The 69,646-nt window shown below is 55.8% G+C and overlaps 2 protein-coding genes and 1 non-coding gene across 4 annotated transcripts; 1 reads left to right on the forward strand and 2 right to left on the reverse strand.

Annotated features, from left to right (window-relative positions):
- Window positions 1-4,863: 4,863 nt before the first annotated feature.
- On the reverse strand, window positions 4,864-37,432 carry SULT4A1 (sulfotransferase family 4A member 1). 2 transcript variants are annotated; one of them, XR_014145954.1, is made up of 8 exons: window positions 37,225-37,432; window positions 20,133-20,263; window positions 19,789-19,869; window positions 19,109-19,235; window positions 14,930-15,024; window positions 9,077-9,215; window positions 7,788-7,920; window positions 4,864-6,463 (listed from the first exon to the last, which is right to left on the reverse strand). XR_014145954.1 is itself a non-coding variant. In XM_006746713.3 (7 exons), exons 1-7 carry the CDS (start codon window positions 37,391-37,393, stop codon window positions 6,351-6,353), a joined length of 855 nt encoding a protein of 284 aa, XP_006746776.1. In that variant the 5' UTR covers window positions 37,394-37,432; the 3' UTR covers window positions 4,864-6,350. The 2 variants fall into 2 exon arrangements, 1 of the variants encoding a protein (XP_006746776.1); XM_006746713.3 differs by lacking the exon at window positions 7,788-7,920.
- A 7,312-nt stretch (window positions 37,433-44,744) lies between these two features.
- On the reverse strand, window positions 44,745-56,888 carry PNPLA5 (patatin like domain 5, triacylglycerol lipase). Its single transcript, XM_081819171.1, has 9 exons — window positions 56,679-56,888; window positions 56,063-56,295; window positions 54,160-54,225; window positions 53,651-53,860; window positions 52,200-52,260; window positions 50,922-51,107; window positions 48,769-48,901; window positions 46,520-46,636; window positions 44,745-45,928 (listed from the first exon to the last, which is right to left on the reverse strand). Exons 1-9 carry the CDS (start codon window positions 56,869-56,871, stop codon window positions 45,844-45,846), a joined length of 1,284 nt encoding a protein of 427 aa, XP_081675297.1. The 5' UTR covers window positions 56,872-56,888; the 3' UTR covers window positions 44,745-45,843.
- Window positions 56,889-59,525: 2,637 nt separating this feature from the next.
- LOC115936751 (small nucleolar RNA SNORA56) lies at window positions 59,526-59,651 on the forward strand. The gene has a single exon (XR_004072153.1). It is a non-coding gene; the product is annotated as a small nucleolar RNA SNORA56 (small nucleolar RNA).
- Window positions 59,652-69,646: the final 9,995 nt, after the last annotated feature.

Genomic DNA, 69,646 nt, shown 5'->3' on the forward strand with positions numbered 1-69,646 from the left:
TAACCGGCAGCCCTCCTGCTGTCTCTGCTAAACGGGGAAGCCCCGATTCCTATAGGACGGCAAGTGTCGGTCGGTGAGCTAAGTTGGATTCACAACCACCCCCTACAGGCTGAGATTTAAGGCCAACTTGGGGCAGGCGGTGGACATGAATTGGCAGCACTTAGAAACAGCAGCGGAGGCTTCCCAAGAGGCCAAAGTAGTCCGTCAGGGGGTTGGGGAAAAGAGCATTAGGAGTGCAGGTCAGGGCCTTGGAGTAGTGAGCTGCACGGCCAGGCTGGAGAGGGCCCGTGTGGCGAGTAACGAATCATGCTTGCGGAGTGGGAGAGTGTTGAGACGACCAGGTGCAGCTGAATTCGGCAGACAATGGGCACAGTCCAGCCATCAGGGCCTCACCGGCCACCGCGGACTTCACCACCTCTTACGAGCTAACTCCTTCACGCCAAGGAAGAGCCCTGGCCTCGCCTCAAGGAGCAGACGGTCACTGGGTCTGGGGTACGTTATGAGAGGCACCGCAGCGGCTCCGACCCCCGGGCAGTGGTGGGCGTGGGAGGGGGCCATTGGGGTTCTTGAATTAGGACCACGCCTACAGTGACCTCAAAGCCTCTATCGGCGTCATCCACGTTAAGTTGAGGAATGACAATCCAGGCAGAGGGAACAGCCTAAGTGGACACAGAGGTCCACATGGTCAGTGGTTCTTGAGCAGAGTGAGATGAGTTCCTAGCTACCAACTGTATTTGAGATTTTTTTCTGGAAATCACATGTACCATGGAGTATAAAGGGGAGAACTGAGAGACAGGAGCACTAGGGGGAAAGCAAGATTTTAACCAATCCACTTAAAAGTTTTTTGGGAATGCATAAATCGGAGGAGAGAGTCTTGTTGGCTCTGTTGAGAGTCTTTCCTTCTGCAGAGATGGCCTTGCTTGGGTATTTTAGGACTTCTGTTCCCAGCTGGTGCTCAAAACCATGGAGATATGCAAAGATTACAACTTTAAGGAGAATAAAATGCATTTTCTGGTTGATTTTTGTATTTTAAACACATTTAGCATTCTCTGGTGTTTGAAGAATGCTTTTAATAGAGCACAGATTCCTTCCGTCAATGGTGAGGGACAGATTTAGGGACTGTGGCTCAGACATCCGGTGCCAGCTAGCTTACAGGGATCCAAGTGTGAGAATCAAGTTGTCATCTGCTGTGTAGATTTGGCAAAGGCACAGCACGCCTCGGAGATGGCGGTCGTAGGCCCAAGCTGTGTGGCAGGTGCGTCTGTGACTGATTCTCTTTGCCCTTGCTGGCAGAGTCCATCACTGGCTACAAGGTCATGGTGTCCCCCCCCCCCCCCATTCATCAGCTCCGTCTGGGTGGAGTCAATAGACAGTTGGACCACTTACGAGTCACAGAATGTTCATGCTGGATGGGATGTCAAGACCCCTGGGCTGAGACCTCCCCGTTATGAGATGAAAAGGGGCTTCCCTGATGGTCCACGATACTGGCAGAGCAGGAATCGGAACCAGGTGCCCGACTCATTTTGGTGCATCTTATTTCTTCCCACCTGGCATGCCTCCCACTGGACCCTGCCCTGTCTACTCCCACCTGTTTCCAGACACAGCCTGTGGTCTGCTTCTTACATTACGCAGTCTCCCTGCTCTCCTTGGCGTCAGCTCTGCTTACTTTGGAGAGCAAGGTGCCGGCCCTCCGCACCACTCCTTTGTTTTCTGTTTGCGGAGGAGACGTGCGTGTACGCTGGCTGGTGCTCAGCTGCGGATAGCAGGAAAGCTCCCGGAGCCGCAAACTGGAGACTTGAACGAGCGGAAGAAACCCTAGAGACGGCTTACTACAAAACATCCATTTGGGAGAGATGGCAACTCAGGCTGAGAGAAGGCAGCTGGCTTGCCTGGGTCACACAGCCAACCGAGGCAAAACCAGGACTCTAGAGCCCAGGTCCTCCGATCCCCACGCTGGGCTCGCTCTGTAGGTATTTGGGTAATAGATGAGAGCAGAGTCCCCAGGGAACAGAACAGTGGGGTGCTAAATTTGAAGGGGAGAGTTACTGTGATTGTCTGTGTCTCCAGGACCCACACGGGGGACATTATAGAGCAGATGCTCAATAAACACCAAGGAAGGAGATGAAGGAAGAGGGGGAGGCATGCCAAGCGAAGGGTCTAGGCTGTTCTTATGGATCCTGTGTTTCTGGGCTTTGAGATAGAGGGAGAAAGATGGGGAAGGATGGGCACCAGAAACTGTCCATGACACAGTTACACCTACATTTGAGAAGCCAGTGACTTGTCAGGAAGGATGTCCCAGGGGAGGGGTGTAGAGCAAGAAAAGCAAAGCAAGAAGCGTGTCGTGGTAGAGGCTGAGGCCTGGTGTGGTGGGTCAGGGTGCGGAGACGGGAGAGCAGCCTGGTTCTTGTTTGGGAAGACACAGCCTTCAAGGGCAGAGCCAAGGGCCATGCACAGAAGGGACGGGGCAGACGGTTTTCAGAAAAAAGCAAAATCCACTCTAACAGTGAAAGGTGCCACTCCCTTAGCAATTATTAAGTGCTGATTATTTGCCAAACTCCAACCGAAGGGGAGACACAGCACAGCCCTGCTTTTGGGGTGTCACTGTCCACAGGGGGAGACAGCTGCAAACAGTGAGGCTGGGGGGGGGGGCACCAGAGGAGCAGAGGGCTGTTCGCCAGGCCAAGGCAGGGCTGGGTGTCCCAGAGAGGGAGGCCAGGGAGGAGGGTGGCCGCAGGCTGGGGCAGGGGCTGGAGGATGTGGCTGGAGAGCACCACCAGCCACAGAACGGCTGTCCCAGAAGGTAGCGAGCTTGTCAGGGAGGTCAGAGGACAATCCTCGGTGGGTGAGGCTGGACCATCCAACCAACGTGCCACCCATCTGAAAACGCTCATTCTACACTGAAGAGTGGGCAATGATGTCGCATGGGTGGGGAGGAGCGGGCAAACTCTACAGGGGAACGAGACCCGCCGTGCACACCCGAGGACCTGAGGACTCCCTCCACCCATTTCAAACCGCAGTCACCGGCTCAGAAAGTGGGCACACTGTCCCACACTTGGGGCCTCCCGGGACGGGGACTGCACGTCTGGCCTGCATCCGCAGCGCTGAGGCCACACGGAGGAGGGAGGGCGCTCCCAGCTGTGCCCACCGGACGTCGGCTGGCAGAGGGGACTTGGCCCGTGGGGGTGGGAGCATTTGCCCACTGGAGCCGGCCACGGACGCTCCGTTGTGTGAACTGGATTTCTGCTTCCCTCTTGTCATTAAGACCCTCCCTAGAAGGGGATGTGGACAGAGATGGTCTCCACTGGGTAAACCATGACACTTCATCCTGCATTCTTGTCGGTCCGTGAAGTCTAAAGGGCAGGTACGCAGCAGCAAGACGCTCGGGGCCCTGCCGTTGGGGGCTCCGCTGGGCGTTGTTCGTAAGACCTCTCTCACCTCCTCCGTCTGACCAGCGCCTCCTCACCCTCCCGGCTCAAGTCCCACCTGAACCCGCACACAACTACTCCACCCCATTGTTCCGTCCTCCAAACTGGCTCTGCTGGAGTTTCACAGCACCCGAGGCCCACATTGACTCCCCTCGTCTGAGCTCCAGGTGAGCAAGGCGGGAACCGGAGGCAATGCTCAGGGCCAGGCACACACTGTCAGAAGGACCCCTGGAGCTGATCTAACACAGCCCCGCCCCCGCCCCCCCTCATTTTGGGGACTGAGTCACACGGCCAGGATAGAGGCCCTGCCATCCATTCACAGCCGGGGGGGCTTGCAAAAATGCAAACCGGGCAGCGTTCCTTTGTTCGAACCCTTCTGCAGCCTTAGTTCTCACTACAAAATCCAAACCCCCATGACCTAAAAGGCCCTCGGGGAGCTGGCTCCTGGCTACCCCTCCAAAACGGAGTCCCTGCACACTGCCCTCCCCACCCACTCCTGCCCACCCGTCTCCCCAGGGCTCCAAGCCCAGGCCCCCCACAGCCTCCTGGTCTCAGGCGTCACCGCGTCCCTTCTAGTCCTCCTGAGCTTGAACTCACACAGGTTTTGTGATGGGGACTTCGTCTCCCGCCAAGAGATGACCACCACGGGGGCCAGGCCCTTCTGCGGTCCCTGCTGGACCCCAGAGCCTCCAGCGGCGCCAGGGCCTCGTGGGCGCTCAAGCGTTTCCTGAATAAATGCACCCATGAAAGGAAGTGACACAGCTAGGGTGCAGGGCTGGGGACACTGGAGGAATGAGCGCTAGAACCACGGCTCTGCCCACCTCTGGATCCACGACCTTGGCCTTCAGTTTCTGCCTGATTTCAGGTGATTTTTAAATGGCCTGGGAGCAGCCCCTCTGGGGCAGCAGAACGGGCACTCCATGGATGAACTTGGGGTCCAGGGAAATTGGGGACCAACATCAGTTCTGGGGTTCCACCTGAGACCTAAAGGAATTGGCCTGTTTGAAAATAAACGTGCTTTCCAGAAAGCCCGAGCTTTGTCAGGAAAAATGATGTCCTGGATTTTCCTACCGCTGGGAATCAGGAAGGCGAGCTTTGGAATTCAAAGTGGCCAAGTGCAATCAGCCGGGCAGGTCTCCACATACACGGCCGAGAGCCGCGTTAAACACGGGACCCAGGGCTCTCGGCAGGCCCCATGCACCCCGATCTCCTTTTCCCCCAACCCTCCCTTCAGCTTCTAAGAAATAGCAACGACGAATGGACAAATAAAGGAGCGGGATTCACCGCTTGGAATGTTTAGATCCGAGTGAAACAGCCAAACCAACATGGGGCTGTGCCCCCGCCCCCCGCAGTCAGCCCCAGGGACCGGGTGTCAACGGGGCCCACGGTCGCGTTGCCCTGAAATGCTGCCCCTCTCCACCCATCAGCACACGCGCAACACGAGGCACGGGACGTGTCTTTATTAAAGATGCAAGCAAGCACAGACGTATCATGTGTGGTGCTCAGGAAGATCCATACAGTACTAAAAATAGAAAAATAGAAAAGAAATTTCACAGAAAGCGGCCTCCCTCAGATACACAGGAAAGGGGCTGCCAAACCTACCACGCGATGCCTCATACCACCTGCCCCGTTCAAGCTGCTCCTTTACAAACAAGACCCCGGCGCGTGCCTGCACCTTTTCCAAGCCCGCCACACGGCACAGAGACCCTTACCCAGCAGCGACCCTCCAGCCACTGCCTTGCCTTGGGCGTCTCCCGGCCACCTACGTATCCAGACGACCCCAGGCCCACCAGAGCGGCAACACGCACACAAACTGGCCGCTGGCCCGGCTGCTACCTGGCCGTGCCTCGACGCTTCTCCAGCCAAATGTGGGCAGACGGTGAAGCAAGGGGTGGGGCGATTAAGACACCACCTCTGCTCCCTCAGGTAAGCTGAGGCACGAAGGCAAGATGGCCAAGCAGTCTGAGTGAACGAGGGCGTTAAACCTGCAAAATGGTTCTCCCGTGGCCGAGAGCCTCAGGTACAGACGGCACAAACTGAATGATGATAGAAGTTTTAGGAATTTACAGTCAAGCACCTCCTGGCCCGCATAAATAGGTTTCTGCCTCAGGGAACAAGAGTTAGTGGAATGAGAACTCAGATTCCGCCCACACTCAGGCTCTGAAGTCACTGCATTAGAGCCCATCTGCCGGCCTCCCTGGGCAGGTTCCCTCAAGGAATGTTCCACTGGTTCCTCTGGATTGGGCCTTTGAGGCGGCCCACTAGGAGTCTCCAGCAGAGGGGCATCCTTTCTGCAAATGCCTAGTGGACAGTCTCTGCTTCGTCTAGGAAGGTTACAAAGAACTGAACTCACCAAAAGGAATAAGTCCCCCCCCCCACACACACACACCCAACTCATCCTGTATCTTCACCTTCATCCCGAGCCAGGTGAGAACAGAACGTCTGTGCCTTAACTGAACAAAACTACAAAAATAAAGAGTCAGCCCTGAGATCTTTCTACCATTCGGGTGTGGCTCGCTCCTGAGTCCCCTTGGAAATGAACTTGTATTTGGTTTACTGACATTTATTTAGATTTCCAGTGAAAAGCTCTATAAAATACAATAAATAATGTGGGGTTGTAAAAGGTAGACATTCTAGCTGCATATGTTACAGACTTTATAGTTATGATACAGGCCATCGAAACTGCGATCTTTATAACGTTTGTAATCAGACATGTAGAGACTTCAAATCCCAAAGGCAAGACAGCTGCTCTGGGTCGGAAGCAAGGCCCCCCTCTTCCTCCAGCGTCTCCGCTGCTTCCCTCCCTCCCCCGGGCCTCACACTGCTCCCGGAGTTCGTCCAGCAAGGAACAAATGAGTGCATACAGGACTTTTAGCTAGTAGAGTGTCTGGGTACTGTGAGCATGCAAGTTTGCTGTTGCTGTTATTATAAATAAAAGTCAAACGTGAGGTCACACTTTCCCATCTTCTGTTTATACACCAAATCAAACTTCTCGTTCATGGAGACGGTGAAGATGTCCTTCCACAGCCCAACTCTTCCTGAAACACAAACAAGAGCAGAATGTGCTGAATTCACTTGCTGTCAGGCCAGATACCGAACCAAAGGAAGCCTTGCAAAAGGTTCTGGAAGGTTCCAGATCTATTCCTGCACCCCTCCAAACTTGGCCTATGGGGGCAGGGCAGGCCATCTGAACTACAGACGAGCTGAACCCGTTTCCCTGAGTCTGGTCGTTTGGGTGTCCCTTCCCTGCTGCGTGAGCCTGGCATGCACGAGTATGCAGAGCTGAGGCTTGAGAGGAGGGCCTCGGCCCCTGTTCACTGGTGCATCCCCGGGAGCTAGGCACACACCCCGGAGGACAGATGGTGTCTGTGCAATGGATCTACCGCTTGGGGCATCATGTGCACTTGGGTACTCCGTGGTATCACTACTCACTCACGACTCAACAGCTCCACCAAGGTGGCATCTGCTTCTGGAGAATGTGAAAAAGAAAAAAAAAAACCATCCCAAAAGGCAGAACCTTTTATGGTGAGTAGGAAGCCTCCCGACGGAGTCAAGGGTGAAGATTTTGAGAAGCCTGGCCATGCAACCTTGGGGAGGACTTTAAAGGGAAGAGAAGAGTGGCAATGCCAACGAGCTTTTGCAACTAAATGCCAGACGTGCGCTGGGCTGACTCAACCCCCTCAGAAGTAAGTCGGGGCGATGCCCAGCTGCTCTGCGCAGCCCCAGCTCGGGGAGGCTCAGCCAAAACATGAGACCTTTCTGGGCAGATGTGCAGGAGCATGGAGCCTGCAGACTAACGAGCAGGCACGGCCTAGCCGCTCATTTATGAAGGCTTGGGGGGAAAGAGAGAGCTCAAAATGCCCAAGGCCACCAAACCCACTTTACTTACTGACTACAGAACCTTCAGACGGTCTGGTCAGATGGGAGCAGTGCCCGGACAGACGGCAGGAGTGGGGGTTCTGAGCCCCCAGCTCCAGGAGCTGCTAGGACTATCACCATGCTTTTAAGGAAGAGCCCCGGGGGACTGAAATGCTCCTTTCGAATTCCTTCCCGAGTCAGCATCTCTGAGGTCAGAGCTCCGACTGTCTAGCCAATATCCTTTGTTAGCTCCACTATTAACAGAAGTCCCTGTCTGGGCTACCACATCTAACGTGACAAGGATTTTCTCTCTGCTAATGAAAAATTGTATGTCAGTGTCAGAGAGGGGAAAGAAAAAACCCAGAGAAATTGTTCTTGCTGCCCTCTGATGATACCTCAGGGACAAAATTAGAAGCTTCTAGACCAACTACACTATAAATATATTTTTCCATGATTATTTTTCTCAGCTGAGGCAGCTGAGAGCTCATCAAAGGAGTCACCCACCTGGTTTAGGGTTTGGAATCAAGACAGTGCAATTTATGCTGTGATATGAATCAAATTTAAGCAATGCGGCTGGCTACTCAAGCCCTGCGTTCTCACCAACGCAAGGAGGTCTTCTGAGCAAAGAGGCAATGTGCTAAAAGAAAACAAAATCAAAGAACTGAAATAAAGCAAAACCAAGGTAAACAATGATAAACCAAACACATCAGAAGGAGCATATGGGTACGCAGTATGTTCTCGACACTTCTTTACCACGCAAATGAACCAAAAGGGGTATTTTGGAGAAGGTCACATTCAAGGATAACAAAACACAGCAAAAGCAAAACTAAAAAAGAGCAAATAAATTTTAAATAATAAATATTTGTGAAGACACAGCCAGGAAATCACTTGCAAGGTCCTGTGGTTTCAGCCGATTGCTCTGCCTTCACAGGAGGGTGTCCCCCCCTGACCTGCAGGACCGCCCCGGTAGCCAGAGAGGGAGAGCACGGAGCTGGAGAAGCTCAAAGGCCCGCCCTGAGGCCCTGCCCAGGACCCTGCCCCAGGGCCCGGCTCTGTCGCGCCTGCCCAGCTGGGGCTGCACATGTGGGAGGCGCAGCGAGCCGCTCAAATGTTCTGTCACCTGAGGACGCTCCGAGTTCACGCAGCTGGGAACCAACGGCAGGTGCACAACACCAAGTGTCACGGGCAATTCGTACTTGCCAAGACGGTGGCTCATGCGGCCATGGCCGCCACCAGGGCTCAGGGCGTTCTAACGCCCGAGTTCTCCAAAATCAAGCAGTTTCAAATATCGTGAGAGCCTTGAAGGACAGACAGCAATGCGGGCAAATCTGCAGAGGGCTCCTGCCTGCACTATGTCCTCCGCCTCACACCACTCCGTGCCCAGGACACAGCTTAGGCCCAGGGAGCGCCGGCCTGCACGGAACTGGCACCCAGTGCAGAGGGAGGGGGCGCCGCCCCGCGGGGGTGGGGGACTCTCCGCCGCCGGCTGAGGGCTGCGTGCCCCGGGCTCCGCCATCTCACGGCCCCGAGCCCATGCCAGGGTCTGTGCTGTGGGGCTGTCTGGGAAGGCGCCTGCTTGAAACGTCCTGCCCACAGAGCCCACGGCATCCTGACAGTCACCCGGTGACCTCCCAGGCCACTCGCACAGTCGCCCCCTTGCCCCCCGCTCGTCTCCACCGACAGCACCTGGCTTTCGGAGGACCTTCCTGCTCTCACGGAGCAGAGGACTCTGGAGCCAAGAGGCCCAGGGCAGGGACCACGGACCCCGGCGGTGGGGGGGGGGGGGCGCGTACCCCGGCCCACGGGCAGGGCCTCAGCGTTGCAGCACTGGTCCACCAGCTGGTGGCAGTGCTCGCTCAGGGCCTCCAGCTGCGCCTTGTCACAGGACACTCCCAGGAATCTGGCCAGCTGCTCCACCATGGCCACCAGGTCCTGGAACACAAGAGCAGACAGCAGGGAGCCCGTGAGAGGCGGCGCCTTGGCCGACCCAAGACCCTTGGCGGGGCACTTGCCAGGTGCTCTGCACACACTTCCTTACTCAGTCCTCGAGACAGGCCTGATATTGGCCTCGTCCGGACATAAATCCAGGTTAAGCAGTTGCCCAAGGGCACTCGGTTCTCGAGTGGCAGAGCTGGAAGTCAAGCCCCCGTCCTCCGGGGGATCTGGAGCAGGCCTGAGGGCTTGGGATCACTGTGGCCATTTTTAAAACAGCAGCAAGACAGCAAAACTCACTTCCGAACCGAGCCAGGAGCCAGACCAGCTCACTCTTCTCCCCCTTCCTTCCGTGCAATCAGCCGGAACCAGCTGGCCCTTGGGAGAACAAGGAGGCCCCTGGAGGCCCAGACAGGCCCCAGGGCCAGCCCACCTCACCCGGCAGGAGGAGCTCGTTAGGTGTGAGGGTTTGGTTACGCTCGACTCAATGGACAGAAAGCCACCTCTGGGCCCCGACACTCCACCCTCCGGATGGTGGGAGCATTAGTGACCCAGCCTGCGTCTCGGGAGGGGCACACACCTGCTCACCACACAGCCCCTCCCCCGCACCGCCCCGCTCCCGGGAAATCACCCAAGGCGCCTCATATTCTCAATCCGTGCACTGCCAACCATTGTGCCCAGAACCCTGACCTGTCACCAGGCAGTCTCCAAACTCTGGCAATGTCCAGGTCCTGCGTCAGGAAAACGCTGGAGGCTGTCGCCTCCTTGATGGTTTATAAAGTAATTGGCATATTAAAGCCTCTGAGAAGTCCTACGATAAAGAAATCCATTTCATTTGTTTACACAGTATTTCGCAAACCTTACAAAAACAAAAGGTTCTGTGAAAGCTGGGTTGAGCGTCAGCTCCTCTCTGGATTCCCACGGTGATCACCACTGGGCTCTGCGCCCCACTTTCACAGCTGTCCCCCGCTTAGGGGCTCCCACCAGAGAGGGGCGCAGGTGCTCAGCTCCAAGCCCCGTGTGCAGGGCTTGGCCAGGATCGGGAGCACAGGAAATGTTCGAATAAAAAGGGATAGAAACAGCTCCTCTCCCTGCTTTGCAACCCAGTATCTCTAACTAAAAGAAAAAAAGCAGCAACAAAGATTAATGACAGTGGCCCTCGGAGGGGACACCAAAGGAGAGGGACCCAGACTGCTGGAGCGGCCACCAGAACCCTAATGGGGACACCACACGACTGGCGTGACATCCAGCCCAGGGAGGAAGGCACATTCACCAGCGCGCACCCAGCTGCCTGCCACCAGCCTGCTTCCCGGTTCTGAAACTGAGCTGTGCGGGCAGGCAGCGTCCCAGCCGCAGACTGGCTCTGGACAGCTTTTGGGACCTCCCGAGTGTCCCTGCTCCAGTCCCAGCACTGCCATCTGGTCACAGTCAAGACTCCTCACCTGTGGCTGGCGAGAACACCTCACAGGGGACTGCAGGACTGTGGGGTGACACACCGGGGAGGCCGGCGCGGCGTCCCGCTCATGCGCACAGCCCACAGCAAAGGGGGAGATGTAGGAACCCCCGGAGGAACGCACGAGGCAGCAAGTGCGCAGGTGCTGTTATGATCCAGCCCCAAGATGAGAACATGCCAGGCCTGACCACACTCCTGGAGACCAATGACGTTCACCTGGGCTATTTTTTTGGAGTAAAGTGTGAATGTGAATTCCTAAAAATGTGACGTAGTCACTTAATCCCTATTAAAGGAGTCCGGACCCTTAACTGAGGTTTGTGAAAAAAGAGTAAACAAGTAGAAATTAGGACCCTGACCGCAGTAAAGGCCATTTGGTCCCTCTGGCCCGGGAACATGAGTCCGGGCGGAGGCAGGCCCAGGTGGGGCTGGCGGTCTGGACTTCGATCGAAAGCAGCCCATCCATAACCTCTTCGCTGAGGGGCCCAGTGAGGCAGAGAAGGAACACTCACCTTGAAGGGCCTGGAACGAATCCAGAGCAGCCAGGCGTCAGTCTGTGTTTTAGCTACGAAGTGTATATAAAGCGTGCATCCTACTCCCTCGTGGTTTAGTAACTGAAGTAATGGTTTAAGTTCCTCGTTGCTGAGTCCCTGGCACGTGGCCCCAGCGGGTGTGCGTGCAGCTGACCGCGCTGGGGCTCGTCCTTTCACACCAGGCCTGGGGCGTGGGCAAGCGCTAGCGTGGCCCAGGCGGGCATAAAATCACCAGCGTCCCACACACCCGCCCCGGGGAGGCGCCCGGGGGAAAAAAAGCTCATGTCCACCAAGACGCAGGAACATTCACATAACCACCCCAAACAGAAACGACCAGAACGGCCAGCGACACCGGACGGACAGACACGTGGCGGCGTATTCCTGCTGCAGTGGAATACCACAAGGACGTGAGAACCAGCCCGCCACACAAAGCACAGATGAACCGCAGGACGCTACACGGATCACAAGCAGCCAGACGCCAGTGCGCACACCCCGGGCGTCCACTCCTGGGAGGTTCAAAAACAAGCGGAACTAATCTGAACCAACAGAGGTCAGAAGAGTGGTCGCCTCTGGGAAGCGGAAGTGTTAACCGGAAAAAGCCAGAATGTTCTGGATCTCGATCTGGATGATGATCACACAGACGTGTACTTGTAAAAAGTCTATCAGGTTGTGGACGTGTGATTCGTGTATTTGACCTCAAGTACCTGCTACACCTCCCTGACAAGTGAGAATAACAATGACAGACACCTGCTGAGGGCCCACTAACCGCCAGGCCTGCCCGCAGCGGGCCCTGTTCGAAGATGATGCCTCCCGAACCTCCGTGACGGAGGAGCAGTCTCATCTCCTGGCTCACAGGCCCAGACAGGTCCCAACATGAGCGGTCCACTTCCAACACCCGGGTCAGCCGCACGGAGAGGAGGCACTTGGCTCCCCGGACGTGCCCCTCTGGCGCTGCAGCCATCTGAAGGCTGCCAGGGCCTAGGGGCCCCACAATGATCTTGCTCACATGTCCGGCAGCCAGGCAGGGCTGGCGGCTGGGCCACCCATTCTCCCCATGGCGTCCCCAGTGGGACACCTGGGCATCCACGTGCACTGTGCAAGGGCCAACCCCAGCCCCTGAGCCCTGCCCCGGCTCCTGCTTGCAGTGTACCTATCCGGGTCTCCAAATTCACATGGCCCAGCCCGGGTCAGTGTGGGAGGCTGCAAGAGGGCACAGACACCAGAGGCAGGACTCACAGGGGGCCCCCAAACCACTTGTGCCCCTCTTTGAGCTTGTCATGTGGCCTCCTGCTCATGGCATTCCTGCTCGCTGTCCTACAGTCCCCTCATACTCAATGAGGCCAAAAGCGAGCTCTCCATCTTCATGCAGAACCCACCCTTCCTTCCATGTTTCCTATCGGATCTCCGTGTGACCAAGCCCTGCCAAGCTTGCTCAGTGTCACCGAGTCCCGTCCCCAATGCCTGTCTCCACCCCCACCCCCGGGAACCACCTGGACTCTCTCGGACACAACAGGCAGATGAACGCCTTCGCCTGGGCCATGGCCTTGGTCAGAGTGCCAGGCTGGTCTGCCTGGTGCCGTCCTGCCCCACCCACTCGCCACCACCACATTGCAGGGAGCAGTTAGGGCAGGGGCCTGGGCAGGGAGCCGGGGCAGCCCACCCGTGACAAGCCCCTCAACTCCGCGGGCCTCTGGCTTCTTAACAAGGAGGAAGGGTCTCCACCGTGAAGGCCATCCGTTCGACCCACAGATACTTCCCGAGAACCTGTTATGGGTCGGGCACTGACTTAGAAGCAAAAACAGGCACCCCAACTCCCAGCCCCAAGGGAGCTTATTCTGGCAGGGGTGACAGTGAGCAAAATACAGACACAAACAACAAGATATGGGGCGGAATGTTAGATGCTGTGGAGAAAATGAAGCGGAGAGAGACGTGCGGGGATTGGACAGGCCGATTTCAAATGGGGACCCAGGGAAGTGTCACTGACAGGAATCAAGGCCTGGAAGAAGTGAGGGAGGGACCCATGTGGACACCGGAGGGGAAGAACATTCCAGGCGGGGCCACAGCACCCCAGGCTGAAGGAACAGTAAGCAGGCCAGTGTGGAGCTGGACGTCCGGGCACCGGGCCGCCGTGTGGGCCCTGACCTGCACCCGGAGCAACGTGCGGCTGGAGGGGCACAGTCTGACCGGCGTGCACGCCATCGAACGGCCGCTGCACAGCACGCAGGCCTGAGGGGATGCAAGGAGGCCCCCCAAGAGGCCACGCAAGCGATGACCCGGGCCGGAAGCAAGGGTGACCTGGACCCCGGAGACTGGGGGACAAATGGTCAGATAAGGAGCATATTTTGAAGACAGAGAACACAAGACTGGGAAGATGGACACAGGGTGTGAGAGGAAGTCAGAGGTCGAGGAGGATTCATGACTTTCGCCCGAGAGACACAGATGAAGCTGCGGAGGATTTGAGGGGAAACCTCTAGTTTGTTTTAGACACGCCGGGTCCACGGCCTCCACCAGACGCTCAGGGAGAAAGGTGCAGGGGGCGGCGGCCAGTGGAGAGCGAGTCTGGGGAGGGTCCACGTCTGGCCTGGGGTCATCAGGGAAGGGAGCAAGGCTGGGACGAGAGGAAAGCCGAGGTGGGCTGAGCACCGAGAAGAGAGCAGCCAAGGACACAGGACCAGCTGGTATCCCGAGTGGGGGGAGACGATCACCTGTCGCCTGCTGCCAGGAGGCCAGGTGGGATGACGTGAACACCGACCGCCGGGTCAAGCAACACGGAGGCCATGGGTGGCCCTGACAGAGCACTTGGGGGCGCGGGGGCGAGCCCGGCCTGAGCGGGCTCAGGAGGGGGGACAATTGTGAGGGGACCCGCAGCAAAGTGGAGCTGAGGAGCCACAGAGGGAAGGGACTTAGGGAAGGCTTGCCTTTTGTCTGCTGTAAGAAAGGGGAACCATCAGAATGTCCCTCCAGAGACGATACAGCCCCAGCAGAGAGGGTCAAGGTGCTCTAGAATTAAGTGAGCCAACACATGCACGAAGAACTTCGGATAGGACTCAGCACGTGGCAAGACCCTTAAAAGCGCTAACGGCAGTGACTGGTGTGCGGCGCGTGGGCCCCCCTTCTAGAAGGTGAGCTCTCGGGGCACAGGCGAGCTCCTGCCTTCAACTGCTCCAACAGCATGGCCGAGCCTGGAACGTTCCAGCAGCGACCACCTCATGCCACCACCCCCACGCCCCATGCCAGGCACTCAGCAACACTCTTCACATGAACCGGTTCGTCAGCACTCTGAGTGCTGCTGTGAGGCAAACAGGCCGCGAGACGAGAAATTCGGGCCCTGCCATCTTAGCCCTTTGCTCTGAGCTGGTCCCCTGCGGACAGGGTGCTAGGGGGCGGCAGGGAGAGTCTGGCCGTTGCTCTGCTCCCATGGCTAGGCAGAAAAATAACCCACAGGGCTTTCTAAAGCACTGCCCACGGCCCAACCCAGAAAGCACCCTTGGGGCCGGGGCCTAGAGGCTGGGGCAGGCTGGGGCAGGGCCAGACCCCACCAGGCAGGAGGGCCTCCCAAAGCACCGGCCCGGGAGGATTCTGGGCACACCTGGAACTTCTGAGTCCTTCCGCCCGGAAGCCGGGGGTCTCGGAGAGATCTGCCATGCACTCCAGTCACGCCCACGCTCCTGCATCAGGGGCTGCGAGGCTGGGGGTGCTTACCCCCACAGCTGCCCCCCTGCAGCACTCACCCGGTGCATGTCTTCATACTTGAGGAAAAGCACATTCGAGTCCATGCGGTGCTCCCAGAACTCCTGTACGTGCTCGAACCAGGAGCCGTAGCCTACTGTGGAGACAAGGGGACAGGTGAGTCACAGCCTTGGGGGAACAGGCATGCACAAGTGGGGTGGCCTGGCTCCGTGCCTTCTGGAAGGCTCCCCTCTCACTGCCCAGGAGCCGTGGTTCAGGAAGGGAAGGACAAGCTCTCGGCTCCGGGGGAGGTCCCACAGATGAGCCCCCTCTGAAGTTCCACATCCCCTGGCTGTGTGTGCAAGTCTCTCTCGCCAATAGTTCTCAGCCCCCTTCCCTACGTACCTCCTGGACACCTTGAAGACCTGACCATTGGGCAAAGGCCTCTGCTCACCTGGGGGATGGACGCTCCCTGGCTCCCATGAGTTTCTGCCTAACACACGGTCGCTGAGAAGAGCGCAAGCCCGGGGAACTGAGAAATGGGGCGGTCGATGCTGCTGGCGGGGGTAGGATGACATGCGGGAGGCGCTACGACCCGAGCACAAGGCCCTGCCAGGCAGGAGAGCCACGGGCAGAAGCAGGAAGGGCGGAAGCAGGATGGAGCAGAGGTGGAGAGAGGCAGTGTGCTCTGTCCCAACACACGAGCCTCACAGCCCACGCCACGGCCCCTGCACCTCCTACGCTCCTCGAGGCTTTGGTTGGGATAAGGGTCACGTGGGCGGGTGGGGGATGTGCCAGTCAGTGTAGCCAGGCTGCTTCGAAACGTTCTTTACAAAAACTACAGATTTTCACCCCACCCCCAGCCCCTCACGCTGAGATGAGTCTCCCAAGGAGGCTTCCGCATTAAACAGAGCAAGGCCTCAGCCAAGGAACGCCTGCCCTGCCCGGCTGGGTACTAGGCGCCGGCCAGGAGTGGTGGCCACACAGCCTGCACCCTTGTTCACCTGGGCGCCCATCTGTCTCACAAACACTCAGCCTGTGGGTCCCACTTCGTGGCCTCGGGCTCAAGGAGTTCCCCGGTTGGCAGGAATCACCAAGGAGACTGGCGGCGAGGATACGGACTGATCAATGGGAGGGAGGCATGGTGGACACAGGGGGTCCCGTCCCACGTGGGGACAAGCCCTGAAGGGTACACAGCGGTTGCAAGCCATCAAGGTGGCTCAGAGCACAGTGACAAGGCCAGAGGGGAGAGAGGGAGCACGGCGGAATGGTAGAGGACACGGCCTCCAGGGGAGGCAGCCTCTCCAGTCCTGCACCGGCTGGGCGACCCGGGCAGGTCCTCCAGGGGAGTGACGACAGAACCTACGCCTCCCAGAGTGGCCGAGGGGTGGCAGGGGACTGGTACTGCCCCTGCCAGAGCCACACCTTGAGCAGAGAAGGTAGCCTCCGCCCCCAAGTTGCTGAGAACCTCGTAGACTTAAATGCCTGACAGAGGCTGGGAAGCCCCAGCTCCCGCCGCGGCCACCCCGGGCAGTCTGCAGTCTCGCCAGCAGGTGGCAGCACAGCAGCAGCCTGGCCCCACGGCCCAAAGAGCGGTTCTGAGGGACGGGGAGTCGACCAGGGGTCGCTGAGGGCTGGCCTCAAGGACCAGAGCACAGCAGAAAGGCCCCCCGCTTCAGGCCAACCAGACCCCGGCCCGCGAGGAACGAAGCAGGGGGTCTGGCGGGGCGGGGGGAAAGAGGCAGAAATGACAGAACGGAAAGAACACAAATTCAGCCAAGAGGCCTTGTTTGGGACCCACTGCGGGGTAAATCCTGGCTGGCGAGGGCCTCAGTCTCCTCACTGTAGAGGTCTAGCGGCTGGGCCTGGGGTCCCCCTGGCACCCCTTCCACGGCCAGTCCGGCCCATCACGGTCACTCCATACACCCGAGATGGGCCTTAAAACAGCCAGGCCAGCCTTCCCACTTGAGAGAAGACGAGGCAGAGTCCAGAGAAGGGAATGAGGACTGACTCACCAACAGGCGCATAATCACGGGGGCCCCGAGAGGAGAACCCACCTCCCAAGTCAGTGCCCAAGCCGCCACGCAGACCAGGTGACCTGAGCCCTGGGACAGAGCATGAGTCCAACAGCCAGGAACACAGAGGCTAAGAAAATCCTTGTCATCCCAAGGGGCTGTGTGAGAAAACTTGCAGAACAGGCAAGCAATGCTCCCAGGGGAGGACGTGGGGGCTGAGCAGGAGGGTGACGTGGGGACAGTGAGGGCTGAGGAGAGTGGTCACTGCACACGAGCACACAGGTGGTGGGGACAGTGAGGCATGGGGACAGTGGTCACTCACGCAGGATCAATGATCACAAGGACAGCACAGGCCTGTGTCTCCGAGCCCTGGTTAGCTGGTGCAGAGAGGGGTATAGACCTTGCTGGTGGGGACACTGCTCTTCCCACTCAGGATGGGTCACCCTGGGAAGGAAGCTCCACCAGGGCACCCCCGGCCTCTGCCCACCGGGGTCCCTCTGCCCCTGGAGGTTGGTGTGCTTATCCAAGCAGATTATCTGGGAGAAGAGCAGCTCACTCTGCCCCCTCTCTGGGAGCGACCCTGCCTGCAGGGTGAGTCTTCCACACTGCTGTCACCTGGGCATGCAGCCCCAGGCACCCCCGCCCCAAGTGCACAGGTCACAACACCCAAGTGCAGGCTTGGGTCAGCGCGTCCTCCGAGCTCACTCTATCAGTCAACGGTGCCGGCCACTGCTCGTTCTACAGCTCAGATGAGGAGAGGACACGAGCCTCCGAGGGCCCAAGCTGTGGCACACTGGCTGCGAACGCTGGGAGAATAGAGAGAACACGGGGGAGCTAAGCACACATGTCGAGAGGCTTTGGTGGGATCACAGCAAGTGCGTGTGGCCTTGAACTTCAAGGGCTGGGCTGTGACCTTTAAAACACGGAGAGACCTGTATCAGGATAACTTAATTCCTCTAGCCCGAGCAGGAGGCTAATTTAAGACCGACACCAGGTGGCACTTTGAACTTGGTGGACACCTGCTCTTTACGGGGCACCGTCCCCACGCTGGTAGCTGCTTCTCTGGAGGCAGGAGAACATGTTGGGACTTAATAATATGGTTTTGAAAACCGCATCAATGGCTTACTCCAAATGCCTGGCAGACCAGAAAGGGCCTGAGCCGGGTGGCAGTCCCCTGGGGGGACAGGGAGGCTGGACAGAGGGTCTTCGAAGGCTCCAGGGCTTTGAGGGCAGGGGCCTCCTCCCCCGGACCCTCCCCCAGCACCGCTGAAGCCAATTCAGAGGGGCTCGGGCACTGAGGGCCTCGGGGGCTCCAGTGCAGCACCCAGGAGGGCCCGGCCTTCCGTGAGGCTTGGGAGGCAGCTCCAGTCCCGCCGGGCAGCGTTCATCTGGGGCACTATATTCCCGGCTCTCCCCTGGTCTTGCCACACGATCTCACTGCAGAACCTCCGACTAGGTCATCCAAGTGGACGGTGGGGCTGAACGCTAAGACTTGAGTTGGGAAATAAACTGTCCAGGCCCGGATTTAATCCAAGTACTGATGTGGCCCGTCTCAAGCCTTGCGGTGCAAACTGTCACTGAACTCCCGCCGGCAGTCCCGGAAGGGTGCCAGAGAAGCCATGGACGGTGACCGGGGAGCCACCTTGGGCAGGTCCCTGTGCGGGGGGGGTGACCCAGTCTGCTCCTGCCCTGGGGAGGGGAGACTGGGGAGGGCCCCCCTTTGCCTTCTCCCCTGGGAACGAGCTCCTGCAGAGCCCTGCCTCGCCCCTCACCCGTCACACAGCCCGGGGCTGGGGGCCACGTCTCCGGCCCGATCCTCAAGCGCAGCTCAAGGCCACGGGGCTCTCACAGGCCACAGCCCCCACTCGGGCCTCTGTCACCAACAGCAGAACTCTCCCGGCCTCCCTTTTTACTGTTCAGAATCCAGGCAGGAAGAGGAATGCTTTGAACAGGGGACCTCCTCAGAACCCCAACGATGTGGGTGAGAGACAAGGGCTTCTGAGTTGGACGCGGCTCTGCCACGCCCCTGCCACGCCCCTGCCACGCCGCCTGCCAAGCTTCCAGTCGCCCCTGAGCCCCATTTCTCCGCCTGTCAGCAGGACAGCAGGCCCCACCCACGTGCTCATCGCAGGAACTGGGGGCAACGTGGGCGAAGCACAAGCCCACGCAGGGGTTCGGTGAATGAGCCGGCCCTGTCCTAATGCCCACGCAGGCTGAGACACTTACGCTTGTCGTTCATGAACCTCCGGCAGAACTCCTGGAAAGTGCCTCGGTAGCTCATGGTCCGCAGGGAGCGGTGGAACTGATAGTAGGACACCACCAGGTCCTTGGGGTTCCGCGCCATGTATATGACCTGCGGCGGGAGGGAGGGGAGGCTCGGTCACCGCCCCTCTGACCCACTGTAAACTGCCACCCCATCTCCAGCCCCGAGGTCGGCCCCAGATGTGCGCGGCCTCTGCGCCAGCTGAGGTGCATTCTCCTCCGCGTAAGAGCATCTGGTGGGATGACACCTGAGCGTTCGATTTTGTTTCTGTCCTGCGCCATGACTTTAGAATGAGTGGAAGACAGAAACAGGACGGGCTTGACACTGGTCATGAGAATCAGAGGCCTCATCAACTAAACACACTGAGAAAATGAGAAAGATCAGAGACCGTGAAAGCAGCGGTGGGTCCTCGGCCTGACACAGGAGCAGAAACCGGACCCAGGCCGGTCAAGCCCAAGTTCGACTGTAAGGAAAAACCCAAATTAGACACGTGGACAAAATGCTAGGGATGCAAGCTCAGAGATGGCCTCTACCGTGTTTCCGCACACCCGGGCCTCTAGAACTCCGGACCGTGGCCCTGAGCGCTGCTGGACCAGCTCTGCTTGTTGGAATCTCTGCTGGGGGTTGGGGGGAGGGCGGTTACCTTAGAATCACCATTGTGGAGATCGGAGGGCAGGAAGCGGTAGGGGAGGTGGCTTTTGATGAGGCGGGGAGACGTCAGCTCCTGCGGAGGGTCAGAGGGAGAGGCGTTCAGAGGACACACGGCTGCTCATTTGCCTTGGGGCCTGATGGTCAGGACCTGCACTCTGCCAAGAAATTTCTCACCCAAGATCCGGCCACCCCCCATGCCAGACAAGACTGTCTAGGGGGACTGGGAGCTCTCTGCTCTCCCTCCACCCGTGGGCTCCCCGAGCCCCTCAGGAGCAATTGTCACTCTGGGTCCCCAGGGAATCCTAGGGGCTAGGTACCGCTGGCCCAGAGAAGCACCTTGATGATGTCCAGGCCCGGCTGCGGGTACTCCAAGACTGGGAGCTGCTCGTCAATGTTCATCAGGCCGATCTCATCAGGGTCGGCCCCCTGGCTCACCAAGTAGACCACCTCCTGCAGCAGGCTTGTGCCTGGAGGGAGAGAAGTCCCGGCGGGTGGCTCTCAGAAGAAGCCTAAGGGCCAGCCCCATTCTCCAGGTAGCACCTGCTGCCTAAGATCAGGCCTGAAGACCCACAGGCCCATCCCACACCTGGCCAGCCACCAAGTGCAGAGCCCTGGTGAGCAGGACACCCCAGGGACAGGCAGGACACCCAGCCAAGAGTGTAACCCCTGGGGGAAAGGTGGCTCCTGGTGCCTCTTCTGGCCCGTGTGTGCGGGCCCCACTCTGCACAGGCTTTCAGCTCCAGGTCACCACCAATGAGCCCAGGGCTCCCATCACCACCCCACCTGACCTCTCGGAAGAAACAGACACGGCAGGCTGGTGCCTCCTCCTCAAGACTTTGGTCCTTCTACTCCGGGGGTATTGGTCTATCACTCGTTCTCATCCTCCCACCCTAAAAACACTGACTGCCCCAAACACTGCCTCAGACCCCGGCTTCCTGGCTGCTTGCACTCCCTAGAGGGCTCATGCCATCCCCCCACCAAAGCCAGCTCCACACTCCCCCCGCACCTGTCTGTGCACCCAGGAACGCACACTGCCCAACGCCTCACAGGGACCAGGCCTGCCCCCACAACCAACGGCCAGCCTACCCATGCCCGTTCGGGCCTACACTCAGCAACCTCTGGATCTGCCGTCAAGGTGAGCCAAGAGCTGGCCCTTCCATCCCGGGCGGCACTGCGAGAGCCCCCAAAGCTCTCTGCTCAGCTCACCCAACCCGTCAGTCTGACCGGCCATTCCAACCCAGACGTTAGATGGCATTGCTCGTCCACAGAGACCCTCCAGCGGCCTCACCTCTCCTCAGGGTAAGGTCTTCCCCACGGCCTGCAGGCCTGTCCCTCTGTGCCCCCCCGCCCCCAGCACCTCTGACAGCCTCTCTCTCCATCTACTGAGCTCCTACTGGTCTCCCTGCAGGTCGGAGCGTGCCAGACTCATCCCCACCGTCTGCATCTGCCAGCACCTGCCTGGAGCCCCTTCCTCCCTCTGGCAGGCCCTTCAGGTGTCAGGACTCCCTGGCGGGCCACATCTGACACTCGCACACTCCTCGCTCCCCCACACTGCACCAACAGGCCGGGAACAGCCTGCACGTTCCTTTAGGGGCTCCCACCCTCCCACTGTAAAGACATGGGCCCGGTTCTTTGCTGTAATGGGAGAGCCAGCACGTAGCCGTGCTCAATTCCTACTTTCTGAATGGACAAGCAAACCTTGGGTGCTGAGTAATCAGAAGAGAATACCTTGTTCGAGGAAAACTTCCTGGAGGACGCAGCTTTGAAGCAAAGCACTGAAGAAAATAGTGTGGTGGCTTTTTTAATTCAAACAGAAATAACTTTATCTAGTAGCCACACGATCCTCCCACCAGCCCGAAAGGTGGGGACCATTACCCCCATTTACAGATGAGGAGCCTGAGGCCAAACTGTGCCCCAGGTCACACGGCCAGCGTGTGGCTTCCACCCCACTCCTCCTGGTGAGGTCCATTCACCCAACGGCCCAGGGCACCTGCACGGGGGAGTCCATGCCCTCCGAAGTCAGACTGCGGGCAGAGTCCCCAAAACAGGCCTCTCCCGGTGACATCTACAGGACCTATGTTTAGTGCTCCCTGCCCCCAGCCCTGCAGCTCCCCCAGGCAGTGACCTGGACAGACGCTCTGCCCATTAGCATCATCTTACATCGACAGTGGCGTATCAATTCCACAAGCCCCCTCCTTGCCTCATTAAGTATCTCTGCTGGGAGACCAGCCTCCTTAGAGCCCAAGGAAGCTCTCCACCTGCCTCCCTACCAGCCTGTCCCCATGTCCACTTCCTGCCCAAGCAACTCGGCCCGGCCTTGCCCAGCCTTTGGCATAAGCTCCAGGAAGGCCCGCGATGCACCCCACGGCACCGGGGCAGCCAACGGGGCACGGGGGACGAGGGCAGCGAGCGGCCCCCGGCCTCTCCGGGGCGAGAAGCCGGCTGGCGAGATGGGACAGAATGATCACAGGAAAAGCCCAGCTAGAGAGGATGATGACAACACTGACCGGTCACCGTCACCAAAGACCAAACACAGGCTGTGCTGTCCACAAGGGTCTGCCCCAGGTGCCGGCTGCGCCCCAGCCTGTCCCCACTGGCCTCTCCTCTGCACGTCCACTGCCACCGCCCTGGCGGTGCTCCAGATGTCAGCATGAGCCCAGCTGGCCCCTCCACGGCTGCGGTGACCCCTCCACCCGCCGTGTCCCGGCGGCTCTGGGCCCCTCTGGCACTCTGGGCTGTGGCCGGGTCTTCCATCGCCCCCAGAACTCAGCACTCCCGTGGCCCAAGCCTTCAACGGGCCGCCCTCCTGCCTGACCAACCTGATCTTTGAGCCGCCACTCCTAGAAGCTTTCCCAGACACCCCGTCCCATCTGTAGCCCTCCTGCAGCGCTCAGCACCCCGGGCCTCTGGGCCTACTGCTTTGGCGCACTGGGCGTGAGTGGGGGGCTTGAGATGACGGAGGTCGCGTCCTAGTTACGTATCAGTTCTTATGGCTGCCTTGGCTTCTGTCCACAGCTCTGGAGGTCAGAGGCCCACACAGGCCACGCTGGGCTCAAATCAGGGTGTGGGCACGACCGCTCCCCTCTGGAGGCTCCAGGGGAAAAGTCCTTCTCTTGCTTTTCCAGCTGCAGCCACACCGTGTCACCTTGACTCCTTCTTCCGCGGTCAGGAACCCCCTGTGAGCACACCCAGCCCCCAGAGTCCAGCATAACCTCCCACCTGAGGGGCAGCTGACTGGCAACCTCCACCCTCCTCACCACAAAAGGTGAAATACTCACGCGTTCGCGCATTAGGACGTGGACATCTTCGGGGGCCGTTAACTCTGCTGACCACACTCACATCACACTCCTCACACAGCTCCTGACCCAGAGTAGATGCTCAGGAAGTACACAGGCCTGACGACTGAACGAGGCTGCAAAGCCCCCCCGCCCACCTGGGAAACGGGACTAATCTCGCGCGCTTGCGTCCGTGAGCACCATCCCCACATCGTCCACACCCAGGGCGGCTCTCCCGTCGGAGACCTTCCCTGCCCGGCTGCGGACACCTCCACTCAGTGGAGCCGTGCGTCTCCTACATGGGAATTAGGGCAGAGTCCTCACTTGGGATCTGGTGGTGGCCACTCAAGGGGTATCCCCCCCACCTACTCCTTTATTCATTCAACGGGCCTGCGCTGAGAGCGGGCCCTGGGAGTCCTCCCCCGACCCCCGAAAATGTGGCAATGCTCCCCCCTTCCTCACAGGGCTATTGGGGGCAGGGCCACGAAGTGAGCCGCTCCGAGCCAAAGAGGCTCAATACAAACGAGCATCTCTCGGAGCTCCTAACGCCAGGACAGGACTGCTCACACCAAGGACACAGCACAGCCTCCTGCCAACCCAGGCCACCCTCATCCCAACAAGGGACACAAGCTGTCGGGCCCCTCCTGTCAGAGCCACATCCTGGCCAATAGGTGACATGGGGGCGGGGGGGGGGCGGGCAGCTCCTGCACAAGTCAGGAGGAGGTTCAGAGTTTGGGCTACTAGCCTGAGGTCAGCGAGCTGGGAAGGGGAGTGCTCCTCTGCAGTGGGGACCCAAGTCTGCAGGCCCCCACCTGCCCCCCCAGCCCCGGGGCCTCCGAGCACGCCCAGCAGACCCGAGGGCAGAGAAGCCAGCCCTGTGTGAAGCCCACCGTGTAGCCTGCAGGGAAGTGGTGGTGGGAGGTGCTGCCGGGGCTGGATCCAGGCCAGAAGCCCCTGCACGCCCACAGCCGCTGGGCCAGGCTGCACAAGAGCAGGCAGGGGTGAAGCGGGACCTCAGCAGCCCCGACCATCCCACTGCAGTCTGAGGCCAGCAGGGGAGGCAGGCACGGGGGGCCTGCAGCAGGAGCCAGCCTGCCCGCCGGCAAATCCAAGCTGAGGCAGAGGAGGGCCGGGCTCTGCAACCACAGACGGGGAGGGCTGGCGGGCAGCGCGGCCTCTTGGGGAGAAGCACAGTCCACACGCTCCCCAACAGCTCCATGCGCAAGTCAACTGGATGCGAGCCTTTCCAGAAGCACCTCTGCTGACTCCAGCCAAATCGCTGCTTACATGGGCGGCTGCGGTGCCTTCTGACGCTGGGCCTCTGGGTCCAGACGCCTTGGAAGCCACTGGCATTCTGGGCGAACTCCCCAGAAATCAAGGGCCTGCCTGTCACAACACGGGGGGTGGAGCCCATCAAAATTCCCACCAGCACTCTGGGGACAGAAGGAACCGGCACTCCAGGGTCAGAACCCATGGGAGCTGGGCCCCAAACCACCAGGATCCCGGGGCTGCAACCCTGCCGCATTCTTTTATTTGCACCGTTAACATTTACCTTGTTTAAAAACTCACAGAGCGCTAGAAGACGGGTGGCGGAAAATCCATTTCTCTTGCCCACCCACAATCCCACTCAGAGCAAACCCTCGGGTGATCTCTCACCCTTAAATTTCTAACGTGCTTCGATAGTTCGTTCACAATCTACAGTTTCCACGGTCTACTGATTCTCAACAGAGGAAGACAAGGATCGGCCAAGTTCGCTCACACAAGCTTCCCTCCTCCTAGTGAAGCCATAGCAGGAGTTTTGGGCTTACTTGGGAGTTTAACCAAGTGTTTTGCTCAAAGTACTCCGTGTAGGGATTACACTTACTCTCTTGTACAAGACTGTCATTTTCCTAGAGTAAATCACTGCCTTTGCTTGCTTCATTTTCCTTGTAGCCACCAGCAATTCTCTCCCCGACCCTGGAGCAAGCCCTCTGGGATGCTCTCAGTTCTGTTGAATTCCCCCCTGCCCCCTCTGCTCTCCACGACTGTCCTCCCGGGATCTCCTCAGGCTGGAGGTACCGTGTCCACTCTCCGGGTGCCCCTCGTTGGGGTTTTCCCACGTGCTGGCAGAGCCCACCCTCTCGTGGTTTCCTGAGCATGGGTCTGAGCAGGACAAGCATCCGAGTCTACCTCGCTCGTGACCAGCAGTTTGGCTGAGTATGGAATTCTGGGCTGGAGAGCATCTGCCCCAGATCTGTGCTCGCACAGTCCCGACTCCCAGGTGCTAACGCTGTGCTGAGAACTGAGTGCCCGCTTCCCGGTCCTTTGAATGTGGCCCGTCTTGCCTCTGGAGACCCTGAGGCTTCACGACATCGTGCTCTGGCGAGCTCCTTCACCCCTCCGTCATGCCAGACACTTGGGGGCTCTCTAGCTCGCACCCTCGAGTTCTGGACATCCCAGTTTCTGTCATTTTCTCTCCTCCGTACTGTTCCCTTCCTGGAACTCTGAGATCTTCCCATTTTCTTAGCTCTTTGCTCCTGTCTGCCATCATTTCATAAAAATTTTTCTACTTCCTGAGATATTTCCTCTGCTTGACCATCCAAACCTCACAACTGAGTTTTCAAAATTTCAGTGACTTTACTCTTAATCCCCAGACTTCTGTCCTGATCTCTCCTTGCTCCTTTCTGGCCAGTGGTCTCTTCAGGGAGGCACACGTGTCCTCACTCTCCAAGGCGGCTCTAGAGAGGCAGCAGTGCAGGTAGGTTCCCCTGTTTTAGGTTTTCTCCTGTTCCGTATGTTGCCCTGGATTCCTCCAGGCTCCTTTTCCTGCCTTTTGTTTTTGCAGGTCTCTGTCCCTCGTTTTGGAGACTTTAAGGTCTGGTGACCTTGAGTCCCTCCGCAGGTAAGAAAGAGCCCCTGGACGCAGCCATCTGTGGGGGGCAAGGCTTGCTGACTGCGGGCCTTCCTGAGTTGGCGGCGGCGGCCCCGCTGGGGCGCTCTCACTGCGGAGCACGTGCTCCCTGCCCTGGGGGTCCACCGGCACCCCAGGAGCCAAGCAGGGGAGGGGGCTGGGAACCTAGCTTTCAGGAGATCCCCACTTCCGACATGGCACCATATCCCAGCCGAGAGCTGTGCTTGACTCCCCGAGTCCACAGCCTCCCCGGATCAAATTCCCCAAAGAAACGTCTGTGCTCCGGCCTCTTTCGGAGGTGTCAGGTACCCCCCACTGCGGAAGCCCCACAGCTGCACCTCCTCCTGGCCCTGTGGCCCTGCCGCTGCCACCTGCTAGGTCGGTTAACGCTCCACCACCGCATCTGATCGTCTGACCGTGGGATCCGTGTGCATCCGAGATCCCAGGTCACTGCCTCTCCTCCTCTGAGGGCTGCACACCCTCCTACTCCTTGACTGTCACGCAGCGAGGCCTTAAGAGGAAGCAGAGATGAGCATGTGTTCAACGTGCGCCCTCCATCGAATGTGCCCACAGGCATTCTGGAGTCACCGCACGGCGACGTGTTACAGCCGGGCCCCGTCTGGAGACAGCGACAGCTAAGCTTCGGAAACTGCGGCCACAGAGCAGGCCCAGGCCACCCAGGACCCGGGGCTCCCGCAGGCCCCGCACAGGCCACGCGGCCTCCAGGATGCTCGCCCTCGGAAGACAGAGAGAGAGCGCGGCCGATCTACTGCCAGTTAAGCACCTGTCCCCCATCCTGGGAAACTCTACTTGGGCCCTCTCGGCTCTCACGGGAACCCCCGGACACCTGGGAGGCCACGGCGCCCGGAGAGGTGCAGCTCAGTCCCTCGTCTGCAGGTGAGTGCGGAAGCGAGGTGGTGCTCAGTGTCCCAGGCGTGGTCACGGCAACTCAGCCAAGCCCTCGTTCGACTGTCATGAGCCCCTAGGTGGCCACCATCATCGGACCGCACACATGAAGAACCAGCTCAGAGATGAACCGCCCCGGGCCACAGACACCAGCAGCCATGAACCCAGAACCCTAAACTCTGACTCCAGAACCGAGTGCTTCCTCACACACACCACACACACCGCATTCATACACACACACACCAGACACTCACACACACACATACACAATGACACACAAACACACACAGTATACATACGCACACAAACCACGTACACCACACGCAGCCCAAAGCTTACAAAGCAAGTGGGCAGCAAAACCAAGGCCTCGAGCCACGTGTTCTCACTTGCAGGCTACAGCTCTAAGCCTGACGCCCCCACAGCCAGGGATGGAACAAGGCTGAGGCAGAGGGAGGAAGTGGCTGGGACGGGCCCCCACCACTGTGGGAATGCGGCTTCTAGGCCCACAGAGACCCCTCGCCAGCATCTGGGCCCCTGCTGGACACCGAGGGGAGACAGATTCAGTTGCTGAGCAGCACTCCCCTCCGCCTTCCAGCAGAGATGATGCCAAGTGGCCACAGCTACCCAGCCCTGCCCTCGGACAGCCCTGGGTGGACACAGTCCCTGCCGGCGGAGGCCCCTCGATTCTGGGGCCCAGATGCCCGGCCTCGCTCTTCCCGCAAGTCTTGGGGGCCGGACATGGCTGGCACAGCTCTGGCCCTCAGGTTCCAAGCATGGAACAGCCCTGGGCTTTGAGCTAGAAAAGCGTGTGCGCACGGCACCGGGGGCCCCCATCCTCCACCGGGCCCCACCCACACTTTGCCATGTGGCTTCACAGCCCCTCCTGGAAGGCGGCACCTTGCTCAGTGACACCGGGCACAACCAGGCCACTTGCTGTGGCCGGTGCAGGACGCAAAGCCACAGAACTTTGCTCGCGTCTGCTTGCTCTTTTGTGCTTCTACTGGCACCAAGAGAGGAACACTCCCTGGCTAGCCTGCAGGTCCCAGCGCCAGGAGAAGAGTCATCTGGAGCAGGGCTGCCCAGCCCAGCCCAGCCCGAAGCCTCCACTTGACCCACAGACACAGGGGGGTTTTGGCCAAGATGAGCGACAGCAGACGCTAGGCTACAGTAACAGTCTTGTTTTAAGGCACTGAGTCCAGGTGGTCTCTTACACGGCAACAGGCCCAGAATGTTCCAGGTGAAGCGGACATGGAAGAGGGGTCAAGGAAAACAAGGGCTAAAGAAGTACGAGACCCACGCAGGGCGCTACGGGCACCTTACCACATTCAATCCTCCCAGCCGCCCGGTGAGATGGAGCTCATCACCCCCACTTCAAAGAGTAGGACACAGAAACGTAAGGGCCTCGCCCCAAACTGAGACTCAGGCCCAGGTGTCTATAACCCGCCCTCCTCCAGCAGACCCTCTCTCAGTGCCCAGCGGCCCACCTCAGCCACCCTGGACGTCACCTGCAGCTTGGTGGACAGCCCCCACGTGGGAAGGCTCCCACGTCAAGTGCTGTGTCTGCTTCTCACGCAGCCACGGGAGAAGCAGGCCGCGAAGTGCCAGGAGCCTACGCGCTGAACACCCTGAGGGACAGGAGCTGGCCGGTGAGCACTCGCCTCCTGCCCCTCAAGGGAGCCCCCTGAGCCATTTCCACACCAGCCCTGGAGGCCCCAGCAGGCAGAGACCCAGGACCCACAAAGGCACCACTCCTGAGACCACCTTCTCCCCTCACCTCCTGCAACCACCTCCCACCTCACTTCTCCACTTCAACCCTTGCTTCAGGCTCTCCAAGACCCAAGCACCCCCACTCACAGGCTGGCTTCACCCTCTCCCACGGGAGACGCAAACCAACCGAAGGCAAGGCCACGCGGGCTCCGGCTTATGGAGGCCATGTCTGAAATCCTGGCTCGGCCACTTCCTGACACCCAGATGCTGAGCAAGGAGGAGCCCCTCTCGGTCTGTCTCCTCGTCTGTAAGGTGCAGACCACCACGTGGATTAAATGTCATGACGCCTGGCTGCCAAAGGCATCAGCAGCGGTGACGGTGGGGCTGACCAGGGTGGTGGAGGAGGAGCCTGCCCAACACAGGCCCCTGGGGGCTGGTGCACCCGGAGCCAGGCCCACTGGAAGGCAGAGGCAGACCTGGGCCAGCTGCTTCTTGGGCCGCAGTCCCCTACCTGCAAATGGGCCCCCCTCCCAGGGAGGCTATGAAGAGGGCACCCAGCACAGATATGGGAAATGCTCACACCTCATGGTCTGCTCTGAGGCCTAAGACAAACCCAGCCATCACCCAGTCCACGGCCCTGCCACTGGGGGGTGCGGGCCCAGGACAGCCTGGCTCGTTCCAGGCTCAGCCAGGCCTCCCGAGAGCTGGCTGTGCACCACAGAACACTCACAAAGCTCAAACTGGGGTCTCTGGCTTTTTAGACCCTCTGGAAATGACTTATTTAGCTTCCAGAAAACTCCAGTAACTCTGCAGAGCATGCCTTGGGGAAGTTTCCACGTCCCAACCGCCCCTCTGCTTGCCTTAATGAATTCCTGAAGCCCGTGCTGGGTGCTTGCTCCCTGCCAACAACAGCATCGTGCTGTGCAGCTCACTGTCCGACATTCCAGAAGCTGCAGGTATGCCCACTGCCTCACCTGTCGAGAGCTGAGGAAGCAGGGCTGCTTCCCCCAGGATGCAGGGAGCTGGGAGGAGCGTGGCTCCTACGCTAATGAGGAAAGGCTGGATTAGCACGATCCTCACCGGTCTCTGAGCCCATCAGAGAGCTGAAGCTGCAGGGCAGCCGAGAGGCAGGAAGCCCAGACAGACGGGCCCTCCAGACAGGAAGAGAAGCAAGGCACCATGCAAGCGGGAAAGAAGAATTCAGGGGAAACTTTTACACACTGCCAGGACTAACTGCGGGCTCGAGGGGCCAGACACAAGGAGAGGGCTGGCATCGAACAGACTCATGTCTGCAGACCTACACAGGGGCTCACAAGAAAGACCAGGGGCGGCAGGCTGGAGACAGAGTTCCTCCATGCTGTGGCTGCAGGAAAAGGGAAAACCCTGCCAGGGTCCTTTTCCTTCTGTGGGAAAAAAGCTTTACCACACTGGAGGAGGAATAGCAAACCCTGTTGCTCCAAGAGCCCAGGTGAAGAACCGATATGGCTTTAGAATGGGTGACAGCAAAAGACTCTGCCCTCGCGCGGGGAGCAGAAAACATCCCTGGGCTCTATCAGAGACCCCTAAATGCTGGAAGAGACATAAAACTTTCCTGTGCAAGATCCACCATCAAGGCAGAGCTGGCTGCCACGGGGTGGGGGTGGGGGGAGGTGCAGGACCATGGAGAGAGCCCCACTAAAACCCAGGAGCTCAGAGCCTGCCTAAGCCTGAAGCTAGCTCTAAGGCTGCAGCTGGACCAGACAACAGAGTACCGCCCCCTCAAAACCCTTCCTCTCTAAGCCAGTAAATCGAGCAACAAGTAACAACAGTCTACCCCTGGGGGAGGGACAAGGGTGTGGGGACAAGGGTGTGTGGGTCAGGAACAATGAGGAAAGACCCTCCGGAAACTCAGCCCCCATGCTAAGCACAAGGTGATGCTACAGAAATTAAAATGAGTGGTCATTCAAGTGACCAGAGCAACCACAGAACCCAACTATAGCCCAACTCATACCAGACTGACTCCCCTCCAATGCTAACGGCTTGGCAGAAAAAGGCAGGCCCATTTCCAAGTATAAAAACAACTGACCTTCATCCCTGGAGTCAGTACACCATGTCCAGCATTCAATCGAAAAGTACTACTTGTTAAAAAAAGGCCAGAAAAAGGAATTATCTCAGGTCAAGAGACAAATCAACAGAATCAGACTCAAGAGAATTTAAAATAAGTCTGTTTCATATGTTAAAGAACTGCATGGGAAAGGTGGACAACATGCTTGAACAGACAGGATATTTTGGCAGCAAGATGGAAACTACAAGTGGAAATGCTAGAGGAAAAATGAAAACACAGGAACAGGAATGTGGAATGCTTCTGAATGTGGCTCACAGACCTGACTTTGTAGATCTGACACAGTGGAGGAAAAAATTAGTTAACCTGAAAAATGGTCAACGGAAATTTCCCAAGCTGAAACACAAAGAGAAAGAGTGAAAAAACAGAAGATCCAAGAGCTGTAGGACAATACTGATCTCACACATATGTAACTAGTATCTCAGAACGAAAGAGAGAACAGGACAGAAGAAATATCTGAGGAGCTAATAGCTGACAATTTTTCCAAAATAATGAAAGGCAATTATCATATGATCTCACTGATATGTGGAATTTCAGAAACAAAACAGAGGATCCTAGGGGAAGAGAGGAAAAAATAAAACAAGACGAAACCAGAGAGGGAAACAAACCGTAAGAGACTCTTCATCAGAGGAAACAGACTGAGGGTTGCTGGAGGGGAGGGTGGTGGGGGGATGGGGTAACTGGGGGATGGACATTAAGGAGGGCACGTGATGGAATGGGCACTGGGTATTATAGAAGACTGGTGAGTCACAGGCCTATACCTCTGAAACCAATAAAACGTTATGTTAATTAACTGAATTTAAATTTAAAAATGTTTTAAAAAAATAACAAAAGGCAATAAACCACAGATCCAAGAGGCTCAGAGAACCCCAAGCAGGATAACTATCAACCCCTCAACCAAAAATACATAACTGGACACATCAGATTCAAAGTGCTGAGAATCAAAGAAAGAGAATCTTGAAGGCACTCAGAAGAAAAAAGACCCACTCCACAAAGGAACAAAGAATTACAGCCACCCTTTCAACGGAAACTATGTAAGCCAGAAGACGATGGGGTGACACCTCTAGAGTGCTGAAGGATACTAGGAGGGGTACCCAGGAAGGATGGATGGTTGGTCCCATGCTTAACGGATGAATAGCATCTTGAAGATGAGAAGTCCTCATCAGGGAATCAGAGGGAAGGAGAAGGAGGACAAGGAAGGGGAGGGGAAGAGTACACCAGAGAGCGAGGCAAAGGCAAGAACGGAAGAACTGGGCATGTTCTGCCAGTTCCATGTGGCCGGCAAGTAAGGAGGAAGCACAGGTGAGGTCCCAGGTCCCAGGTCCCAGAACAGGCTAGGAGTTTAATGTTGCCTGAAGGCAAAGAAGAGTCCATGAAGAGGTCTAATGAGGGAGCGACCAAGGTCAGAGTTGCTTCTAAGAGGTCACTTCACCTGCAGAGGAAGAGGCAAACCAACGGGGGAGGCCATGCAACGTTCCAGGTGAGAGAGGAAGAATCCCACGACTGCAGCAGGGACGGAGAGGGGCAGACACATCTGAGAGCTTACCAAGTGCGGTCTGATAGGACAGCCACAGGCCACGTGTGGCTCCTGAGCACCCAAGACACAGCGAGTGCCACTGAGGAACTGAATTTCCACTTGTATTTCATCCCGACTCATTGAATTTAAAAAGCCACATGTGGCCAGAGGCTACTGGAGTGGGCGGCACAGTCGTAACCTGTCACATGAGCGAAAATGTCAGAAACGTGAAAATACTCTTAGTAGTGGACTGTTGGAAGAAAAAAACAGGACCTAATTACTGCTTTTACCACCAGAAATCCCCCGGCCCTGTGAGCCCCGGGTCGCCATCAGTGGGGGCAGGGAGGGGACAAATAAGTGGACGCCAATCACAAAGTGTGTGTGTTAACAGAGGAGAGGCAGAAGTCATCCCTGTCGAGGAGGAATGAGGAATCAGGACGAGACCCTGAAGCTCAGGGCGGGGACTAGGAGTCTCCTATTCCCCTGGAGTCAGAAAGACACTCCTCCCAGAGGCCCCTGCTCCTTTCGCTCTCCAGAACCCGGGGGGCAGTTCTTCAGGCTTTCTCTTCCAAGCCCAGGTGGCGGTAAGGAGAGAGGTCCCCCTCGTCAACCCAGGAGCCTGGATGTGCCACCCTCTTTCCCGATCCGGAGACCCCTTGATTATGTGCAGAGAGCCGGAATAAGAGCAAAGCGAAGGAGCAGGGGAAGGAGGACAGAAACAGAAGGCGGAAAAGGAAAGAGGAAGGGCACAGCTACTCCGGAACGAGACCTGTTACACTCTTCAAACCCCTACCCTCTCTTCCGGGACACGGGCCACCGACCGCCATGTGCAAGAGCACTAGCCCCCCTGTGCGGTGCAGCTGAGAGGCAGGGGTGTGCATGCTGCTCTCAGGACAAAGGTGAGCTCTCGGTGGGAGGGCAGGTCCCTCAACATCTCCTAGCCCGCTTCCTGGTCCACGCACTGAGGCTGTGAACAGCCTCCTCCCTGGGCGGTGGGAAAATGAAATGAGATGCCATATGTGAACACCTGGGACACACCCAGCCCGGAACAGGTGCTGGGCAAATGAGGGTGCCCATCCCCCCATCTCTCCTCCCACTCTTCCGGGTCTTGTTCATCTCCACCATCTACAAGTAAAGACTGCACACTCAGATGTTGGTTCTACCCCTTCCCCCCCCCCAACCCCTCACTGGACCTGTATCGATCTACAAAAAGGAAACAATTACAAGAACATAGGGTTGTTCTGAGGCTCAAAAGAGGCAGACACTGGGAACGGAGCTGAAATCGGTAATCCCACTCTGCCTCACTTCAAGGTCCCAGGCCACCTCCTCCATGCAATCCTCCAGTGATCCTCCTTCCTGGGCCCCTGGCCTGACCCTGTCAGTTAGCTTTCAGAATCAGGAGCCTGGCTTCCTAACGTCACCGCCAGCTCCTTGAGGAGAGTGTCACCACATTCACAACACTCCCCAATCCGCCTCTCCTAGGCATGGTGACATGCGCATACAAAGAAAAGGAAGTCATCCACCTAGCCTGGGATCTGAGGCTCTCCCTCCAGCCTCCCCACCCCAAGCTATCTTAAAATTTGAGACTCAAATGAATCCATCATGTCCAATCCCCCCATTTTTCATGGGCAAACCAAGGTCACCCGGGGACAGGCCCAGAACCAGGATCAAGGTGCTCTCACCCCTCAGCAGTGATTCACTTCTTCCCTCTTAATCAGTGACAGGAGAACGTGGATGCCTTTCAGGGCAGGTTGGAACCAAAAGGAAAATAACATCAGGAGGCAGGCACTCTGGCCCAGCCAAGGAGCATATCCCAAAGCTGATGCTCAGTGACTTTGGGGACCAGGAACCTGGTGGCAAAGCCAACAGCAGTGCTCACCATCGTGAGCACCACGGACACCACGTGAGCAGTGTCCACCACGGACAGTCGTGAGATGTTTCCATAGACGAGTCGATTTAACACTACGACCGCCTTGGGATCAAAGAGGCTGTAAGAATGAATGATGATAAACCCGGACGGAGATACAGAGACCAGTTCTCCCCAGAAGGCACAGTGGGCTCCCAGTATCTGGATCACAGTCTGAATGGGGGTCATCCCAGAGAATTTCCGGCCATGGTGCAAGTTTCCCACATCCCTATGGTCCAACATGACAGCCACAGGCTACATGTGGCTGCTGAGCACCCGAGACATGGCAAGTGCTACTGAAGAACTGAGTTTCTACTTGTATTTCATCTCGACTCGTTGAATTTAAAAAGCCACATGTGGCCAGAGGCTACTGGAGTGGGCAGTGCAGTCCTAACCTGTCACCTGAGCTGAAATGTCACAAACACAGCAACGCTTCTAGAGCGTAGTGGAGTGTTAAGGGAAAAAACAGGATCTAACTGCCACCAGAAATGCCCCGGCCCTGTGAACCCCTGCTCCCCAGCAGTCGGGGGGAGGGAGAGGACATGGGGCTCTACAAGCCCTTCCAGCTCTGACCACTTGCAAGGTCACTCCGAGCTCCCAGACTTGGTTTCCTGACTCCTTGTCCCGATCCTGGCACCAACAGCCCGGCAGCTGCTACCAGTGCCCCAGCAGACGGGACCTCCCTCTGCAGCCCCAGCACCTAGGAAAGCGTCTGGGCACAACAGGGGAGCGAAGGCCAGCGTGAATAACAGGACCCTTTCTTGTGCTTACCATGCGTCGGGCATGGGGAGGGCACTCACGCATCATGCCGCTCTTCCTCACAGCTGCCCAGCAAGGTGGTAAGGTGGTCTCCCCTGCCCCTGCGGAAACCACAGCTCCAAAGGGTGGCAGAGTACTTGGCCTATGGGATTCCGTAAGCGGCTGCTCACCTATTCCTGAAGCATTCGGGTCCATCCCAAGCCGCAACCGGCTTGTGCTCAAGAAAAAGGCCCCCAAGACCCAAGGGCTGGGGCCACCTCAGCGACTGCGCAATTTAAGTTGCAAATTTCATGGCAGAAGAAACCAAGGCTCAGCCTCGCCCAAGTGCAACGGCTTGCTGGAACCAGCTCTTCCTGCTGCCAGAGGCCACTGGCAATGACTTCCAGGGCCCTTTTCTCTGGTTGAGAGAAAAATCTTTACGGCAGACTTTGGAGACCAGTTTTCCACCCCTTGATCATTTCATGTAACAAACTTCACAAACAGTGGGGTGGAGAGAACGAAAGCCTTCAGAGGCACTGGTAAGAGCCTGGAAAGGCCATAAAGGCTGCTGGAAATTTTTTTTAAGTTTTAAAGAAGTGGCTCTCTAGGGCTCTGTGTGTAGGGATCTCATGCAAGGCACAAAGGTCTCAAGGCTACCACTGGGTTTTCTGTCACTAAGGGAAAGAGCCCTGTTTATTCTTCTTATTTAAAAAGTTTAGGGTGTGCTTTCATCTGTCTTTAAAAGATGCAAGTTACAAATAAGATTTGAGTTTGGGTCATCTAGAAAACTTCCTTACACTAACACCTTATTCCCCATCAAGGTGCCCAGTAAGGTCCCTGCAGAACCCCACCTGGCCCCCAATGCAGGGTCCCTCTAAAGCATCCTCACAAGCCCCAAGTACACAGCTTTCCAAGTGAGCATCCTCGTCTGTGCCTCCTCCCCCACCAGCTTCTTAACTTCATAAAATGGAGGAAGGTACACAAACTACAATCTCTCATCTGCAATTCAGAAATCCTAAAGCTCACCCCAAACCAAGTTTTTCACAATTCATTTGCAGGCAAACCCTGACCTAAAATGACATGAGATGATTTTTAGTCTTTATTGCTCTCATTTTTAATGTGGGGTCCAAAGTACAGCCTCACACCCAGCTGGGGGGTCTTTCAGCTGTAGGATATCTAAGGCTCTAAAGTCCAAAAAATGCTGAGTCCCCCATACCCATGGGGCTGTGGGGCCACAGCAGAAGGAAAGCCCCTGGCCATGGCAAATGCCGTGTGTGCATCTCCTCCCATTCCCCCTTCCCAAGGGCAGCCTGGACGCACCTCCAGACTTCTTCAAGCACCCCCCCACCAGCACGATTCCCCACCCCATCGTCACTGAGACCCCATCCCCAACCTTCCTCAGAGAACCAGGCCTACCACTCAGGTGTCTGGGACCCTGCAACAGCTCTGAGAGCCTGGCATACAGCTCTTCCAGCAAGCTGCACCGCTGCTGATCCAACATGACCTCCAGGCTGGCCATCTTCTAGACCAGCTACAGACACACTGCCCAGTCTGGGTTCAGGTGTCTCCCTCCTTCTCCAACACAGTGGAAACAAGGGAAACCCTTAGGTGTGTTCCAAGAACAGGGAAGCGGCCTCTTTTCCCTACAAACCTCAGAAGAGACACCACATGATGATCTCGTACATCAAATCCTGGGCAGACCAGCCTGGCTCTAAATCCCAGCTCTGCCAGTTATCAGCTGTGTGACCTTGGACAAACCACTGCCCCTCTCTGAGCCTCACTGCCTGGACTGTAAAGTGAAGATGACCATCTCTACCTTACACGATTTTCATGAATATGAAGTCAGTTAACGCTGGGAAATGAATTACCTGGGTCCTGCATGACGTTACCTGAGTGATGGAGACGGCCCTGAAACAAGGGAACACCGGGCATGCACTCTGAGCATGGCTGGTCCCATCCCCCACCCGGTGCCCACGCAGAAAATCAGGGACGTCCTGACGCCCATTTTAACCCCCTTCCCAAATGATCACCAAGACTTTGCACTCATCAAAGGCTGAACCGGGTCCAGGAACAGAGAGGTTAAGTGACTGTCCAAGGTCACACAGCCAGCTGGGTAACGGGAGGGGATGCAGGGAGGGGTGGCGGCCCTGGGCCTGTCCTCCTGGCAGCTCCGGCCAAACAGGCTCCATCCCCAGGGGACGCCGTCCAGCCGTGGACAGCCGGGCCCACCTCAGAAGGTCTCCGGCCTTGGTTTCCCCAAATGCCGGCCGACCCCCACCCCCACCCCGCCCGGCGGGGTTCCGGCCCCCCGCCCTCCCAGACCCCGACGGGAAGCCCCTGGCGCGGGCACGCCGCAGAGCCGGGCGGGCGGGGTCTGCGCGGGGCTCACCGGACTTGGGGTAGGTGACGATCCACACATCGCTGGGCCGCACCGGGAAGTTGGCGATCTCCTCCATCTTCCCGCGGCAGAAGGGCGGCAGCCGCACGCCGTGGAACTCGAAGTACTTGCTCTCGAACTCGCCCGGGGTGCTGGGGGTCTCGGCCTCGCTCTCCGCCATGCCGCCGCCGCCGCCCGGCCCCGGAGCCGCGCCGCCCGCTCCCGGCCCGCCCCGCGCCCGCGCCCGCACCCCGCACGCGCCCGCGCCCAAGCCCGCCGCCCCAGCCGCCGCGCGGCGCTCCGCAGGCGTGACGTCACGGCGCCGCCCGGCCCGCGCCCGGCCCGCCCCGGCTGCGCTCCGCGGTATGACGTCATGGCCCCGCCCGCCGCGCGCCGGCTGCTCTCCGCAGACGTGACGTCGCAGGGCCTCCGGGCCTGAGCCGCACCGAGCCGCCGTTACCCACCCTGCGATGGACCTGACCCCTGCCCACCTCCTCCTTGCCGCCCGCAGTCCGCATGCCCGGCCATCGCGCGTTCATTCTCAACCCGCTGTTTCCGTCATTCAGCAAGCGCTCAACACAGACTCACAAACGCTCCCTCGAGAAGTGACCTTAAAGATTCATCTAACAAATATTTAGCGACCATCTGATCTGTACCAGGCACTGGCCCAGGTTCGCGAGATACATCAGGCAAAAGCCCGGCTCTCTTGGAGCTTACGTTTGTGAATAACCAAGATAATCTCAGGTGGTGATGGTGCTATGAATGATATGCTTCATAATATCCTGTGGGCGGAAGGGGGGAGTGTTAATTGCAGATTCCAGGGCCAACCCCAGACCTCAAGAGATAGATTCTCTTGGGATAGCGCCCCCAAATCTGCATTTAATAAGGTACTTCTTTTTCATACTACAATTTGAGAAAAACTGAGTTCTAAAGAGATTTTAGTATAACCCCTCATCCAGTCATTCACTCAAGAAACGTGTACTAAGCACCTACCACATGCCTGCGGCTGGGGGAACACAAAGATGAAAACAGTGGGGTCCAGGTCTAATTCTCTGAGTCTAGCTGTCCTCGACTGTGGAAAAGGAATGATAATCTCTACACCTAGGTTCTATAGCTGGAAGGATGGACAGAGACAACTACACCAGCAAGAATACTGAGTAAAGCAGGTGGGCAGGACCTACTCCCTCTCTCTCTTGCTCTGGAATGATGTACTTGCATAGAGACACACACACATGAGCTGGGAGGCATGGGCCATGTGTACACGGTGGACAGAGGGAGGAAAGAGCAATTAACCTTGGCTCTGGAGGCTTGTGGGTGTCTTTACCAAAATGAAAGAGGACAATCCAAGCACCCGAGGTATTAACGATTAGGTAATGACACAGACAGATCGCCAAAAGCTGGAGAAAATGAGCAAATGAAAGAATGAATGTCCTGATGTTTCAGATGAGGGCTCTCACTACGGGAGAAGTCAAGGGAGATGGTTTTGAATTGGAATCTGAGGTATTGACATGAACTTCCTATTTTTTAAAATACCTATTTATCTTTGCTAAAAAGGTCTTTAGGTACTGGTATTCCGGTAATAACTAGACACACCCAGTCTCCAGATCTTGGTTTTTAAATACTTCCCCACCAAAAGGAACCAGACTCTCTTGGGGGGTGGGGGGTGGAGGGGAGGACAATTCCAGGGCTGGGCAAAAAAAAAAAACCAAAAAAACCAAAATGAGTCTAAAGCATTTTGTTGGGCAAAAAATAGTGTTAAAAAATGATGGGTAAGTCAAAAGGACACAGGGGCTAGCTGAAAGGCCAAATTAGGAAAACTTTGTACATATTAGACAAAAATAGGAAAACAGCTCCGGACGCCTGGGTGGCTCAGTTTTAAAGTGTCTGCCTTTGGCTCAGGTCATGATCCCAGGGTCCTGGGATCAAGCCCCACATCGGTCTCCCTGCACAGTGGGGAGCCTGCTTCTCCCTCTGCCAACCGCTCCCCCTGCTTGTTCTCTCTCTCTCTCTCTCTGACAAAATCTTTAAAAAAAAATAGGAAACAGCTCAAATTTCCATCAATGATAGACTGGATAAATTGTGATATACTCATACAATGAAGATACTTACTACATAGGAATAAAAAAGTGCACATGCACATATGTGTGTATGTGTATGTTGGTGATGCTATATGTTCATTATTTTGTTAGTTTTCTATTACTGCTGTAAAGGGTTACTACAAACTCAGTGACTTAAGACAAAAGTTTATTATCTTATAGTTCTGTAGGCCAAACATCTAATAAGGGTGTCATATGCTAAAATCAAGGAGTCCCCAAAGCTGCGCTTCTTTCTGGAAACTCTGGGGATGGATTCATTGTCTTGCCTTTTCTAGCCTCTAGAGGCCACCGCACTCCTTGGCTTGTGGCCCCTTTCTCCATCTTCAAAGCCAGCAATGGTAGGTCTAGTCTTGCTCACATTATAGTACCCTGACATCGACTCTTCTTTTTCATCCTTCTTCCACTTTTAAGGACTCGTGTAACTACATTGGACCTACCCAACAATCCAGGATAATCTATATTAAGGTCAGCCAACCAGCAACTGTAATTCCATCTGCAACCTTAATTCCCTTTAACATGTAGCATAACATATTCATAGGTTCTGGGGACTAGGGTGCAGACACAGTGGGGAGAGGAGTGTGTTATTCTACCTACTTCAGTTGTATTACTTGAAACTTTTCTATAGGTTCAGGTTTTTTAAGAATAAAACTCTGAAGAAAAACCTTTAAAATAGATAACTCTGAGGATTCTACCTAAAAAGCTACTAGAATTAATGAGTTTATCGAGATCACAGGATACAAGGTCAAAAAGCAAAAATCAATTCCATTTCTACATACTATCAACAAACAATTAGAAATTGAAATGTTAAAAATATCATTTGCAATAACATCAGAAAATATTAAATGACTTAGGAATACAGCTAAGAAAATATGTGCAAAATTTGTATAACAGAAGCTACAAAACACTGATGAGAGAAATTAAAGAGAACCTAAAGAAATGGAGACATATACCCTGTTCATGGATTGTGAGTCTCGACATTGTTAAGATGCCCATTCTCCTCAGATTCATCTACAGAGTCTGTACAGTCCCAGGCAAAATTCCAATGGGCTCTCTTGTTCTAAAGTCTATATGGGAAAACAAAGAACCAAGAATACTCAAAACAATTTTGGAAATGAATAGTGAGGTTGGAAGGCTCATACCACCTGATTTCAGGACTTACTACAAAGCTATTTATCTTAAGGCTATAAATCAAAACAGGATGGGATTGGCATAAGGACAGACATATAGATAAATGGAACAGGATAGAAAGCCCAGAAATAGACACACACATAGATGATCGATTGATTTTTGACAAAAGTATCCTTAAGGAGCAGAAAACAGAAATTTCTTGGGAGCCCAAACTGTCCACCAAGGCCTGGTCTACCCCATGGGTAGTGAAGGCCCCATCTCTAGAAGTGTGGAAGAGGCTGGACAGCCTTCTGTCCTGAACAGACCCCTCCCAACAAAGGTGGATGCAGAAGTTCTCTGCCCCAGAGCCCTAAGGCTGCTGAGGCAGAGGAAAGATGTTGCTGTCCGAGGTGCTGAATGCGCACAGTTCACCAGATCCTGCAGCCCTCCCGATCTGGGATCTGGGATCTGGGTTCTGGGATTAGGATAGCCACGACTCTCCATGGCCCTGATTTTGCTTGTTTTATGTTCTGCTTTGATGAATGTTTTCTGTTTGCATGTGCTATCCAGTTTTTAAGGTTAAGTACTTGTTTATTATGGAAATGTCAAACATATACAAAACTAGAGAAAAGGGTTAAGTGAACTTCTGTGAACTCATCACTCAGTGTCAACTGTTATCAATCCACGTTTCATCAACTCTCAGTCACCCGTCCCCACCCAGATTATTTTGAAGCAAATCTCACGTATTATTTCATTGATAAATATTTCACTACAGATCTCTAAAAGATAAAAACTCTTCAAAACACACGTTCCCAATATATTAACACAGCTAAAAAGTAATGAATGTTCCTTAACATCACTAAATACTTGGTTAGTTTACAAGACTGGATTTAAGGGTGGGATTCAAAGTTCAGAGGGGTTGAGGTATCTTCCTGGGGATTCCCAGTGTAGCCAGAATTTAGTGCTGGGGCAGAGGTCACCCCACTAGCATCACGTGATCCCAGCCTCAGTTTAGCACATACCAGCCTGCTTGGCACAGATGACATTAAGCGAGACTGAGGCACAGACTGCTGGCTCAGGCAGGTAGTCACACTCACATAGTGGCCCCTGAGGACACCAGTGCCCAGGAACTACATGCTCCAACCACACTCCTGCCCAGACAGATGGCTAGATCAAGATCAATTACATCAGAATCCCTGCAGAAGACTCCTCAGTATTTCCACCCAGCATTCTAGCGTTCAGACAGAATGGAACCACAGCCTGACCTGGGTTTGAATGCTAACCCCACCACTGACTGGCTGTGGGACCTGGGACAAGGCACTTCACCTCTCTGAAGCTCAGATTCCTTGTAGGTTTAACTTACCATAGGCCACCTCCAACCTGCCTTTGCACCTACAGTATCCCCTCCTGGAATAACTTTCCGCCAAACCAAATTCTAGGCTTCCAACAAGACCTAGTTCAGAAACCCATTCCATTGTGGGTAATCCCTTCCTGGAATCATCTCTAATACAGTGATATTAATTGTCTATGTAATGGGCTCAGAGAAGAGCTGGAGGCCCCTTAGAAACCAGCTGGTCCAACCCCTGATTTTAAAGATAGGAAATGAGGAATTGATCAAGGACAGAACTTGCCTGGCATCCTACGATGCTGGTGCACAATGAAGCTGTAATGGTCTAGGGATCTCTCTGCTTCCTGGAGCACAGACTTGGGCATTTCCCGCTCTACCACTTATCAATGAACATAACCCTTCTGCGCCTTTGTTTCCTCATCCATAAAATGCAGAGTATATTACCAAACTCCCAGGGTTGCTGTGAGAATTGAAATGATGGGTTTTGTAAAGTGTAAAGTGAGTGTACATGTAAGGGTTAGATTCCCTATTATTTCCACAGAAATGGAAACAGAGGCATGTGAGCTCCTTGGGGGCAGGGATCTGCCTCAGGCACCAGGACACACCCTGCAGACAGTTGGCACTCAGAAAACCAGGCTGGGGCAGGGGTTTGCAGTCAGCCTGGGAGGTGGATTGTGCCAGGGCTCCAAGGCCCAGAAAGGTGCTTGGCTGGAACACCGAGAGAAAGAGGAGGGTGGTGGACCCATGACTTAAGCTCTGCTGATGGGAGACCATGGCATGGGTCTAGAAAGGGCCTTGATATCACACAGCTCTGGGCCCCATCACAGCTCCCCTGAGTTTTCTCTGGACTGTCCCTCACCCAGGGGTGGTGTAAGGCTCAGAGGAGGCCCAGTAGTCCTTCTAGTCCGGTGCCTAACACAGAGCAGACATGAAGTTAGTGCATCTTCTTGCTCCCTCTTTCCTACCATATGATGTAGTCTACAAGGAGCATTTACTTTTCTCAAGTAAATATTTCATGAGGTATGTGCTGTTATCTCCATTTTATGCAGGGGGACCCTGAGGCTCTGAGAGGTGAGGGAATTTCCCTAGGTTACATTAATGCTCAGTTGCAGGGATGGGACTTCGACCCAGGGCAACCTCAATTCAGAGTCCTAGATCCCTCCTTTCCTCTGTAATGCCTCAGGGCTCTGTGCTGGGTGGCTATGTAGGTTGACAAGCCAGGAACTCTGACCTGGATCAGTTCCTGGGCTGGCTGCTTTGTCAGCTGAGCCACCTCCAGGCTTAAGGAAGAACACAGCACTGTTGGTGGATGGTGGCTCAGTGAAATCCACAGGGGTTGCCCAGGCTAAGCCCATTCATTCTGAGGCTACATTCATAGAAGTGGTGACCAGGAGGTGGGAGGTGAAAGGCAATTTAGGTCCAGTACCGGTCACATCATATCAGGGGCAGCGCTGGACTCCATACTCCTAGAGGGATTTGAACAAATTAGGGTTAAGGGGTTGTACTTTACTGAGCAGCAAGTCTGGGTTGGGGATGTCCCTGATGAATGGTTGTAAGGCACAAGCTATTCACTGTGGAGAAGAGCAGCCTCAGAGGCGCCAGCTCACCACCTTTCTATCCCTGCCAGGCTGTCCCCAGGCAAGCAGGTGCATGGGCCCAGAAGCACAGAGCTGGGATCAATGGAGAAAGCCACAGGCAGTCAGATTTTAAAGCCATGTGAGAAAATGTCTAAGAGTTCAAGAGAAGAGAAAGCAGGGAAGTACTTATAAACTGTAAATCGCTGTCAGCGATGTCTGCGAATTATCTCTGCAACCCACAAGCTGTGAAGAGGTGACCCTGATGCATGAGCCACAGACCAAAAAGAAGTGTTCAGAGCAGAGTGTTATCAGCAATTGAGATATTCAACCAAGTAAGCTAGAAACATTTAGTGACATGCTGCTTCAGAGAAGGAGAATGATGAAGAGGAAGGTGGGAGTGGCCAAATATCTTTCTCCATCGAAGACACAAAATAAAGCAAAGGGGGCAAAGATGGCCCTAGGGCAAGCCCCAAAGAACCAATGAGAGGGGAGGTGATAAAGGGAGGTCTGTTTGCCCCTGGAATAGAGGTCCATGTCCTTGATAGGGGACAAAGGACAGGGGAAAAAGAATACTCTCAGAGGCCTCCTGAGCATCTAGATCCTCAACCTGGAGACCCAGGTGACCAGTCCTCCCCTTTCCATAGGCAGAGGAAATCCCAAACCCAGCACCTGGGAACAGGGACAGGGGGTCCCAGCTCTGGATGGAGAGAATCCTTGGGGTTTGGACATCACCTGACTCAAGGTAGCACAGCCTCATTCATGACAGCAAGAGGGGACAAAAGTGAGCTCAGACCCAGTGGATCCTAGATCCTAGAGATGAGCAGGGAGGTGGACCCTCCTGCAAGTCCTCCCTCTCTCTGCCTCTTCTCTCCCTTTCAACCTCCCACCCCCACCCCAGCCCTCCTATGCTCCATTCACCCACTCTGCACTCACCTTTTTGCTTCCCTGCTCCCAACCCTCCAATGACTGCCCAAATCCAACGTCCTGATCACCGTGACAGTGGCCTCTGTGACCCAGCCTCTGCCTGCCCTCCACCTGCCCCATTGCTCACAAGGCTCCGGCCACACTGGCTACCTTCCGTTTCTTAAACACATCGACTGCATTCCTATCTCAGGGCCTTTGCACCTGCTGTTCCCTCTGCTTGCAAAACTCTTCCCCCAGCTCTTTGCCTCTCACCTGAGGCCTAACCCCCAACATCATCTTCTAGGAGGGGCCTTCCTGGACCACTGATCCAGGGTCGCTCCCACCCCACCCGACCACCATCATGTCCACCCTCTTTTGCTCTCCTCACAGCACTGCTGCTCCTCAGATGATCTTATTTTCAGTTTCCAGTTGGCTGTTTAGCATCTGCTCCCCGCCCCAACCCACACCAGAATGTAAGCCTTGTTCACTGTTGTGACCCCAGAGCCTACAACGCACTAAGCAAAAATCAAATGAATGAATGAATGGACGAACGAATGAACTAATGAATGACTCATTATCTCTTTTGTTCGGATTTATTCCTTTGCTCCCTTTTTCTCTTGTGCATGCCTCCATTTCCCCACCCTCCCCATCCCTGCTCGGGCTGAGTGCCTCCTAAGGGCCTGGCCAAGACACAGTGTGGGTTCTGCTCTGAGGACAGGAAAGGGATCCGCTCCCAGGAGAGGCTAGAGGAGGGCTGGTGTCCCAGTCTCCTCTCTGCCTGAGAAAGAAAGGGGCCTGGGAGTGGGCTGTGTGCAGGTACTAGTAAGGAATAATGGTGCTGGCAGCCAGGGGCCCTTGGACACTCCGATGGGACACATGTGGGTGGGATTCTGAGAAGATTTTGATCCCCCTCTCTCCTCCCACCCTCGCATCTCCTGCTGGGGGCTCCCGCTGGATGTACCCAGTAGGAAGTCAGAGATCAAGGTTGCAGGAATGAGGCAGACCATGGGGGTCACCCTGGGGCGAGTGCCAGACAAAGGAAGTCAGAGAAAGGATCTGAGGGGAGGCACACCCCAACCCATCATTTCCATTTGCCTTCCAATCACTGACACTTTCTCTATCTTCTGTAAAGTGCTCTGCAAACATCTCAGCAAAAGCACTGGAACCCTGCTTCTCAGCAGATGCTGCCCCCGAGTCCCCCTACATGGAAATTCAAGAACCAAGATGTGTGTCTCAGCTCCTACCTTCCTTTTTCCCTCTGATGACAGGGTGACCTGGACACAGCGACCAAGGGACACACCAACAGGCTGGGCCTCTCCCAAAAAGAAGTCCTTGGGCCACCAGGAGCTGGCTCCAAGGAATAGGGGCTCCAGAGGGGCTGGTGGGGCCTCTTCTGGCTCCTGGGGGCCACACGCCCACACAGTCAGAGACAAGAGTCTGAGGGGAAAGGAAGGCTGCTCAGCAGACAGCTCCACACTGGGCTCTGAGCTCCGGAAGACTAGTCAGGACTCGAGGACTGAGGGCAGATCTGGGCACAGGATGAGGGCTAAGACAAGGACCAGGAGAGGCCAGTCACTGGGCTGGCCCTGCTTTGTGCCCCTCAGGCCTGATGGGGAGGTCTGGGCTCCTTGGCCAGGTTCACAAGAAGAGCTGCCCCAGGCCAGAGGGGGCTGGTAATGGGCAGGCTGCGGAAGAAGGAGAAGCCAGTGAGTGCAAGGTTTTAGAGCCCAGGGACGGGCAAAGGGCAGGGTGAAGCCCTGTGGGGGCAGCCCTCGCATTCGGTGAGCCCTGGGTCACTCTGCTCCCGGATACTGCCAGGAGGAAAGCCCTGAGACCCTTACTCTGGCCATGCGGAGAGGGGCGGGAAGGTTCCAGGGATGGCCATCAAGTGGCTTGGAAGGACGCCAGGGTCTCTAGCCAGGTGAAGGAGAGATAGGCAGCCCCAACCCAGACCCCAGAGAGCACAGGGAGGGACCTCTGGAAGGCTGTTGGAAGGGCTGATGGGGATCTGGCCGAGCAGGGAGATGCACTCGTCCTCTGGGAGCCGGTCCCGCAGCCTGACCTGTGTGAGAGGCCAGCTCCGGCATCCAGGCCCAGCACGGGTCTGGCAACACAGCAGTGACCAAAGCTATGCCAGAGACTACATGGGGATGTACATGGGGAGAGAAGGACACAGATGGTGTGGACGGCCTGCCCAGGGTCTAGAAAAACAGTGGTGCCTTGCTCCCCCAGGGAAACCACACCTGCTCTGCCCCAGGCCCGTCCCCCCGCCTCACCTGACCAGTCGGAGGAGCTGGTCCTTTGACCTGGAGTAGATCTCGAGGGCCAAGCCCTGCAGCACGCCCCGCATCCACCACAAGTCGGCTGGCAGATCAGGCAGCCATGCCACCAACCTGGAGGAAGGGGCGGCAAACGCTTCACTCAGCTAAGCCTGAGCATGTGGCCTGGCCAAGCCCACCTTCCCCACAGGCCCAGAGCAGAGCCAGGGGTCCCTGCACTGGAGGACCTGAGGCACCAGGCCTAAAGGAAGTGGAATAGAGGTGAGAAGCGCCCACCGCAGAGCTGGTTATAACTCCGCGGGGCACAAGCGTGAAGCCCACGGCAGGGAAGGGCAGGGCTCTGGGCCCAGCTCCCCTGCTCATCAGCTGTGTGACCCAGGCAGGTCAGGGAACCTCTCTGAGCTTCAGCTTCCTCGCCAGCCAAAAGGCGACCATCAGCTTGCCTGCAGTTCCTAACCTCCTCCCTCTCTCTGTCCCTCCTTCCCTTCCCCAGCCCTGCCCTCCTTACTCCACAGCCCTCCATCCACTCTCCCCTGAGCAGCCGGTGACATGCCTGAAATATACATCCGATCACAGCCCTTTCTTGCTCAAAACCCTCCTGTGGCTCCACACCTGGGTCCTGTCGGGTCAGCAGAGGACCAGGTCATCCAATTACAGCAGAGACAGGGCCTGGCTGGGCACCATCTCAGACTCACTGGACACAGCAGGGCCTCCCCTCAGTGTGCTGCCTTCAGCAGAGCCTCTCAACCAGGACCTCAACCAGGCAGACAGGCCACAGGGTGGAGTATGAGAAGCAAAAACATAAGCTAGACCATCACCTCCCTTGTTCTGGACTGTCTGTCTCTATTATTACAACCTACATGTTGAGCATGTAGGTTACCAAAAAAAAAGCTAAGTCTGAATTTTCCTATGGTCTGAACAGGTTTCTCCGTCAGTGCTCATATATGGACTTTTTTTTTTAGCTGAAAAGTCCAGACTTTGCCCTTATCCTTTTTGACTTCAACCTGCAGTTTCAATCTAACAGCTCAGCATGAGGAGAATCTGAGTTAGCAGAAAGCTCTCTCCTGGCTTTGGGCCACTGGCAATTACAGCAGCAGGGCTGATCCAGTCATTAACTCAGCATGGAGCAAAACAGAGAGACCTGTGACTCACTGTCATAGACCTTTTTGGGAATAAAAAATTTTTAAAAAACACAGCTCTCCCTATGACACTTCTCTACTGAAACCCTTTGCTGCCTTCCCACCACTGTTGGGATAAAGACCACGCTCCTCATGTGGCTATAGAGCCCTGCCTGTCTAGCCCCCACCAGCCACTGCCACACTGCCTCACCATCTTATTTCCTCTGCCTTCTGCCCCAGGACCTTTGCACATGCCATTCCATCCCTCTGGAATGCTTTTCCCTTCCTCTTTGCCTGGTGGACTCCTACCCATTCTTCAGATTATAACTCAAAAGTTACCTTCTTTAGGCAGCCTTCCCTGACCAGATAGCCCCTAGGGTGAGCTATCTCAGTTCACGGCCAGTGTAGACCTCTTTTAGGAATCACAGCCAGTATAGACCTCGCTGGGTATCTCTAGGCAGAGGTGTGATTGCACAGGTGAGGGTGTGATGGTTTGTGGGCTGTGAGTTCCACAAGGCCAGGGCCTGGGTCTGAGTCAGGGCTGCCTCCCTATCCCCAGCCAAGGCTTGGCCCCTGGGTAGGCCCTCAATATAACTATTGGTGGAATGAATGAACAAACAGTGCCGAGTGATTCATTAATCAGCAAAGTTAGAATGGTTAGTGAGGGTTTAACCACAACCAGTCAGCCCTGGAAGGGCCTTGTTTTATAGAAAAGGAAGCTGAGGCCCAGAGAGGTCAAGAGACCCAGCTCAGGCCACACAGCTAATCAGAACCAGACCAGCCCCCAGAGTTATTTCTCCAGAAACAGCACATTTCCTCTGAGGCTCTAACAGGTAGAGCAAAGGGCCAAAGGTCCTAGAGACAGGTGAGGGGCCAGAGCATTGACCAGGAGGCCCGTTTCCGATCCATCGGTCACAGCTGCTGCATCATCTCCCCACCAGTCCCATCCTGCAGAGGAGACCCCCCGACACTCCTCTGGGTTGTGCAACCAGCACCAAGCAGCCCGGGGAGGCCAGCCAGGCTCTGTCCACCCAGCGGGCTGGCTGCCCCTCCTGCCCTGGGCACTGGTCTCCACCACAGCCCTGATGGCAAGCCAGGCCCTTCCCAGGACCCCCGGCTGAGCCTCACCTTCTGCTCCAGATGTAAACGTACTCGAAGGGTAGTGTGTAGGGCAGCAACAAGTAGGTCAGTGCCCGCCCAAGGCCCGACCGGCAGAAGCGTGCCCAGGTGCTAGGGTCCCGCACACATGCTTTCTTCAGTGCTACGAGAGAAGCTGGGGCATGACCACCCACCCCTCCAGCCAGCCCCTCACCATTACCCTTAGGGCAGGTGGCCTGAACCCCTTCCCACCTCACACAGTCCACAAACTATGCCCACTCCCCCACCCCTATCTGCAGAGAAAGAGACAGCATTGATCAAGCCCCCAGTTTGAGCCAGCAGAGGTCTGGGCACTCAGCTTGTGCTCTCTCCTTATTGTCCCCAAACCGGAAGGGCGTGCCCCTTTCACAGATGAGGAGACTGAGGTTCAGAGTAGGGAAGTGACTTGCCTAAAGACCAGGCCAGGAAATGGCAGGGTCGCCAAGACAGACCCAAGGACTCAGGCTCCCCGAGCTCTTCCCATGTCTCCCGCCGCTCTGCAAAGTCTGTTGCACCCCCTCCCAGGACGGGCCACGTGTGCCCCCCGTACCTCCCTTGATGACAGCAACACATCAGGGTTATTAACAGTAGCAGCTGCAGGAAGGACAACAACCCCTTCCCGAGCCCCCTTCCCCTGAAATGCCCAGGGTACCAAGGACTGGCATCCTGGCCAGGGCAGAGCCAGAGCCCAAATCCTCATCTTCAGACCGTGGCTCGGCCTCCAACCTTGACTCTGGCTAGTGCTGTGGAGAGACAGCCGCTCGGAGGGTTCACAGACGACACAGCACGAAGACCCGCTCCTCGTTCCCCTGCCATGGGTCCCAGGCTGAGTCCCTCCCCTTCCCTGAGCCTACGTTCCCTCCTCTGAAAAGTGGGGCTCCTGGCAGTACCCGGCTCCCAGGCAGGTGGGCCAGGATTAAGGGAGGTCTGTAAGGGCCGGTCCGATAACTAACTCCCAGTCCCGGGGCATGCTGGCGGTGGTGGCCCATCGAGGAGATGGTTCTCTGGTGCTGCCATGTGGCCGCAGGGACGCAGCCTCAGCTCCCGAGCTCCAAGCTTGGCCCTCAGGGGCTCGCCACAGATCCAGGCCCATTTTTGCAGGCCCTGTATGGTCTCTGGCACGGAAAGAGGCGCCCTCCCTGTCCCCTTCGCCCACCCACACTGTCCTTGCTCTAACCTCAACCACCATCAGCTCTCCTCCCAGGCTTCCCCCCTCCCCCTGCCCAGCCTGTCCCCTCCCAGCTAGGTGCGGTAAACGCCGGACCTACCCTTCAGAGCAGTAGTGAACCCTGAAAAGGAGGGGTTGCCCCTAGTAGGCCGCCCCCCCCAGCGGCTCCCCATCCCTCTCCTGCCGCTTTCAAAGCCACCTGCCTGACCCTCCCAGCCTCTGCCACCCTGGCCCTCAACCACGACACTGCCCCCATCAAACCCAGGACATCTGCACACGCTGCACCTTCTGCCTGGCCGACTCCTCCTCTCCGGTCTCACTTAAGATGCTGTTCAAACCCACATCCCCGTCACCATGACATACGCCTGGACCCTTCTGCTGCTGCAGTTGTGACTTTGGGGTCACTAAGCAGGAGAGCAGACCAAATGGCTCAGAGTGGAACTCCTGCTTGGGCTATTTGTTAGCTGTGTGACTTTGGACAAGTCACTTAACCTCTCGGGGCTATGGTTTCCTCATCCATATAATGGGGACAATCCAGTGCCATCCTCAGAGTACTGGTGGGAGGATGAAATGAGTCCATGTCCACGTGGAGAGTCCAGAACCTTCTGTGTGTGCCTCTCTCACGTCCCTATGTACTTCCTGCCCTTCCCTGGGCCGTGGGCAGAGACCTGGCTTTCTGAGGCACAGATTTGTGTTTGAATCTCCCATCTGCCTCTCCGAGCTTCGGTTGCGTCGTCAGTGAAGTGGGGTAAGGAAAACACGTAGGCCCATGGTTGTGGTGCGGAGTGACTGCCACAACAGGTAGAAAGGCCCTAGGACCACACTTGGCACTCAGTAGGTGCTCAATAAAGGAGTCCTATCCTCTTCCGGCCCCTGAGCACCTGCAGGGCAGGGTCTCTGCACGCCCCCCCACCCCCCGGCCCCTGTGTGCAGGGCATGGGGTAGGTGAGCAAGTGCATGAAAGAAAAGGCAGTACCGGCCTCCATCTCTGGTGAGAGCTGCTCAAAGTCAGGCACATCCTTGACCAGCACACTGGGCACCGCCCAGTTGAGAGACAGGCCCCTCTTCTGGCCTCTGTCATGACCGGCATCCTGGCTCCCATCAGCTGGGGCTGGGGGATCCCTCGACACCAGCATCCAAAGCACTGGTTCCTTGGTAAGTCCTGGGTCAGTGGAGAGGAGGGATATGATGGGTCAGCACGTCCAGAGCCCCCTGGTGATGGTAACAGTCCCTGGCTCTCCATGCCACCCATCCCCCTCGATCCCCAAACCCAGTTCTGGGGACCTGCTTGCTGCAGGATGTACCCACGGCTCCTCCTGAATGACCTCTTCCTGCTCTCCCCTGACCCTTCTCTGCTCCCCATCTCCTGTGCACTTTCTAGTGGCTCATGGGAGCCCGGACCCTGAAGACGCAGTCCAAGGTTCAAACCCTGATGTCAACACCTGTTCACTAGGTGATCTAACTGCCCTGTGCCTCAGTTTCCCTCTTTGAGAAAGGAGAAAATGAAAATCTGCTTCATGTGGTTGTTCTGAGAATTAAACAAGACAAACACCTAAAGCTCAAGCCCAGATCTGGGCACGTATTAAGTGCTCAGCAAATTCTTCCTGCTGCTGTATGTTTGGGGTAAACAACATGGGTCTGGAGCCAGATGGCCTGGGTTCAAATTTCAGCTCTACCATGTGAAGAGCATTGGATGACATCCAGACTCTCCAGCTGAGAAGACCTCTGTAGCCCACCCACTGTCCGATGAACACACACACACACGCACACACGCACACACACACACATGCATGCACATGCACACACACATGCACACGCACACTCCTGAGGCCATACTGAGTCACGTGCCCCGAAGGTGCTCGCCTCTGTTCCTTTGCTCTCGCTCTCCCTCTGCTTGGAATGCCCTCTTCCTTTCTGTCTTCAACCTTTCCATAGTCTTCATAACTCTTCAAAGCCCAGCTTATCTGTTGCCGCCTCCAGGAAGCCCTCCTTGCCCACCCTCCAGGCCGGGTCAGGTGCCCCCTTCTGAGCATCCCCTCCATCTCCATGGGGAGAGGTCCCCCCACAACAGTCTAAGAGCAGCTCAAGAGCAGGACGCGCGTGTGATCCTCTCTAGGTCTCCAGCCTCCAGCTGAGGCCAAGCACAGAGCAGAAGCTGAGTGAGAGAACGAGTGAGCTGAGGTCCCTAAACGCACAAACACCTGGAAAGCAGGATCTACTTGGATGCCCAGCGACTATGGGGGCTACCACCTACCACGTCTCTCTAGGAACCTGAGGGCGTCCAGGTAGCCTTGTCTGCAGCTGTCCGCTACTACCTGCCAAAACAGGTCAGAGTAGGATGGGGAAGGCCTGGACTTGCCCCTCGAGCTGTGGTCACAGTCCAGAGACTTGTCTTCCACTGGAAGCAATCCCCGCCCAGCCCGCACTCCCCAGGAACCCCCTCCATGGGCTCAAGGACCCCAGTGCTGGGCGGGGAGGGCCACGGGACTGCAGGCAGGACGAGCTCCCCCCTCTAAGACTCCTTGGTGGCCGCTCTTGCTCCAGACACTCCGCTCTCTGGTCTCAGTTCTCTCCTCTGGAAAGTGGGATAAGTAGGCCTGGCCCAGGACACCCGGGACACTGCCTGGTTCCTGTGGGTCAATGCATGGTGGTTGCCTTCGCCCTTTGATGTTTATTTCCAGAACCAGCCTGAGATAGCAGAGGAAATTGGGGGCCCACACCCACCTGTCTCAATCGGACAGAAGGCAGGTCCAGAAGGCAGCTCTGCCTTCCCTTGCTGTGTGGCCTCAAGATGGCCACTCCACCTTGAGAGCCTCAGCTTCCTAGTCTCTAAGATGGGGCTGAGATTTTCATTCTACCACACAGGTATAGGGAAGATCAGAGTAAATGAACATGATCTTGTTTCATAAATTATAAAACACTACAGAACTGAGGTGCCTAGCTGGTTCAGTTGGTAGAGCAGGGGATTCTTGATCTTGGGGTCATGAGTTTGAGCCCCATGTGTGGCATAGAATTTACTTAAAGTAAAAAAAACAAAACACTACAGAACCATGGAATGAATGAAGGAATAGGGGAGGGCCAGGACATGGTTGGGGTAGAGGAGCAGGTTATGGTGATAAACTATTTGTTGTCAAATTACCCATTTTCCAGAAATACCAAGGGAATAAAACAAGAAATCTAGGTCTATGGTCCCTTTTTGTCTGTCCTTATGCCTCGCCTCCATGGGGATGGTAAATGTGGCCACAGTCTAGGGCAGTGGTTGAGAGCATGGGTCTAGGCTAGCTGAGGATTTGAAGTCTGGCTTTGCTGCTTCCAGGCTGTGTGACTTTGAACAAGTTGCTTAACCTCTCTGAGCCCTGGTGTCCTCCCTTGAGAAACAGAGGGTACTAGCACCTTCTCACAGAGCCTGACCCTGAGGAATACCAGCAGAGGCCTGGCTCACACCCCAGCTCAGCGGGGTTGGTGCTAGCATGCCTTGATGTGGGGCCAGTCCTAACTCAACATTCATCCAGGCAGGGGAAGAATAGTAAGGACACAACTTGAGCCCCATGTTGTGGGTTCAAGAACATGGCTGTAAGACTCAGAACATGTGTCCTAACTACCCTGAGGTGGGGGGAGGGTGTGGGGACACAGTCTGACTCACAGGACCCTGGATCATGGCCAAGCCTCTAACACCTTCAAGGTGGGCCCTGGGGCCAGACCTACCTCAGGGCTGGGGGGTATGAGGGCGACGAATCCCAGGAAAAAGTTCTTCTTGGAGATCTGGAAACTGGCATTGAAGGCATTCAGCTCATGCATGCCGGCCGAGGTGCTTTGGGCGCAGATGTCCACTGTCCCATGGAAAGGGGACACAGTGATGGTGGAGGAGGAGTCCGCAAAGGGCAGGTTGTTGCTCAGAGCCCCGTTGATATAGCGCTGCAATTCAGGTGGGCTGCCTGCTCAGGATGCCCTATCCTCTCCCCGCACTGCCACGGGGCCACCAGCCGGAAGTGGGCTGCAGCCGGTGACCTCTAGCTGCCCCTGAGCCCTTAGGACCATCTACCCCAGGATGCTCTGAGCACCACCCCCCCCCGGAGCAGAGGGAGGGCCCTGGCACACAGTAGGAGCTCAGGGAGCACAGTTCCCTCCACCCACACGCCTTTCAGCAGAAGGTACACTGGGCCCCCAGAGCACGGGGCAGGGACTCAGTCATCAAACCCCCACAGTGCACTTACCTCCCCTCTGAATTCGGGGGGAATTGTCCCACAGTAGAAAGGAAAGTATAGGGTGCAGACCAGAGCCTGGGAAAACAAGTCAGCGGAAACACCATTATTCACGCTCCTGGTGTTCAGAACCTGTTCTGGGCATGGTGTCTAACCCCAGAGCTGCCTGTGAAGTTTGTTGGCATTAGTCTTGTGTTCAGGGGAGGGAAACGAGGCCCAGAGAAGTTGTCATGTCCCAGCCAAATTCTCAAGGTTAAGAAGGTACTTGAATGCAGGCCTGTCATGACACCTGCCCTCCAATTCCTGCTGATGGATCCTTGCTCACTCGAGACTGCTGCTGTGTTCCCCCCCTTCCCAAGGGCAAACAGAGGCACCAAGTACCATTTATCCATCACCCAGCAGGCAGGAATTCTTCACCAACAATCTAGGTATGCCTCCCAAAGTGTGTTCCCTGGACACTGATCCAACCAGATGCATCTCAAATAAGAAACCCTGACTTCGGGACGACTGGGTGGCTCAGTCAGTGAAGTGTCTGCCTTCGGCTCAGGTCATGATCCCAGAGTCCTGGGATCGAGTCCCGCATCGGGCTCCCTGCTCAGCGGGGAGTCTGCTTCTCCCTCTGCCCCTCCCCCGCCTTGCTCGTGCACGCTCTTTCTCACAAAATAAATAAAATCTTAAAAAAAAAAAAGAAACGCTGATTTCTTTATCCATTTGGAAAACACCATCCACTCTTCCCCGTAGAGTCTCTGACAAGTCCAGCAATGAAAAAGATGCTTAACATATTAACATTTGGGGCTCAAGAGTCCTGTCTTGGAAGTGAGGGATGGTGTGGCAGGCAGCTGTCCTGTACATGGTGGGACACTTAGCAGCATCCTTGGCTTCTACCCACTAGGTGTCAGTACTTTGTACACACACACACACAGAATTGTGACAACCAAAAATGCCTCCAATGTTGTCAAATGTTCCTAGGGGGAAAAATCACCCCTGGTTGAGAACCACTGACCTAGGGCTTACCAAACTCATGGAGCATAGAACCTTGACTTGCAGTCTACTTGGAAATATCCCTCCAAACCTCTCTGGGAGATGCAGCACTCATCCTGGCTCTAACCAGTTGGAGATGCAAGCGGGAGCCTCATTCCCACAGATTAATGATAACGGTGACAGCAGCTAATGTTTACTGAGCACCTATTATGTGCCTGGCCCTGTGCTATGTGCCATACAGGCAAAGATGCTGGGATAACCTTTAGGGTCCCTAACTGGCTTCATCGAGAGCCCATGGACATCAGCTCGCGCCAAGGGACTGGCTCCTCTCCTGCACACACTGAGAATCCCGATCATCACAGACCCAGAGATAGTCCCCACGCTGGGTGCTGGGGTCAGCAAGATGAAGCAGATTCTGCATCACGGACCCCAGTCTGAGTGGAAGGCACAGACCCTGATAAGAACGGGGAGCAGAGCTCCGGGCCTCCCTCCCTGTCTCCCTACCTGCCTGAGCCCTCCCAGGGACCTAATCCCTACTTGGTCCACCTGACCACTCCCAGAGCCTGTCACTGGCCTCCCTCCCTGACCGTGTGGCTCTCTGTCACGACCTCCTGTTTTATAACAATCCTGGATTGTTTCCTAATCCACTGAGGGCAGGCGCCTCTCTGGAAAAGCAGGGGCCCTGAGTACAGAAGCTGGACTTTGCCCCCTCCTCAGCCATTCCCTTCTGTGTCCAGCCGAGGGGCCTTCCCAAAGCAAGATGGGAGTCTCCGTCCTCACCTTCTGGCCCCTCTGTACCGCTACTCTCTCATTTATAAACAAACCCAAGCCTCAAGTGACACCCCCCACCTCCCTGAAAGGAGTGTCTGCCTCTGGGAAGCACCTGGAAGTCACCATAGAGATGGAGCCCACTCACCTGCCACCACATGCTCACCTGGATGACTTCATCGCGGGTTGTGAAGTTGGTGACTATGATGTTGTGGCCATCGGGCCATCGGGTCAGCGAGATGCCCAGCTTCTGGGAGGCCAGGATATGAATGTTGGAAGGCAGGCTGTCCTGCAACTGCTGCCTAATGTGCTCAATGGGTGCGAAGGCGGGGTGGAAGATGATCAGGCTCACCTGCTCCACCTGCTTGACCATGCCCAGGAGATGGGAGCAGCAGAAATCTGTGCGCATGGGGAGAGGAGAGGGTCCTCAGTCACCCAGGGGGCCTGCCCACATCCGTCCAAAAGACTTGACCTCCCTCCCGGGTACCATGGGAGTGGACCGTCTTCCCTTCTCCAGCTCAGAATATCTGTCCCAGCCCTACGTTCAAACGCTCTGTCCACCCTCTGATCTTGGAAACAGCCTCCCCAGCTCCGATCAGTCCTCTGCGAAACGAGAGTAACCATACTCCTCAGGGTTCTTATGAGGGTCCCATGGGATCATGCTGGATGTAAAGGGCGCAGGGCAGAGCGCCGGCACGCCCCTCTCCGCGCCCTCCCTCCGGCGTGGAGCCCGCGTGCCCCCCACGCCCCGCCCCCCCCAGCCCGCGCCGTCCCCCACGCACCGACGGACTTGCCCGCGACGAGGCAGACGGCGTTGAGCGCCCCGGACGAGGAGCCGTAGAAGCGGCGGGCGCCCTGGAGGAGGTGCGGGGCGCGCTCGCTGAGGCAGCGGGTCACGCCCACATGGTAGAGCCCCAGGAAGCCGGCGCCCGAGAAGGACAGGCTCCAGCTGCCCTCGTCCTCGTAGCAGCGCATGGCGGTGAGGCCGGCCCGGGCAGTCCGCGCTGGAGGAGCGAGCGGAAGTGCGGCCCAGATGAAAGGCTCGGGCGGGAACCCGGCCCCGCCCCACGCGCCCCCGCCCCGCCCCACGCTGCGTCACCCGCCGCCGCAGCCAATGAGGTCCCCGGGCCGCGACGCCCCGCCCCCCCAGGTGTGCCAGCTCGCTGGCGCGGGGTGGGGGGTGTACCCTGGCGTCGCCCGCACACGCCCGCTGGGGGGCGGATCACGGGCCGCGACTGCGGGTTGACCGGCCCCGGGGCAGTGGCACCGGCTCTCCGTCTGATCGCTGGTAGCAGAAGCATTATTCCCGCCCTCATTTTACAGATGGGGAAACGGACGGGCCCTGAAGGCAAGTGCTAGCCAGGAAGTGGCAGACACCTGGCACAACACCTGGCCTTTGGAGTCAAGCCGGACTTCATTCTGAACTGTGCTGGTTCAGGTACCAAGGACAGCCAGAGTCCGCTGCCACGAGCCATGTGACTTTGCCCAAACTCCTTACTCTCTCTGGGCTGCAGTTTGCCTGCATACTCTGAGGCCCTTGGATGCGAGGACCCACAGAGCTGTTTCTGCTCTGATTGCTGCTCCTCTGGGGCAGACGCACCATCGACTGGCCAGTCCTGGGGGGTGGGATGACAGCCGGGACAGTAGGCACAGGCACTGTGCTAAGTGCTCTTTGCAGTCACCCTCACAACGCTGTGTGGGTCAGGACCGCTGTGCCTATGTTCATTTAGGGACATTGAGCCCTGGAGAGGCTTAGGCACCCATATGGCCAGGAAAGACCTCCAAGAAAACGTGCCCACACCCTTAAAACTGGGGCAGTGGTTCTGGAAGTCAAGCAGGCAACGGGGGAAATTAAGTACCCCAAACAAATTCTTTGAGGCGTCCACAAGGATGTTGTGGAGGAGGAAGAGGGAGGTCATAGGTGACTCTCCCCACCACTACCACCTCCCCAGGGAATGGATGAATAACCACAATGGGACAGTTCATGGAAGGTCAGAGAGCCTCACATGTGATGAGCAGAAGAAGAATGAGGTTTATTGCCTGGCGCCATTTATGCAAACATTTAAAAACACTCCCAACGCGTTGCTAGGTATTTTTAAAACAGCCTGAGACATGGATTGGTAGATCACACCATATATATATATATATCAGAAGGTGTGCAATGGGGAGTGGAAGGCAAGGGAAACAGGTGTGTGTATGGGGGGGGGGGTCAGCCAGAATTGCACTCAGGCTCAGGACCTCCCTGTACCACTTCCAGACTGAGTAAGGGGCAGACCCATGGAATAGACCCTCCTGGACTCACCTCTGGCAGAGTGCCTGGAGGCCTCTTTCCTTGGAGGTGGGAGCTGGGAGGTCAGGAGAGGCTTTATGGGCAGACCCGTGAAGGCTGACAACCTTCCTTTGCAAGCATTTCCCTCCTACCTGACACTGGGCTAAGTGCTGTCTCATTTTATCTTCACAACAGCCCTGCGAGATAGAGAGTACTACCAACCCCATTTTGCAGATGAAGAAACTGAGACATAAGCCAGGAACCCAAGAAAGCCCAGCCAGGAAGGGTTGAGCTGGCACTCCATGGCCTCCTTGTCACCTTAACAATAGAGAAGTGTGGGAGCAGGAACTGGAGGTGGGGGTGTCTAAGCTTCAGGCTGGGGGAGTCCATAAGGACCAGGCCGGTGGGCATGAGGTTTCACGACTCTGGGAGTGGAGGTTTCTCTGCAGGAATCAGGGCAGAATAGTGCTTCTGGGAGAATTCTGGAAGACTGACCCTGGAACATTTTCTTATGCCAAAAAAGTAAGAAAGTGTTTGAAAAATGATGAGGACTTTTCCAAAGGATACAGAAGCCAGCTTGTATAATGCAGATTAAGGGACGTTCCACTAAATAACCTACCCCTACTCTTAAAAAAAAAAAAAAAAAAAAAGGTTAAGATCATGAAAGATAGGGGTGCCTGGGTGGCTCAGTCGGTTAAGCATCTGCCTTCAGCTCAGGTCATGATCCCAGGGTCCTGGGATCAAGCCCCACGTAGGGCTCCCTGCTCAATGGAGAGCCTGTTTTCTCCCTCTCCCTCTGCCCCTACCCCCGCTCATGCTCTCTCTGTCTCTCTCTAAAATAAATAAATACAATTTAAAAAAAAAAGATCATGAAAGATAAAGAAATGCCCCCTGCCAAAGAAAGCTAAAGAGATGAGACAACTGAGTGCAATGCGTGCTCCTGGATTTGACCCTGGCCTGGAGGCAGAAAGAGCCAGGAAGGACATGATTGGGACAATTGACAACATTTAATGTGAACTGTGAATTAAATCATAGTGCTGCTTTGATGTTACACTTACCAATTTTAAACATTATACTGTGGATCCACAAGAAAACGTCCTGTTCTTAGGGAATACACTGAGATAGTTAGGGGTAGAGAGGCATGGTGTCTGCACCTAATTTCCAATGGTTCAGAAAAATACCTCTAACTCCCTGTACCTACGTCTACTTCTCCGTCTGCATCTTTATACAGAGAAAGCAAATGTGACAAGCGTTACTGATCCAAGACTCCCAGTAAAGGGGGCACAAGAGTTCTTTCTTTGCACAAGGCATGTAACATCCTTGAAAATGTGAGAGCATATCAAAATAGAAAGGAAAAAGACAGCAAACAGTTAATTCCTTCTGGTCCGGCTTGTGGGGACCTAGAGGGAGTCCGTCTGCCACCGTAAGTGGTGAGTCCTGTCCAGCACCAGTGTTTTAGTGGAGACTTTGGATTGGACACATATCGGATCCACGGAGGGTGCAATGATACCTCCATGGAAAGCCGGTCAGAGAATCTGACCTATGGCCACATCTCCTATTCCACAGGTTCTGCAGAGAGAGGTGGTTGCAGAAGCAGTAAATGTCCCCAAAGGGAAGAGAAATGTAAGAGTGAAGGTGAGGAGACCCCTCCAGTCACTCCCTAGTTGAGTAAGAAGGAAAAGAAGGACGAGGAGGCCAGAACTGCCCTAGCTGCGAGATTGGGACAGGGACACCAACAAAAAGAAGACAGAAGGGAGGAAGAAGTTTCAGAGCCACGAAGGCCACTTTAAGCACTGTTCTCTTTTTCTTGAAAGAATGGGGCAGAGGTCCCAGAAAGGGGGGAAAGTTCCAGAACATTGTGTTGCTACTGGCACTTGGGTAATGCTCTCACCTCGTCCTATTTTTAAGAATAGGGGTGATGAGGTCGGCCTCTTGCGAAGCTCCCCTTGGCCACTGGAGGCTTCCCCATACCCCGCAGGCCTCCAGGCCCCCTCTCTCTGGAGAGCCGAGAGCCCGGCGCCACATCTGGCCTGCACATCTGCCAGAGCTAGGTGCTTGGTCTAGGACGAGCCGTGGGGTCCGCCATGGGTTGGGGGCTGCAGAACATGGTCCTGTGGATGCACATCACTGGCATGGTCCCACCGCACATTCAGAAGTCTATTAACAATGACATGATGGTCACCAACGGCAATGGTGTCCTCAGGTTCCCGCAAACGTGTAAACGTGGCGACAACTGGATATCCTGCATTGAGCAACTGTACGAAGCCACATGGAGTCTGTCTGGCCGTCTGGAGAAAGAATGAGAACAGAACAGTAGAGGCTGTTTGCCATGACCCTGAGGACGCCTACTGTGGAATTGTTCTCGAAGATGCTGCTTCTCCAAAGTGTATTATGAAGCGGAAGAGGTGTTGGGTGAGACTTTACGTGTTCCTTAGCGCTGATGAGCACAATGACTAACTACCTCATTGTCTCAGAAGTTTTCCTGGGAACATGAAGAGCCCTGAGACAGAGTAATAAATGTAATCCAGACAGGCAAGCCCAAAAAAGAATTAAAACATCATAACAAAACACAAGCGAAGTGGTCAGAAGACTGTAACACAAAGAAAAATGCTGCTCCACGGGACATACATAAGGCTGAGGCTCTGTCCATGGAGAAATAGACATTCCTAAGACGGGTGATCATTTCTTGGGCAACACCTGGCTCGTTTCAATGTCGGTTGCCCTCCTAAAGCCACAGCAACAAAAGTAGCAAGAACCTACCTCCCAGGAAGGAACGCAAAGCATGATGAGCACAATGGAAGGAATGTCTAATGCAGCAGAAACAGAATCAGGGTTTTAATTGCCCAGAATGAGCAGTAATATGAAACTGAACTGATACACATACAGTTGGGCATATAGGTTCACACCGTCAACTGCAGAAGAGCAACTTACCGAAAAGCTGACATGGCATCTGTTCATAGGGTAAAGACCCGGGGGTTTACAGGTGAGTCAAGGTCATTCTAGATTCAGGGCGATCTGGCTGAGAGTATCAAAACAAAACAACGGAGCCAAACAAGCAAGCAGCAGTAGTCTTCAGCTGCACTCCTTGGAAAGGGCGGTGACAGTCCCAGGGTAATCTTTGGTCCACAGGTGATATTCCGGGTATTACAGCTGAGTCTAGCGAGACATGGAGAATCTGGAATAGCAAGATTGATTACATTTAGAAAGAGGACCTGGCATCTGTTGGGTGCCTGCTAGATGCTGGGGAGGCAGACTTTAGGGTCTGAGACATATGTCTTTTAAAGAGCAACTGAAGGGAACAGATGTTCAACCTGAGATGATTTAGGGAAATGGGTTATATGCCCATCAAGAGTGTAAGAGCTCGCTCATCCATCCCACAGAAGAAGGGACCATTTTGTTGTCTTTTGCTTTAGAGAATAGCATGAAAACCCATAAGACAAACAGGAAGGCCACGTTTGACTTAACATTAAGGACACATTTTTAGGGGTGTCTGGGTGGCTCAGTTGGTTAAGCATCTGCCTTGGGCTCAGGTCATGATCCTGGAGTTCCAGGATTGAGCCCCCCATCGGGGTCCCTGCTCAGTGGGGAGTCTGCTTCTCCCCCTGCTCCTTCTCTTTCTCTCTCAAATAAATACATAAAAATCTTTTGAAAAAAGAATACATTTTTATTTTCTTTTTCATCATGATACATGTACTCTTGAATCCCCATCACCTACTTCACTCACTTTGAGAAGAAATTTTTAAGTATCCCACTGTTTAGACTTTATCCTAATAGATCTGCAGATCAATGTATTGGGATTAAATTATGGTATGATTTACAGAGGAGTGTTAATAACATCTATTGTAACTTGTGGTCAGAGGTTTTATCTCTACCTCTCAGGAATATTCCAGAAGTGGTTGTCGTATACCAGACTAGACCACATGCAGGGTCCTTTTGTTGGGGAGAGAGGAAGGAAGGAAATCACGTAAGCCAGACTATAGACTAGAATGCAAGAGGTGGGGAATGACTTAGTTTTGAAATATGTATTATTGGAATAAAGCGATCACATGGCCTGGAGGGAAGACATCCTCTCGAAGTCTGTCCAGAACATCAAATAGTTCCTGTCACTATGTTGCCGGTTAAATTCAGGGTGTCTAGGTGGCTCAGTCGGTGAAGCGTCTGCCTTCGGCTCAGGTCATGATCCTGGAGTCCTGGGATGGAGCCCCTTCAGGTTTCCTGCTCAGTGGGGAGTCTCCCTCTCCCTCTGCCCCTCCCCATTGCTTGCTCGTGCTCCCTCTCTAGCTCTCTGTCTCTCAAATAAATAAATAAAATCTTAAAAAAAAATAAGTTCAATCCCCTATGCCCAGTGAGCTCACTGTCCTTCTACTGTTTAATTTCAATGATTTCTTATTGTTTGCCTGGAAAAAAAAAAAAAGGAGAATACGAGGGACGAAGGATGCAGATTTGACACTACTGACTTCCCCGTCCGTTCAGGCAGGGAAGCCGGGCCCCCCCACCCCACGCCGCCCCTGACACCGTCCCAGGCTGCTTTCAATATCACTGAGCGCTCCCAGTTTGCCTCTCTACACTGGTCTGTTACACAAGCTCATAAAAATAATGCCTGCTTGGTGGACGGGTGGAAACAAGCCACGTTGTGCACGGGATACAGTGGCCCATTCTGGTGTCAGAAAGCCTGTCAGCCCAGGCCTGGCAAGGACTTGCAGGGTGCTGTCTTGTCCTCCTGTGGCCTGGCAGCCCTCCATGCACCTCCCTGCAGCCTCCGTGCGTGGCCTCCTTCTCCTAAGTCCACTGGCCACTCGGATTTGGGCAGAGGCCAGATCAACCCCGTACCCTCTGGTTTTAGCCCTTATTTACTTTTAAAGGATGGAATTGTTCATTGCTGGGAGAATAAGACAGTGACTTCTGCTTATTAAAGTTTACTTGTCGAGGTTTTGAAGTTAAAAAGAGAAAAGAAAAGAAGGTGCAGGACCGAGCCCTAGGAGGGCCTGATGGACCACGATGGGGCAGCGCAGGGGGCACTGATCTTTAGCAGCCCAGCAGGCCTGGCAGGTTGGCATCGCCCGGAAGGACTGTGACTGGGAGCAGGTGGGAGCAATTCTCTGGAAGACTGTGAGAGGCGGTAGTTTAAACAGCAGAGGTCAATGGCGATGTGGCCAGGCCATCTGCGGAAGGAGGGCAGGGAGGAGGTGGGGCGGGGCGGCGTTAGTACCTCGCTGATTCGGTTGCCTACCAGCCCACAGCTCCTGCCTCCAGCCGAGCTGCCGCACCTGGCTCCTGATGAGCCAGGATCTCCCAAGATCATTTTACCCAGGGCCCCGGGCCCAGATTCGAGAACCAGGCTCCCGGCGGCTTGAAACCTGGAGTGGACCCTGCCCTTGAGGTTTGGGACAAGTCCCTTCCTCTCCCCGGGCCTCAGTGCCCCCACCTGTAAGTCCGGGATATGGAACTACATCAGCAGATCCCAATGTTTTCAAGAATGAGGGACCTACTTAACACACACACACACACACACACACACATACACGCACACAAATGCCCCTGGGTATCATATGACAATTGCTGTCATTATAACATCCATTGAGAAAACACTGAGTGACTAAAGCTGTTGTGAATTCAGTAACACTTTGGAAAAGGTAAGCAGTTTATTGGTCACAAGGAACACTAGAAGAATGTTTGTGTGTGTGTGTGTGTGTGTGTAAAGAATTGTATTTACCCACCCACACCGGCTGCGTGGTGTGGATGCAGATGACAGGGCCTCAGCTGGCTCCTTTCTGCAGGCCTGGGGCGCACTAGGCCTGGGGCACACTAGGTGTTTGGGAAATGAACCCATTGCCCCCTGATTAAGTCAGGAGGAAGCAGGCCAGCCTTGGGCAATGGGTGGCAGGCCTGCCTCCGGGTCCACCTCCATGGGAGATGGCTTTGGAATTGCAAAGCAGACCCAAGGCCTACTTTACAAAACCAAGAAGAACAGTTTCCCACGGAATATTTATAAAAAGATTTCGGGCCAACCAGCTCAGAGGCTTTGCCCTGGAGACAATTGGAGGCTGAGCTAGTCTGGGCAAACAGGACTGGACACCCACTGTGGGGGCGTTCAGGGCAGACAGACAGAGAGGCTCACTGAGAAGACAGGGAGGAGGGGCTGGGATAGCACCTCAGGGCCCCTTCAGGATACTGGGTCCAACCTCCTAATTGTCCCGAGGAGGAGGCCGAGGGCGGAATGTCCCCACGAGCTGCCTTTCCAGGGCCAGGTGCTGAGGAATGGGCTCTTCCATGTAGCCCTCCCAATCATCTGAAGCAGGGTTATTATCCCCATCTCCCAGGTGAGGGAATTAGAGCCCAGAGAGACCAACTGGTTTGCCAGAGCCGCCCAGATGAATAGGGCTAAGTAGGGGCAGGACACGGCCTCTCGAGACACATACTGCCCCCGAAATGCTGACTTAATCCTGCAAGGGAAGAGGGGACCAACTCTTCACAGTGTCACCAAGACTCAGCCCCCAAAAGAGAAGACTTGGCCCTGGGAGTGACCCTGTTACCACCACACTAAGTCCCACCAGCCTGCGTGTAGCAGGTGCCCGCAGGAGACATGGCCCTGATGATCAGGTGACTCAGAGCGGCAGCCTCCATTCCCAGCCCCGGACCTCACCCGCCCCCGGAGTGCCAGGTGTAGCCTCTGCTTCCCTTCACAAAGCTGGGGCCCTGACCTGGCTTCTATACCCCTGTCCCAGCCTTGAGGAGGGGCCAGGAGCCACCATCTGACCCCCCGCCAACCCAAGACATGAAAAAAGGGAGCCCTGGTCCTGGGAACCCCAGGACGTGAGAGCTGGGAACTCAGGGAAAACAGTATCCACCCATTTTCTAGATCCAAACACCAAGGCCAATCTTCCTTCCTTCCTTTATCTACTGTGTCCCCCTCAATCCAAGAAGAACTTAAGGGGACTTAGAAAATACATCCTAAATGTGATTTTTTTTTTTTTTTAATATAAGGGAAGTAGGGACAAGGGGAAATACTGGAGATGAGATTGAGGTCGACAATGAGGCACAAGGGAGTGGGTGTCTGAGCTTGGCCCCAAGAACAGAGCGTGTTTCAGGGAAAATCTCGTGGGCAGATGCCCAGAAGAGTGAACACTGAGCTGCTGGGTTTCGGAACTGCCAGTCTCTTGGGGCAGCCCAGGCTGACCCTGGAGCCCTTTCCCCATGGGCACCATGCCCTCCCCTCACTGTGTTCACCCCTGAAAAAGCATCTGGGCTGGGACACCTGGGTGGTTCAGTGGGTTAAGCCTCTGCCTTTGGCTCAGGTCATGATCCCAGGGTCCTGGGATCAAGTCCCGCATCGGGCTCCCTGCTCAGCGGGGACCCTGCTTCTCCCTCTTCCCCTCCTTCTGCTCCTGCTTGCTCTCTCTCTTTCTCTCTCTCTTTCTGACAAATAAATAAATAAAAATCTTAAAAAAAAAAGCATCTGGGCTGTACGGGTTCCCAAGAGGGGCCTCACCACAGGCAGGTCAGGGGAGGCTGCCTGGAGGAGGAGCTTGGAAAGGGCTTGAAGGGGGAAGGATTGGGGGAGGTGGAGATTCAAACAGGGCATTCCAGAGCAAAGACACAGAGATGGGAAAGCATAGGGTGAGTCCAGGCCTCAGCAAGGGGAGCCGTGATATAGAACAGAGGGCACGGAGGGGAGAGATTCGAACTAACGCTGGCAAGGGAGTGGAGGTTTGGGAGGAGTGGACAAGGGCAGAGAGGGGTCCGAGTACCAGTGCCCTCAGTCCTCCTGCACCTGGCTTTCATGCGGCCCTGGGTGGTTAATCTCCCTTTGCACAGAGGGGACAGTGGGTCACAGACAGGTAGCTAGCAGAATTTGAACGCAAGGTGCTGGCTCAGCCTCAGCCCCAGGACCCCACCCGCAGGTCTGCCCCTCTGGGATGCAGAGCCCAGGGCTCCAAGAAGGAAAGCAGGAAGGAGTCCCCTGCAGCCAGGGATGGGACTCAGCTTTCTGGGTCTCTCATCCGGCTCCAGCATCCCTCCGTCCCCCCACAAGCGTGGGAGGCTGGGCTCAGCAGGCCTGGGCATTCATTCACTGCCTTCTCTGAGCTTGCTTGTGCCTCTGTGTGAAGGAAATAGCAATGCTGTCTCCAACTGGCAAATGCTTTGCAAAACGTGCGTGCTTGTGAGGGATGGTAACTGGGCTGGGGTTACCATCACCACACTTCCTGTCCCTGTGATAGGGATGTACCATGGGGAACCTGGCTGGGGAGGGGGAGTCTTTGGGGTGCAGGAAGAAGAAGAGCCAGGACAGAACACTCGAAACAAGACAAATGGCAAGCTGTCTGTAAGTGTGTAAGTGTGGCTGAAGCGGGACCACTTTGGGGGACTGGGGTGCCACGGCAGAGGGGAAGGGGTGGGCACAGCCAGTTGGTGGGCAGCACAGACCTGGGATGGCCCCAGGTGACCAAGAGCCCCTGTCTCTGTGCCCTGCCAGGTGACTGGTCCCATGCAGCCCGGTACCCCCCAAACTCCTGCTGAATAAGCTGCAGGAATGTTTCCAGCGCAGGACCCAGGCAAAGTGAGGCCCCACAGAAAGGTGCGTCTTTATCCTGGCCCCGTGTTCTCATCTTGGTCTTCTTTCGGCCTTCCCCCCTAGAGGAGGCAGCCCTCTCCCACCAGCTCCACACAGCTGCCCCTGTCTCTCTTGCATATGCACCTCCAGCCTTGCCTCTCAAGCTTCCTGCCTGGAATTTTCCATCACCTGTAGCAATACCTCCGCCTTCCCGCCTCCTCTCATCCCTTCCCAGTGCCAGGCCTCCCCCTGCTTCCGCAGCTCACGCCCTCACTCACCAGGCCCTCTCCTCCCGCCTCCTCAGATACCTCACCTGTCCCTCCTCCCCTGTGCCCTGCCCCATCACCCCTCACCCCATCACCTGCAGCCGCCTCCAGTTGCCTCCCTAATGTGTCCCTCCCACACACACTGCAAGGTGGCTCCAGTCCCCGGCTCCCAAACCTCCCTCCAAACTCCTACTCATGCAAGTACGAACCCAACTCCTCCAAGACCCAACTCCCCCTGAATCTCCAGATACTTCCACGCTGGCTGAACGCACTCCTCCGCCCCACCCCTGCGCGGGGGGTGGGGGCGGCTTCTCTTGCTCTCAGACTCGCAGTGACAGGCTGGGGCGCCATCCGAGCTGGGTCCCTGACTCAGCTCTCCCAGACTGGGCAGCGCGAGCCAGGCCCCCCCTCCCTGGGCCTGTTTCCTCATCAGATAGGGGTTGATAACGCCTACTTGCCTCACTGCTAGCAGACAACGGCCCTGCAATTTAGGAGAAGACGGGTGTACATGCACACGCGCGCGCACATGCACGCGCACGCACGCGCGCGCACCCCTCAGAGAACAACTCAAATCCTAGAGGAAAAGATGAGAACAAGAAGCCCTAAAACAAAAAGGAAGAAAAAAACAAACCCAGTGGACAGATCAACGACTCCGAATGGGACGGACTCTGGCCCAAACACAGCATGCGAGTTTCTCCAGCTGTCGAGAAAGGGGACAGACTCACTACACATAAGATTTGACCACTTGGGTGATTTTTTTTAAAGGAGGATTTTAGGGCACAGAAACACAAGAAGATATAAGGATAGAATGTCTCTGGAAAGATCCACAAAGCGAGAACACTGGCGCCCCTGGGGAGCAGGGACTTACCGGGAGGCAGACATGTATTCACTGTGAACCCTTTTATTCGATCATGTGCATGTATTCACCGTCTTTAAAGAATTCGAACATAGGGCAACAGCACCTTTCTCCCAGGACTGCCGATTACACGAGATATATACAGATTCACTGAGAGGCTGGAGAGGATCAATATACCCCAAGGTGCTTTATAAACTGTAAAGCCCTACACGTGTAGATTTGTAGTGATTAAGGGCTCCAAGCGAGCAGTTCCAATAACGGTGGGTACTCGCTGGTGCTGCCTCTGCGTCCTGCCCCAGGCCAGGTGCAAGCCCCTGGAGATGAGGCGGACCCATCCCTGCACGCACTCGGGTGAGAGTGGATGAGGACGGAGGGCAGGCTGGGGGCATTTCCTCTGTGTAGAGGCCTGTGTGCTAGCAAGGAACAACAGACAGGGAGTAGGAGGGTCCTGGTGTTCCGTGTTCGGCTGCACACAGATAGACAGATGGGAGCCCCCAAAACAGGCCACATGGTAAGTAAGAAAAGGATAGACCTCCCCAACAGGTCATCTGAGCGGACCTGGCATCCAGACCTGAGCGCTGGGATGCAGACGGGCAGCCCTGCAGAGGATGGAGGCAGGTGGGTTAAAGGAATGTATCACTCGGGGCCCAGGCAGCTTGGTTGTGGGGCCCCTGGGGAGCCAGGGGAGCATGCGCACTCTCTCTCGTTATTCAGCAGGACTGATCAGCCACCATAGCTCTGTGAGGACAGAGGTAACGATAGCAGAGGTGTCCCGAGGGAACCACAGTCCGGGCAGCGTGGACCCCTTACTTGGCCATCCATAGCAGCCGCCACCCTTGACCTAACGAGACCAGCGGGTGCAGGCATCAGGATCGAATTTGTCCCTCCACAGAGTTGTTGGGGCACCCGGCTTTGAGGGGTATAAACACCCACAGAGAACCTCAGAGATATTTGGGGAAATGGACCCTCCTCTAAGTCAAGCTGATGGAATTTGGGGCATCAGATCCAGATCTTAATGTAAGTGTGATCCCCAGTGGGAGAAAAGGAAGAGGAGTGAAACTGAGGCTGGGCCTAGTGCAGTCAGCAACAGAAGCAGGTGAAGATGGGGCTGGGATTAGGATGGCCATCGTGGAAGGACACTCAGGACGGGGATGGGGCAGAACCTGCAACTAACGATGCGGGGGCTGACATGCAGGGAGCAGTCTGGATGACTCCCCGGTTTCTGATCTGGGTGACGGGGTGGACAACAATGCCATCGGTTGAGATGGGGACCTGGGAGACAGAGCAGCTTTAGGGGCAGGTGATGAATTCAGATTTGGATATGTCTTTGGGATCTAGAAAACACCTAGGTGCGGGTCTGAATTTCCAGCTGAGGCAGGTGTGCCCCAGCTCACGTAGCCAAGTACTGGCAGCCCCCAGGGGCCTTCCTGCCCCATGTCCTCACTATTGTTGAAAGGGTCTAATGAGCAGACAAAGCAGCATGGTTTCTATAAATAGAGCCTCACAGGGCACCTGGGTGGCTCAGTCGGTTAAGCAGCTGCCTTCGGCTCAGGTCATGATCCCAGGGTCCTGGGATCAAGCCCCTCATCGGGCCCCACATGGGGCTCCTTGCTCAGCAGAGAGCCTGCTTCTCCCTCTCCCGCTGCCTGCCTGCCGCTCCCCCTGCTTGTGCTCTCTCTCTCACTCTCTCTCTCTCTGTGTCAAATAAATAAATACAATCTTTAAAAAATATGTGCCTCTGAAACAAATAATACATTATATGTTAAAAAAAAAAGATAGTAGGAAGGGAAAAATGAAGGAGGGGAAAT

The sequence above is a fragment of the Leptonychotes weddellii genome, chromosome 5 (genome assembly GCF_054177405.1).
Source record: "Leptonychotes weddellii isolate Sample4059 chromosome 5, ASM5417740v2, whole genome shotgun sequence".
NCBI lineage: Eukaryota > Metazoa > Chordata > Mammalia > Carnivora > Phocidae > Leptonychotes > Leptonychotes weddellii.

Excerpts from the sequence above, each read along its gene's own strand:
- SULT4A1 (XM_006746713.3), bottom strand. The coding sequence starts at position 37,393 with ATGGCGGAGAGCGAGGCCGAGACCCCCAGCACCCCGGGCGAGTTCGAG. Across the intron at positions 19,870-20,132 it reads CGGGCCTGGACATCATCAAG|GAGCTGACGTCTCCCCGCCT; the intron begins GTGCTTCTCTGG and ends GACCCTCCGCAG. Across the intron at positions 15,025-19,108 it reads GAGGTTCATGAACGACAAGC|TAGGCTACGGCTCCTGGTTC; the intron begins GTAAGTGTCTCA and ends TTGTCTCCACAG.
- PNPLA5 (XM_081819171.1), bottom strand. The coding sequence starts at position 56,871 with ATGCGCTGCTACGAGGACGAGGGCAGCTGGAGCCTGTCCTTCTCGGGC. Across the intron at positions 48,902-50,921 it reads CTCACCAGAGATGGAGGCCG|CACTGAAGAAAGCATGTGTG; the intron begins GTACTGCCTTTT and ends CTTCTCTCGTAG. Across the intron at positions 46,637-48,768 it reads GTTTACATCTGGAGCAGAAG|GTTGGTGGCATGGCTGCCTG; the intron begins GTGAGGCTCAGC and ends CCCTTCCTCCAG.